The sequence below is a fragment of the Coregonus lavaretus genome (genome assembly GCF_964263955.1).
Source record: "Coregonus lavaretus genome assembly, chromosome: 31".
Classification (NCBI taxonomy): domain Eukaryota; kingdom Metazoa; phylum Chordata; class Actinopteri; order Salmoniformes; family Salmonidae; genus Coregonus; species Coregonus lavaretus.
The window spans coordinates 19318953-19391041 of NC_140018.1; the positions used below are offsets into that span (position 1 = coordinate 19318953).

At 43.6% G+C, this 72089-nt stretch overlaps 1 protein-coding gene across 1 annotated transcript; it reads left to right on the plus strand.

Moving 5' to 3' along the window:
* Nucleotides 1-10647: 10647 nt before the first annotated feature.
* Nucleotides 10648-49476, plus strand: LOC311106792 (opsin-5-like; the record flags this gene model as incomplete). The annotated part of the gene is made up of 6 exons (XM_084149175.1): nt 10648-10780; nt 38961-39080; nt 40515-40685; nt 47763-48097; nt 48674-48918; nt 49410-49476. 6 exons carry the CDS (start codon nt 10648-10650, stop codon nt 49474-49476), a joined length of 1071 nt encoding a protein of 356 aa, XP_084005301.1.
* Nucleotides 49477-72089: the final 22613 nt, after the last annotated feature.

Below are 72089 nucleotides of genomic sequence, written 5' to 3' on the forward strand. Positions count from 1 at the left end.
GAACATGCCATACAAATAAAGGCATTTTAATTAATTATATGAAGAGTGCCTTGGTCCTCCTTTCTTTTTGATGACCAATTCACCCCTTTGACCAAAGAGCACCTTCTGTCTACCAACATTTACTATTGTGTACCTTAGTAGCGCTTCCCTTCCTCCTCTTTCTACTGTGCAAAGGGTGTGTAGACTTTCACTAGCGACTGTACGTAAGCTATTGATATTGGATGTGGTGGGTGGTTCTGCAGCAAGGCTCTGGATCTGTAGCTAGTTTATGGGGTCTTTTAAGATGCTGGTGAGGTGTTTATATAGGTGGCACAGATGAATGATGATTGTGGTGATAAAGAGGAAGAAAGAGTTGTTGTTGTTGTTGTTGCTGATGATGATGATAGATTTGATATAACACATGAGAAGACAAACCATGTTGATTACAGGTCAGGTTCAAGCCATCAATGTTGATTTGTGTTTTGCCAACTATTCTTCTCTTTTGAGCAGTAGCCTGGAGAAATAATACTTTTCATGCACCAAAATCTGTCATAGCTGTCCAATTGTATGTCCCGGTCAAAGAAGTTTCAAATAGAATGGCCATAGCAAAACAAAATAGTTTTGTTGAAACAATTATAGTTGTTTACAATGGTTTGCAGAAATGTTCTTATGGACTGTTCCTGACAGTTGTTTTGCAACAACAATAACTTGCAACAACAATAACTGCTCAACTCCTCTACAATGGAAATCAATTACTAAATTACTACGTAACAACATGTTATTGATACCAGAGTAACTACAGGTTTATTACACAGGTATGAGACAAACTTATTCTGTAGATTCTGTTGCCGAGGTTTACTTGCACACTCAACAGCAATAGAATGATATCTGTCTCCTGTTGTGACTCTCAGTTTAGAGTGTCAGTGTGAGTTCTTTGGCATCAACAGTGATGTCAGAAGTGAACTCGCATACTCTCTTGAAAGACCTTTGCTTGAAAAACGACAAAAAAGCTCAAAATAGTCTGAATTAATCTAAGATAACTCAAGAAATCTGTAATACATTTTTATGTGTTTGCAGGTGAGGTCTTAGTCGCACAATTTTACAGGTAATTAAGATGTTTGGTGCAGTATTTGCATGAAAACGAGGCATCTCTCATTGAATGACAACAAACACTTAATTGAAGAATCCCTACTGTTGCCCAATCACCGACGAAGGGGTGTAGACTTCGGCTACCAAACTTTGGCTTGCCTCCAGAAAATGTTTTGTGTGCACGAACAGCTGAAAAAACCCTTGCTGAAGACCAAAACGAAGACCAAAAAGTCGTCATAATATATGCAGAAACTGTTTTCGATGGAAAGCATGCGGGTGCCTTAAGGGCTACGGTGTGCCTGCCTGCTGAAGGACCTACTGGCCAGCAGAAAGGGATTTCACAAAAGGATTATAGTGTTTGATTGTGTGTGTGTTTGTGTGCGTGTTTAAAGGTTAACTCATGTGGACTCACGAGTCCCAGCAGTGAGTCCCTGTATGACCACCAGAAATTTGGGGTTATTTGTTTTCACAAATTACTGTGTTTGTGTGCGTGTATGTGTGTGTGATCTTGTGTCTGGTTTGTGAGTATTTGTGTGTCCAGTTTCTGCCTTTGAACTCAAAACAGTGTGACTAAAACACTAAAGAACATTGAAATGGTACCATAAAAAAACGAAAAGAAACCAATCAGATTTAGATGTTAATTTTGATGGTCTCTTGGTAAAGTTATTTGCTTCTTCTCATAATAAATATAGTAGTGATTTCCAATCATCGCTGTGCTTTGTTGTGCTGATGAGAGGTGAGACTAGGGTGACATTTAAAATACCCAAATGCGGAATAAAGAGTTGATTTTGCGGGACATTCACGGGACAGTGTAGGCTGCATGATTATTATTGTTCCACTGAACAAGCTAATTTAAGTGTGCATATAGGTTACTACTTTGCCTCGTGCAAAACTTGGTCATGCAGAAACGAGAGACCAAATGTGTGGCTTTTTATGAACATTTTGTAATACTTGGCCAAGGAAACATTTCTGGTTTGTCTCAGGGAATGTAAAACAGTTAGGAAGGGAGACTTTGACAATCGAATTGAGTGAAGTAGCAGAAAATATGTTGAATGAGCAACAGATTTGAAGTGATTGGTTGATAATATGACATTGGCCTACGTCTCGCCTTGCGCTGTGCTGAATATCAAATCAAATCAAACTGTATTTGTCACATGCGCCGAATACAACAGGGGTAGACCTTACAGTGAAATGCTTACTTACAAGCCCTTAACCAACAATGCAGTTCTAAGAAAGAATACCAAAAAAAATGACACAAAAAATACAATATAAAATAATACGAAATAAAAGTAACAAATAATTAAAGCGCAGCAGTAAAAATAACAATAGCGAGGCTGTATACAGAGTGTACCGGTACGGAGTCAATGTGCGGGGGCACTGGTTAGTCGAGGTAATTGAGGTAATATGTACATGTAGGTAGAGTTATTAAAGTGTCTATGCATAGATAATAAACAGAGAGTAGCAGCAGCGTAAAAGGGGGGGGGGGGGGGGGGCAATGCAAATAGTCTGGGTAGGCATTTGATTAGATGTTCAGGAGTTTTATGACTTGGGGGTAGAAGCTGTTTAGAAGCCTCTTGGACCTAGACTTGGCGCTCCGGTACCGCTTGCCGTGCGGTAGCAGAGAGAACAGTCTATGGCTAGGGTGGTCTTTGACAATTTTTAGGGCCTTCCTCTGACACCGCCTGGTATAGAGGTCCTGGATGGCAGGAAGCTTGGCCCCAGTGATGTACTGTGCCGTACGCATTACCCTCTGTAGTGCCTTGCGGTCGGAGGCCGAGCAGTTGCCATACCAGGCAGTGATGCAACCAGTCAGGATGCTCTCGATGGTGCAGCTGTAGAACCTTTTGAGGATCTGAGGACCCATGCCAAATCTTTTCAGTCTCCTTAAGGGCAATAGGTTTTGTCGTGCCCTCTTCACGACTGTCTTGGAGTGCTTGGACCATGTTAATTTGTTGGTGATGTGGACACCAAGGAACTTGAAGCTCTCAACCTGCTCCACTACAGCCCCATCGATGAGAATGGGGGCGTGCTTGGTCCTCTTTTTTTTTCCTGTAGTCCACAATCATATGCTTTGTCTTGATCACGTTGAGGGAGAGGTAGTTGTCCTGGCACCACACAGCCAGGTCTCTGACCTCCTCCCTATAGGCTGTCTCGTCGTTGTCGTTGATCAGGCCTACCACTGTTGTGTCATCAGCAAACTTAATGATGGTGGAGTCATGCCTGGCCATGCAGTCATGAGTGAACAGGGAATACAGGAGGGGACTGAGCACGCACCCCTGAGGGGCCCCCGTGTTGAGGATCAGCGTGGCGGATGTGTTGTTACCTACCCTTACCACCTGGGGGTGGCCCGTCAGGAAGTACATGATCCAGTTGCAGAGGGAGGTGTTTAGTCCCAGGGTCCTTAGCTTAGTGATGAGCTTTGAGGGCACTATGGTGTTGAACGCTGAGCTGTAGTCAATGAATAGCATTCTCACATAGGTGTTCCATTTGTCTAGGTGTGAAAGGGCAGTGTAGAGCGCAATAGAGATTGCATCATCTGTGGATCTGTTGGGGCGGTATGCAAATTGGAGTGGGTCTAGGGTTTCTGGGATAATGGTGTTGATGTGAGCCATGACCAGCCTTTCAAAGCACTTCATGGCTACAGACGTGAGTGCTATGGGTCGGTAGTCATTTAGGCAGGTTACCTTAGTGTTCTTGGGCACAGGGACTATGGTGGTCTGCTTGAAACATGTTGGTATTACAGACTCAGACAGGGATAGGTTGAAAATGTCAGTGAAGACACTTGCCAGTTGGTCTGCGCATGTTCGGAGTCCACGTCCTGGTAATCCGTCTGGCCCTGCGGCCTTGTGAATGTTGACCTGTTTAAAGGTCTTACTCACATCGGCTACGGAGAGCGTGATCACACAGTCGTCCGGAACGGCTGATGCTCTCATGCATGTTTCAGTGTTACTTGCCTCGAAGCGAGCATAGAAGTAATTTAGCTCGTCTGGTAGGCTCGTGTCACTGGGCAGCTCGCGGCTGTGTTTCCCTTTGTAGTCTATAATAGTTTGCAAGCCCTGCCACATCCGACGAACGTCGGAGCCGGTGTAGTACGATTCGATCTTAGTCCTGTATTGACGCTTTGCCTGTTTGATGGTTCGTCGGAAGGCATAGCAGGATTTCTTATAAGCTTCTGGGTTAGAGTTCCGCTCCATGAAAGTGGCAGCTCTACCCTTTAGCTCAGTGCGGATGTTGCCTGTAATCCATGGCTTCTGGTTGGGGTATGTACGTACAGTCACTGTGGGGACGACGTCATCGATGCACTTATTGATGAAGCCAGTGACTGATGTGGTGTACTCCTCAATGCCATCGGAAGAATCCCGGAACATTACATTTTACATTTACATTTTAGTCATTTAGCAGACGCTCTTATCCAGAGCGACTTACAGTTAGTGAATACATATTTTTTTATACTGGCCCCCCGTGGGAATTGAACCCACAACCCTGGCGTTGCAAACGCCATGCTCTATCAACTGAGCTACATCCCTGCCGGCCATTCCCTCCCCTACCCTGGACGACGCTGGGCCAATTGTGCGCCGCCCATGAGTCTCCCGGTCGCGGCCGGCTGCGACAGAGCCTGGATTCGAACCAGGATCTCTAGTGGCACAGTTAGCACTGCGATGCAGTGCCTTAGACCACTGCGCCACTCATATTCCAGTCTGTGCTAGCAAAACAGTCCGGTAGCTTAGCATCTGCTTCATCTGACCACTTATTTATTGACCGAGTCACTGGTGCTTCCTGCTTTAGTTTTTGAATGTAAGCAGGAATCGTGAGGATAGAATTGTGGTCAGATTTGCCAAATGAAGGTCGAGGGAGAGCTTTGTACGCGTCTCTGTATGTGGAGTAAAGGTTGTCTAGAGTTTTTTCCCCTCTGGTTACACATTTAACATGCTGGTAGAAATGAGGTAAAATGGATTTAAGTTTCCCTGCATTGAAGTCCCCGGCCACTAGGAGCGCCGCCTCTGGATGAGCGTTTTCCTGTTTGCTTATGGCCGTATACAGTCGTGGTCAAAAGTTTTGAGAATGACACAAGTATTGGTCTTCACAAAATTCACTGCTTCAGTGTTATGAGATATTTTTGTCAGATGTTACTATGGTATACTGAAGTATAATTACAAGCATTCCATAAGTGTCAAAGGCTTTTATTGACAATTACATTAAGTTTATGCAAAGAGTCAATATTTGCAGTGTTGACCCTTCTTTTTCAAGACCTCTGCAATCCGCCCTGGCATGCTGTCAATTAACTTCTGGGCCACATCCTGACTGATGGCAGCCCATTCTTGCATAATCAATGCTTGGAGATTGTCAGAATTTGTGGGGTTTTGTTTGTCCACCCGCCTCTTGAGGATCGACCACAAGTTCTCAATGGGATTAAGGTCTGGGGAGTTTCCTGGCAATGGACCCAAAATGTCGATGTTTTGTTCCTCGAGCCACTTAGTTATCACTTTTGCCTTATGGCAAGGTGCTCCATCATGCTGGAAAAGGCATTGGTCGTCACCAAACTGTTCTTGGACGGTTGGGAGAAGTTGCTCTCAGAGGATGTGTTGGTACCATTCTTTATTCATGGCTGTGTTCTTAGGCACAATTGTGAGTGAGCCCACTCCCTTGGCTGAGAAGCAACCCCACACATGAATGGTCTCAGGATGCTTTACTGTTGGCATGACACAGGACTGATGGTAGCGCTCACCTTGTCTTCTCCGGACAAGGTGTTTTTCGGATGTCCCAAACAATCGGAAAGGGGATTCATCAGAGAAAATTACTTTACCCCAGTCCACAGCAGTTCAATCCCTGTACAGAATATTAGTCTTTCCCTGATGTTTTTCCTGGAGAGAAGTGGCTTCTTTGCTGCCCTTCTTGACACCAGGCCATCCTCCAAAAGTCTTCGCCTCACTGTGCGTGCAGATTCACTCCCACCTGCCTGCTGCCATTCCTGAGCAAGCTCTGAACTGGTGGTGCCCCGATCCCGCAGCTGAATCAACTTTAGGAGACGGTCCTGGCTGTCACACCCTGGCTCGGGGACTCAATATGTTGAGCCAGGGTGTGTTCATTCTATGTTTTCTGTTTCTTTGGTGGGTGTTCTGCCTGCGGTTATGGAACCCCTACCTGTCCCAGACCTGCTGTTTTCAACTCTTAATGATCGGCTATGAAAAGCCAACTGAGATTTATTCCTGATTATTATTTGACCATGCTTGTCACTTATGAACATTTATGAACATTTTTGAACATCTTGACATGGTTCTGTTATAATCTCCACCCGGCACAGCCAGAAGAGGACTGGCCACCCCTCATAGCCTGGTTCCTCTCTAGGTTTCTTCCTAGGTTTTGGCCTTTCTAGGGAGTTTTTCCTAGCCACCGTGCTTCTACACCTGCATTACTAGCTGTTTGGGGTTTTAGGCTGGGTTTCTGTACAGCACTTCGAGATATTAGCTGATGTACGAAGGGCTATATAAAATAAAATTGATTGATTTAATTGATTGTTCTAGGTTGTCAATTTTCTATGTTTGCCGGTGTGACTCCCAATCAGAGGCAAAGAGTGTCAGCTGTCGGCTGTTTGTCTCTGATTGGGAGCCATATTTAATCTGTCTGTTTTTCTTTCGGGTTGTGGGATTTTGTTCGTGTGGTTTCGTGTATTACCATAGACGTCACGCATTCGTTGTTTATTGTTTTGTATTTTGAGTGTTGTGCTTTACTAATTAAAGTAAATATGTTCGCTCGCAACGCTGCGCCTTGGTCTCCCTCATTAGACGATCGTGACAGAAAATCCCACCAAGACCAGACCAAGCAGCGTGTCCAGGAGCCATCACTAATAGATCTCCGTGGCAGCTTCGACTGGGTCAAGCCCATTGAGGAGCTGAGTGAAGAGGGTTGGAGACAGAGGAGCGAGAGGTGGGCGAGAATGTTGGAGGCCTGGTCCACGGGGAGGAGAGACCCCCAGAAAATTTTTAGGGGGGGGCTCACGACGTCGGGGCAGCAGGAGGCCGCTATGGAGCGGTCCAGCGGGGTTGCATAGGAGGCCGCCATGTTACGGGGGCCACTGGTAGAAGAGGGGATGGAAGGTGTAGAGGCACGGCGAGAGGTACTGGCGTGTGTTGCCAGTCCGGTCCGGCCCGTTCCAGATCCCGGTGTAGAGCCAGTGGTGTGTGTCCCCAGTACGGTCCGGTCTATTCCTGCTCCCCGCACCAAACCTACGGTGTGCGTCGACAGCCCAGCCCGGCCCGTTCCTGCGCTCCGCACCGAGTCTGTGGTGCGCGTCGCCAGCCCAGTGCGGCCCATCCAAGCTTCTCGCATAAAGCCTACGGTGTGCGTCGCCAGCCCAGGCCGGCCTGTTCCTGCTCCACGCACAAAGCCTACGGTGTGCGTCGCCAGCCCAGCCCGGCCTGTTCCTGCTCCACGCACAAAGCCTACGGTGTGCGTCGCCAGCCCAGCCCGGCCTGTCCCTGCTCCACGCACAAAGCCTACGGGGTGCGTCGCCAGCCCAGCCCGGCCTGTCCCTGCTCCACGCACAAAGCCTACGGTGTGTGTCGCCAGCCCGACCCGGCCCGTTCCTGCTACTCGCACCAAGCCAGGGGTGCGAGTCGTCAGCCTGGTTCAGCCCGGTCCTGCTACTCGCACCAAGCCAGGGGTGCGAGTCGTCAGCCTGGTTCAGCCCGTTCCTGCTACTCGCACCAAGCCAGGGGTACGAGTCGTCAGCCTGGTCCAGCCCGTTCCTGCTACTCGCACCAAGCCAGGGATGCGAGTCGTCAGCCCTGTCCGGCTCGTTCCTGCTCTCCGCACCAAGTCTGTGGTGCGCGTCGCCAGCCCATTCCGGTCCATTCCTGCTCCACGCACCAAGCCAGGGGTGTGTATCGTCAGCCCGGTCCGGTCCGTTCCTGTTCCACGCACCAGGCCAGGGGCGCGTGTCGTCAGTCCGGCTCCGGCCAGCGGGGCTAGACAGGACCAGGGGTACTTTGGGGGGTTGGAGAGGAAGTGGGGATCTAGCCCGGAGCCGGAGCCGCCGCCGAGGAATGCCCACCCAGCCCTCCCCTGTTCTTGCTCGTATTTAGGCGCGGTCGCAGTCCGCGCCTTTAGGGGGGGGTACTGTCACACCCTGGCTCGGGGACTCAATATGTTGAGCCAGGGTGTGTTCATTCTATGTTTTCTGTTTCTTTGGTGGGTGTTCTAGGTTGTCAATTTTCTATGTTTGCCGGTGTGACTCCCAATCAGAGGCAAAGAGTGTCAGCTGTCGGCTGTTTGTCTCTGATTGGGAGCCATATTTAATCTGTCTGTTTTTCTTTCGGGTTGTGGGATTTTGTTCGTGTGGTTTCGTGTATTACCATAGACGTCACGCATTCGTTGTTTATTGTTTTGTATTTTGAGTGTTGTGCTTTACTAATTAAAGTAAATATGTTCGCTCGCAACGCTGCGCCTTGGTCTCCCTCATTAGACGATCGTGACACTGGCGCTTGCTGGACTTTCTTGGGCGCCCTGAAGCCTTCTTCACAACAATTGAACCTCTCTCCTTGAAGTTCTTGATGATCCAATAAATGGTTGATTTAGGTGCAATCTTACTAGCAGCAATATCCTTGCCTGTGAAGACCTTTTTGTGCAAAGCAATGATGACGGAACGTGTTTCCTTGCAGGTAACCATGGTTTACAGAGGAAGAACAATGATTTCAAGCACCACCCTCCTTTTAAAGCTTCCAGTCTGTTATTCTAACTCAATCAGCATGACAGAGGGATCTCCAGCCTTGTCCTCGTCAATACTCTCACCTGTGTTAACGAGAGAATCACTGACATGATGGCAGCTAGTCCTTTTGTGGCAGGGCTGAAATGCAGTGGAAATGTTTTTTGGGGATTAAGTTCATTTTCATGGCAAAGAGGGACTTTGCAATTAATTGCAATTCATCTGATCACTCTTCATGACATTCTGGAGTATATGCAAATTGCCATCATCAAAACTGAGGCAGCAGACTTTGTGAAAATTAGTATTTGTGTCATTCTCAAAACATTTGACCACGACTGTACAGTTCATTGAGTGCGGTCTTAGTGCCAGCATTGGTTTGTGGTGGTAAATAGACAGCTACGAAGAATATAGATGAAAACTCTCTTGGTAGATAGTGTGGTCTACAGCTTAGCATGAGATACTCTACCTCAGGCGAGCAAAACCTTGAGACTTCCTTAGATATCGTGCACCAGCTGTTGTTTACAAATATACATAGACCGCCACCCCTTGTCTTACCAGAGGCTGCTGTTCTATCCTGCCGATACAGTGTATAACCCACCAGCTGTATGTTATTCATGTCTTCATTCAGCCACGACTCTGTGAAACATACGATATTACAGTTTTTAATGTCCCATTGGTAGGATATACGTGATTGTAGTCCACTTTATTATGAAGCGATTGTAAATTGGCCAATAGTATTGATGGCAAAGGCAGATTAGCCACTCGTCGCCGGCTCCTTACCAGGCACCCCGATCTCCTTCCGTGATATCTCATTTTCTTTCTACTGCGAATGACAGGGATGAGGGCCCTGTCGGGTGTCTGGAGCAAATCCCTCTCGTCCGACTCATTAATGAAAATGTATTCGTCCAGTTCAAGGTGAGTAATCGCTGTTCTGATGTCCAGAAGCTCTTTTCGGTCATAAGAGACGGTAGCAGCAACATTATGTACAAAATAAGTTACAAACAATGTGAAAAAACACACAAAATAGAGAGTCCATAAAACGGCAGCCATCCCCTCCAGCGCCATTGAATATCAGATCTCAATAATGATTGTTAAGTGTTTAACATCTCCAGCACCACATCCTTATGATATACAGTATATCTTGTCAAAAGCGCAACGTGACTGCAAACAGAGACGAGATGACGAGATGCTCATGTTTCCGCCCTAACAATTGAGTCGTTGTCCCAAAGGCAGGGCTTATTTTGGACAGATTTCGCCTCTTCCTCTTTGCTGACATGTCAGACTGAAATACGGGACAAATCAACCTTTCTCGTTGGTGTTTGAATTTGTTGATGAAATGCGGGACATGATTATTCGGTTGCGGGATAAGGGACAAAGAGCCAAAATGCGGGACTGTCACGCACAATCCAGGACATGTGGTGGTCACCCTAGGTGAGACGGTGCGGAGGGAGAGATAACCAAGGACAGTCAGCAGGAAACCAGACTGAACCCCATGGTGACTAATTTGGGATTTCTTCTTCTTTTTTTTCTTCTTTTTAAAAAAATGTTTCAGTCATTTAGCAGACGCTCTTATCCAGAGCGACTTACAGTTAGTGAGTGCATACATTTTCATACTGGTCCCCCGTGGGAAACGAACCCACAATCCTGCCGTTGCAAGCGCCATGCTCTACCAACTGAGCTACATGGCCAAGAGTTTGATTAAATGCTCTCTCTCTTATCGCTGTCCTCCATTAGAATATACATATACAATATACAGCACTGAACATCATGGAGGTACAGACTGATAATTCAAGACATGATTTGAGCTAGTAATCAGGTGTGTTACTGCTTTTTCTTTTTTGTTTTTGCTCCCCAGGAAGAGGCTGAAACTCCTAATCATGGCTCTGATGGTGAATGACACCTCAGCTCTCCCCAATTATGTCCCCCATTACCTCCTGGCGAGCGACCCTTTTGCCTCCAAGCTGTCCAAGGAGGCCGACATCGTGGCTGCTTTCTACATCTGCATTATAGGTAAGTGTCAATAAAGTACAGGGCAGTAGACTGCATAGGGAAGTAGACTCATCAAGAGACTCACTGATATCCTCTGCTTATATTCCTGATAAGAGACTGTCTCAAATTAAGATCCTACATCCAGTGCTTGACTTGGGCAGGAGCTCACTGGAGCTGAATACTGGCACCTCAAATGTTCTACTGCTTAAGCTCCTCTTCCTCCTATAGAATATTAGCTCAAAGGTATTGTGGAGCTCCTGCACCTAGATATAAACAGTACCGGCACCCATCTGTAAGATGCCTACATCTGTAAGACATTGTAGATTCAAAATTTGAAAAGGGATTTGTATAGAAGGTCATTTTATTTTCGAATGTAGAAGATCCTATATTCAGTAGCTTTTCAGCTTTGCTTCAGTTGATAGCAATAATCAGGTTGTTAGGATTCCACATACTTTTTCATCACTCATTGCACCTTTTCAAAGATGATGGAAAGTTTAATTTATAAACATAACCCTCTCCTCCTATATCAATTTTTGTGTGGACCAAAGGGAGATGTTACGTGGACAACATGAAGAGTACTGTAGCTGTTGCCTACGTTACAGAGAATGTGGATAAAATCTACATATATACAGTGCCTTCGGAAAGTATTCAGACCCCTTGACTTTTTCCACACTTTGTTACGTTACAGCCTTATTCTAAAATGGATTAAATAAATACAAATCCTCAGCAATCTACACACAATATTCCACAATGACAAAGCGAAAACAGGTTTTTAGAAATTGTTGCAAATTTATTACAAATAAAAAAACAAAAATACCTTATTTAAGTAAGTATTCAGACCCTTTGCTATGAGACTCGAAATTGAGCTCAGGTGCATCCTGTTTCCATTGATCATCCTTGAGATGTTTCTACAACTTGATTGGAGTCCAACTGTGGCAAATTCAATTTATTGGACATGATTTGGAAACACACACACCTGTCTATATAAGGTCCCACAGTTGACAGTGCATGTCAGAGCAAAAACCAAGCCATGATGTCGAAGGAATTGTCCGTAGAGCTCCGAGACAGGATTGTGTCGAGGCACAGATCTGGGGAAGGGTACCACAAATGTCTGCAGCATTGAAGGTCCCCAAGAACACAGTGGCCTCCTTCATTCTTAAATGGAAGAAGTTTGGAACCACCTAGACTCTTGCTAGAGCTGGCCGCCCAGCCAAACTGAGCAATCGGGGGAGAAGGGCCTTGGTCAGGAAGGTGACCAAGAACCCGATGGTCACTCTGACAGAGCTCTAGAGTTCCTCTGTGGAGATGGGAGAATCTACGAGAAGGACAACCATCTCTGCAGCACTCCACCAATCAGGCCTTTATGGTAGCGTGGCCAGACGGAAGCCACTTCTCAGTAAAAGGCACATGACAGCCCGCTTGGAGTTTGCCAAAAGACACCTAAAGACTCAGACCATGAGAAACAAGATTCTCTGGTCTGATGAAACCAAGATTGAACTCTTTGGCCTGAATGCCAAGCGTCACGTCTGGAGGAAACCTGGCACCATCCCTACGGTGAAGCATGGTGGTGCCAGCATCATGCTGTGGGGATGTTTTTCAGCGGCAGGGACTGGCAAACTAGTCAGGATCGAGGCAAAGATGAACGGAGCAAAGTACAGAGAGATCCTTGATGAAAACCTGCTCCAGAGCGCTCAGGACCTCAGACTGGGGTGAAGGTTCACCTTCCAACAGGACAACGACCCTAAGCACACAGCCAAGACAACACAGGAGTGGCTTTGGGTCAAGTCTCTGAATGCCCTTGAGTGGCCCAGCCAGAGCCCAGACATGAATCCGATCTAACATCTCTGGACAGACCTGAAAATAGCAGTGCAGCAACGGTCCCCATCCAACCTGACAGAGCATGAGAGGATCTGCAGAGAAGAATGGGAGAAACTCCCCAAATATAGGTGTGCCAAGCTTGTAGCGTCATACCAAAGAAGGCTCAATGCTGTAATCGCTGCCAAAGGTGCTTCAACAAAGTACTGAGTAAAGGGTCTGAATACTTATGTAAATGTATTATTTCCGTTTTTAGTAAATTAGCAAACATTTCTAAAAACCTGTTTTTGCTTTGTCATTATGGGGTATTGTGCGTAGATTGATTTAATCAATTTTAGTATAAGGTTGTAATGACACAAAATGTGGAAATATTAACCTGCTATTATCAGCTATGTGGCATATTGACATGAAAGGGACTTTAAAGGAACACCCAAGAGGTGGCTGTGGATCAGCAGTTAACAACATGCAGTTAGAAAGAGATGCCGCCTCCTTAGATACAGACAGACTCCCCACTGGAAATCACTGTGTGTTTCTCCTCTAAAGGGTACAGTAGTAATTACAGGTTATTTTGTTGGTTAAGTTGGTTAAGTTGCATTGGAAACAAATGGAAACCCTCTTCTTGGAAGGCAACTAAAAGGATTAAGGTGAAATCTTGACACTGATGTATCACAAAAATGGTGATGGTTGGTGGTTAGTCTATTAACAGGTTAAACACATTCTAATGTGCCCTCGCCTTTCTATAAATATCCTCACATCAAGAAAGGTTTGAATGTTCATGCTAATTAACACAGTTACAGGACACAACTGATCTATGAGATGGGATACTTAGTTGTAAAGGCCACCATTTGGTCTGCCAGACTGCACGGGGCATAGTTGCTGTTAAAGGCTGTTCAAATCAAATTGTATTGTAGCGAAATGCTTGTGTTCCTAGCTCCAACAGTGCAGTATTATCTAACAGTTCACAACAATACACACAAATCTAAAAGTAAAAGAATGTTAAGAAATATATAAACATTAGGACGAGCAATGTCAGAGTGTCATGGACTAAAATACAGTAGTATAGAATGCAGTATATACATATGAAATGAGTAAAGCAGTATGTAAACATTATTGAAGTGACTAGTGTTCCATTATTATGTACATAAGGCAGCAGCCTCTAAGGTGCAGGGTTGAGTAACCGGCTAGTGATGGCTATTTAACAGTCTGATGGCCTTGAGATAGAAGCTGGTTTTCAGTCTCGGTCCCAGCTTTGATGCACCTGTACTGACCTCGCCTTCTGGATGGTAGCGGGGTGAACAGGCCGTGGCTCGGATGGTTGGTCCTTGATGCTGGCATTAAGATTGCACTGAATGAGTTGTACAAGGCCATTAATCAACAGGAAAACGCTCATCCAGATGCAGCGCTCCTAGTAGCAGGGGACTTTAATGCAGGGAAACTTAAATCCGTTCTACCTCATTTCTACCAGCATGTTAAATGTGCAACCAGAGGGGAAAAAACTCTAGACCACCTTTACTCCACACACAGAGACGCATACAAAGCTCTCCCTCGCCCTCCATTTGGCAAATCTGACCATAACTCTATCCTCCTGATTCCTGCTTATAAGCAAAAACTGAAGCAGGAAGCACCAGTGACTCGGCTAATAAAAAAGTGGTCAGATGACGCAGATGCTAAGCTACAGGACTGTTTTGCTAGCACAGACTGGAACATGTTCAGGGATTCTTCAGACAGCATTGAGGAGTACACCACATCAGTCACTGGCTTCATCAATAAGTGCATCGATGATGTCGTCCCCACAGTGACCGTACGTACATACCCCAACCAGAAGCCATGGATTACAGGAAACATCCGCACTGAGCTAAAGGGTAGAGCTGCCGCTTTCAAGGAACGGGACTCTAACCCGGACGCTTATAAGAAATCCCGCTATGACCTCCGACGAACCATCAAACAGGCAAAGAGTCAATACAGGTCTAAGATTGAATCATACTACACTGGCTCTGACGCTCGTCGGATGTGGCAGGGCTTGAAAACTATTACAGACTACAAAGGGAAGCACAGCCGCGAGCTGCCCAGTGACACAAGCCTACCAGACGAGCTAAACCACTTCTATGCTCGCTTCGAGGCAAGCAACACTGAAGCATGCATGAGAGCACCAGCTGTTCCGGACGACTATGTGATCACGCTCTCCGTAGCCGATGTGAGTAAGACTTTTAAGCAGGTCAACATTCACAAGGCCGCAGGGCCAGACGGATTACCAGGACGTGTACTCCGAGCATGTGCTGACCAACTGGCAAGTGTCTTCACTGACATTTTCAACATGTCCCTGACTGAGTCTGTAATACCAACATGTTTCAAGCAGACCACCATAGTCCCCGTGCCCAAGAACTCTAAGATAACCTGCCTAAATGACTACCGACCCGTGGCACTGACGTCTGTAGCCATGAAGTGCTTTGAAAGACTGGTCATGGCTCACATCAACAGCATAATCCCAGAAACCCTAGACCCACTCCAATTTGCATACCGCCCCAACAGATCCACAGATGATGCAATCTCTATCGCACTCCACACTGCCCTTTCCCACCTGGACAAGAGGAACACCTACGTGAGAATGCTATTCATTGACTACAGCTCAGCATTCAACACCATAGTGCCCTCAAAGCTCATCACTAAGCTAAGGATCCTGGGACTAAACACCTCCCTCTGCAACTGGATCCTGGACTTCCTGACGGGCCGCCCCCAGGTGGTAAGGGTAGGTAACAACACATCTGCCACACTGATCCTCAACACGGGGGCCCCTCAGGGGTGCGTGCTCAGTCCCCTCCTGTACTCTCTGTTCACCCATGACTGCATGGCCAGGCACGACTCCAACACCATCATTAAGTTTGCCGACGACACAACAGTGGTAGGCCTGATCACCGACAACGATGAGACAGCCTATAGGGCGGAGGTCAGAGATCTGGCCGTGTGGTGCCAGGACAACAACCTCTCCCTCAACGTGACCAAGACAAAGGAGATGATTGTGGACTACAGGAAAAAAAAGAGGACTGAGCACGCCCCCATTCTCATCGACGGGGCTGTAGTGGAACAGGTTGAGAGCTTCAAGTTCCTTGGTGTCCACATCACCAACGAACTATCATGGTCCAAACACACCAAGACAGTCGTGAAGAGGGCACGACAAAGCCTATTCCCCCTCAGGAGACTAAAAAGATTTGGCATGGGTCCTCAGATCCTCAAAAAATTCTACAGCTGCACCATCGAGAGCATCCTGACTGGTTGCATCACCGCCTGGTATGGCAACTGCTTGGCCTCTGACCGCAAGGCACTACAGAGGGTAGTGCGTACGGCCCAGTACATCACTGGGGCAAAGCTCCCTGCCATCCAGGACCTCTATACCAGGCGGTGTCAGAGGAAGGCCCTCAAAATTGTCAAAGACTCCAGTCACCCTAGTCATAGACTGTTCTCTCTGCTACCGCACGGCAAGCGGTACCGGAGTGCCAAGTCTAGGTCCAAAAGACTTCTCAACAGCTTCTACCCCCAAGCCATAAGACTCCTGAACAGCTAATCATGGCTACCCGGACTATTTGCACTGCCCCCCCCACCCCATCCTTTTTACGCTGCTGCTACTCTGTTAAGTATTTATGCATAGTCACTTTAACTCTACCCACATGTACATATTACCTCAACTACCTCAACTAGCCGGTGCCCCCGCACATTGACTATGCAACGGTACCCCCCTGTATATATAGCCTCCCTACTGTCACTTTATTCTATTGTATATATAGCCTCCCTACTGTCACTTTATTTTTTACTTCTGCTCTTTTTTTCTCAACACTTTTTTGTTGTTGTTTTATTCTTACTTTTTTGTTTAAAATAAATGCACTGTTGGTTAAGGGCTGTAAGTAAGCATTTCACTGTAATGTCTGCACCTGTTGTATTCGGCGCATGTGACCAATAAAATTTGATTTGATTTGATTTGATTTGATTTGATGATCTTTTTGGCCTTCCTGTGACATCGGGTGCTATAGGTGTCCTGGAGGGCAGGCAGTGTGCCCCCGGTGGTGCGTTGGGCAGACCGCACCCCACTCTGGAGAGCCCTGCGGTTACGGGCGGTGCAGTTGCTGTACCAGGCGGTGATACAGCCCGACAGGATGATGTCATTTGTGCATCTGTAAAAGTTTGTGAGGGTCTTAGGGGCCAAGCCGAATTTCTTCAGCCTCCTGAGGTTGAAGAGGCTCTGTTGCGCCTTCTTCACCATACTGTCTGTGTGGGTGGACCATTTAAGATTGTCAGTGATCTGTACACAGAGGAACTTGAAGCTTTCCACCTTCTCCACTGCGGTCCCGTCGATGTGGATAGAGGCGTGCACCCTCTGCTGTTTCCTGAAGTCCACAATCAGCTCCTTCGTTTTGTTGACATTGAGGGAGAGGTTATTTTCCTGGCACCACTCCGCCAAGGCCCTCACCTCCTCCCTGTAGGCTGTCTCGTCATTGTTGGTAATCAGGCCTACTACTGTTGTGTCGTCTGCAAACTTGATGATTGAGGCGTGCGTGGCCACGCAGTCATGGGTGAACAGGGAGTACAGGAGGGGGCTGAGCACGCACCCTTGTGGGGCCCCTGTGTAGAGGATCAGCGAAGTGGAGGTGTTGTTTCCTACAATCACCACCTGGGGGCGGCCCGTCAGGAAGTCCAGGACACAGTTGCACAGAGCGGGGTTCAGACCCAGGGCCAGAGCTTAATGATGAGCTTGGAGGGTACTATGGTGTTGAAGGCTGAGCTATAGTCAATGAACAGCATTCTTACATAGGTATTCCTCTTGTCCAGATGGGATAGGGCAGTGTGCAGTGCGATGGCGATTGCATCGTCTGTGAATCTATTGGGGCGGTATGCAAATTTCAATGGGTCTAGTGTGTCAGGTAAGATAGAGGTGATATGATCCTTAACTAGCCTCTCAAAGCACTTCATGATGACAGATGTGAGTGCTACAGAGCGATAGTAATTTAGTTCAGTTACCTTTGCTTTCTTGGGTACAGGAACAATGTTGGACATCTTGAAGCAAGTGGGGACAGCAGACTGGGATAGGGAAAGATTGAATATGTCTGTAAACTCTCCAGCCAGCTGGTCTGCGCATGCTCTGAGGACGCAGCTAGGGATGCCGTCTGGGCCGGCAGCCTTGCGATGGTTAACACGCTTAAATGTCTTACTCACATCGGCCACGGAGAACGAGAGCCCACAGTCCTTGGGAGCGGGCCGTATCGGTGACACTCTGTTATCCTCAAAGCTGGCGAAGAAGGTGTTCAACTTGTCCGGGAGCAAGACATCTGTATCCGCGACATGGCTGGTTTTCCCTTTGTAATCCATGATTGTCTGTAGACCCTGCCACATACGTCTCGTGTCTGAGCCGTTGAATTGCGACTCCACTTTGTCTCTGTACTGACGTTTTGCCTGTTTGATTGCCTTACGGAGGGAATAACTACACTGTTTGTATTCAACCATATTCCCAGTCACCTTGCCATGGTTAAATGCGGAGGTTTGCGCTTTCTGTTTTGCGCGGATGCTGCCATCTATCCACGGTTTCTGGTTTGGGTAGGTTTTAATAGTCACAGTGGGAACAACATCCCCTATACACTTCCTGATGAACTCAGTCACCGTGTCCGTGTATACGTCAATGTTTTTCTCAGAGGCTACGCGGAACATATCCCAGTCCGCGTGATCAAAACAATCTTGAAGCATGGATTCCGATTGGTCAGACCAGCGTTGAATAGACCTTAGGACGGGTACTTCCTCTTTGAGTTTCTGCCTATAGGAAGGGAGGAGCAAATTGGAGTCGTGATCTGATTTGCTGAAGGGAGGGTGGGGGAGGGCCTTGTAGGCATCCCGGAAGGGGGAGAAGCAGTGGTCGAGCATTTTTCCAGCGCGAGTACTACAGTCAATGTGTTGATAGAACCACGGTAGCGTTTTCCTCAAATTTGCTTTGTTAAAATCCCCAGCTACAATAAATGTGGCCTCAGGATATGTGGTTTCCAGTTTGCACAAAGTCCAGTGTAGTTCCTTGAGGGCTGTTGTGGTATCGGCTTGAGGGAGAATATACACGGCTGTGACTATAACTGAAGAGAATTCTCTTGGAAGGTAATACGGTCGGCATTTGATTGTGAGGTATTCTAGGTCGGGTGAACAAAAGGACTTGAGTTTCTGTACGTTATCACAATCCCATCATGAGTAGTTAATCATGAAACATACACCACTGCCTTTCTTCTTCCCGGAGAGTTCTTTATTCCTGTCTGCGCAATGTACTGAGAACCCAGCTGGCGGTATGGACGGGGACAGTATATCTGGAGAGAGCCATGATTCCGTTCAGAAGCAAGACTGCACGGGGCATAGGGGACTCCTGTTAGAGGCTGTTCAGAAGCTCTCTGTTGATACTGTTCTGGCATCCTGATTGGTCAACAGCTCTGTTGAGCTCACAAGCTTTCATTGCGGGATGTCATGCTATATGACCACCAGATCCATCCGTCAATCAAGAATGTTCTTCTATCAACCAACGCTAATCAACTTCATTATTGGGGTCATTCAAGTACGTAACACTTAAATCAAACCTTAGGAATTTGAATGTTAGGATATAAAATGTATTCGAATGATGTGCTTGGATCAATTATCAACAGATTGATTTAAGAGAGGAAGGTACTGTAATATGGAGTGATGTTTGCTCAACATCAAAGCTGAATACATCCTACTTTGAAAATGCATTTTAATGTAGACATAGCTTTAGCTACTGGATGGAAAAATTTGAATTCAGGGATTAAGTTCCATCTCTTTACTCCTCATATTGGGTTTTTCTGCTGTATCCACCTAATTTCCGAATGCTTTTAAAACAGGGAAGCAAAATGAGGAAACTATGGAGACAACTTCCTCTGTGCTTGTGCATTATCATAACTCATATGCGTGCCACTAGAAATCCCTGCAATAGCATTATTCTGTTAGCCAATACATCCTGTCAAAATACCAGTAGCGGTGCCTGGGTAAAATCACTGGGGAAGTCATGCCAGAAAAAAAATCCATATTACAACCTATGTGTTGTGATAATTGCGTTGTTTGCTCTATAACCTGTTAGTTCATATGTCTTGCGACCGTGACATATAGGCCCAAGGACGAGACAATAAGAAGACACAGTGGAAGAATAAAATCCTACATTTCTCCCCAATTTCGTGATATCCAATTGCGATCCAATTACGATCTTGTCTCATCGCTGCAAATCCCCAAAGGGCTTGGGAGAGGCGAAGGTCGGTCATGTGTCTTCCGAAACATGACCCACCAAACCGCGCTTCTTAACAACCACCCGCTTAACCCGGAAGCCAGCTGCATCAATGTGTCATAGGAAACACTGTTCAACTGATGACCGAAGTCAGCCTGAAGGCGCACGGTCCTCCAAAAGGAATCACTTGTGCGCAATGAGCCAAGTAAAGCCCCCCGGGCCAAACAATCCCCCAACCCGGCCGACACTGGGCCAATTGTGCACCGCCCTATGGGACTCCCGGTCATGACACAGCCTGGGATCGAACCCAGGTCTATAGTGACACCTCAAGTACTGCGATGCAGTGCCTTAGACCGCTGTGCCACTCCGGAGGCCATGTGGCAGTATAAATTCATGCTTTGTTTCATCACAAAACCGGAGAGCAACCTCTGTCCAGTGAAGTCCACAAAGCATATTGCATGTAACAAACACTTACATGACCTACAGCATGGTCAAGCAAGTTAATGTTTCCGACATTTTCGGGAAAAACGAAACAACTATTGATTTAGCACCACGGAGAGTTACCGCAAGTCGCAAAGAAAACAGGAGCTGCCATTTCAACTTCAACATGATCAAATCACCTACACTACCAGTCAAAAGTTTGGACACACCTACTCATTCAAGGATTTTTCTTTATTTTTAAATTTTTTTAGTAAAAGTAACAGTATTATTCGTATCTTAGAAATCCATTTGCATTGCTATTTATAGCCTAATGCTAGCTAGCTAGCTAACATTGAACCTAGTTGGTTAGCTTTAGCTACCTGCAGATTCATACTCCAGCATTTCATGCATTGTGGCTAGCTATGACAATCCATTTGTACTGTAGCTATTGGTTGGGATTATGGTAAATTTGTTAGCTAGCTATCTTGACACTTTCAAAGTCAGATTAGGATATAGGCCAAGGACAAGATAATGTGTATTTTTACCTGGAGTTTTCTTTATTGTAGGCCACTACTTTAACCACTTTTAGTCTTGAATTCTTTGGTTGTTTACTATATTACCTTACTCACTCTGTTTAGCACATAGCCTCACATGTGAATTCTTAAAGAGATTGGTGTGGCTAAGGCTTAAGAGGTTGTGAACGATGTTGAATAGGTGTAGACAAAGAAGAGCTCTCCAGTAGGTGTACCAAAACATTCAAGGAACTTTCATAGCAGAATTACTTTCCCATTGTTCCTCAACTGCAGTGTATGATATACAATTTTGTAGCTCTGAGTCCCTACAATTTCAAAATTTGCTACATAAGACCGAATCAAGGCCTACACATACAGAGACAGAGGGGTGCTATTTCCCTCGCTTTGATGCTTTCTCCAGTGAGATACATTCATCCTCTTGCGAATTGAAGGACAATTACGAAAACACAGAGACGAAAGATACAATATTTTATTTGTTTTAATTTGTCAGTTTCTGGGGCAAGTCTGGCTTCCCTTGGCATCCATAAACACACACCACTGCAAAATACACCATATTACTGGCCTGTTGATGTGCCTTGACCTTGTAGGCTAAACTGCTGAGAAAAGACCCATAACTGATCCAAATGGTTTCCCAATCAGGCAGGCTAGATGCAATTACTTGAAAAATTGATATGTATTCAAAACGCCAGGCTTTTGAGCTATAGGCTATTTACTGCAGTTGACAGCCTAGACTAAAGTTTTGTACTCACTTGAAAACAATATTAACATTCCATTGTGCTGTTGTAGCTTAGGTAGTATACATTTATTGTCCCTACAAAATGGAATCAATGGGATGGCTTTTCAAGCTGCATGCCCAGGGACTTCGAGCACACTCAGGGCAGCTTTGGGAGTGCACGTAGTGTAGGCTAGGCCTACCTATGATTTCATTATCTGATAAACTTCTTTTTCTTAAGCTGTGTGAATTGACTGGATCTATTCACTGCAGTATTAATCTTAACATTGAGCTTATGAATTATGGGCTAATATGCATACGCTTCTAGTTTAGGCTATAGGCTATATCTCGAGCCTGTCTGTCTTCATTGTTCTGTTGCGCAATTAAGCACCTGGCCTCTCCACAGCCTCGACTATTCCTCTTAAGTCTCGTGGAGTCCCAGGAAAAGCCAGACTACAAAAGCTTGTTGGACACTTATTTTGTCTTATTTTCTTTGCTAATAGCCTATTGGAGGAGAGATGCACGATTCCTCTTGTTTGCTGAATGTAAAATAGGCTACAGGATTAGGAATGGACGGGGAGTTGGAAAGGAGAAGCACATATTTTCCTATAGTAGGCCTATCTTAACACTGATAGGCTACATCCTGACAAAATACACCATATGAGTGGCCTGCTAATGTACCTTTCTGGACCTTAGAAACTGTAGAGAATAGACCCAAACTGATCCAAATGGTTGCATAATCAGGCCTAGGCTGTATGCAGTTATTTCGGCATTAAACAAAACAGGACGTTTGAGCGGTTATTCAAATTAGCCGAGGCCTATATCACTGTAGTTTACATTTTATAGACAATAATTGTGTATTCACTTGATAACAATAATACATTCAGCATTGAACTGTGTTGTTATAGCCCAGGTAAAATAATTGTATTGTCTAAAAACGTAGGCCTAATCAATAGTGGAGATTTGCGTGCCCAGGGACCACAGAGCGCAGCCTAGAGGAAAGCAAAGATCTGCCATTTCATAATCTGTTAACTTTGTTTTCTTACCCTTTGACAGGTAAATATTTAGTCTATAGACCCAGTGTTGGAAAAAGTACTCAGTTGTTATACTTAAGTAAAAGTAAAGATACCCAAGTAAAAGTGAAAGTCACCCAGTAAAATAGTACTTGAGTAAAAGTATAAAAGTATCTGGTTTTAAATGTACTTAAGTACAGTGGTGGGAAAAGTACTCAATTGTCATACTTGAGTAAAAGTAAAAAGTTGAACTAAATGCTACACATCAAATTCCTTATATTAGGCAAACGAGACAGCAAGATTTTCATTTTTTTTTACAGACAGCCAGGGTCACACTCCTACACTCAGACATCATTTGTGTTTAGTGAGTTCGCCAGATCAGAGGCAGTAAGGATGACAACGCGTTTTATTGATAGGTGCATGAATTGGACCATATTGCTGTCCTGTCTGAGCATTCGAAATGTAAAGAGTACTTTTGGGTGTCAGGGAAAATGTATTGGAATAAACACTACATATTTTCTTTAGGAATGTAGTGGAGTAAAAGTAAAATATACAGTGGGGAAAAAAAGTATTTAGTCAGCCGCCAATTGTGCAAGTTCTCCCACTTAAAAAGATGAGAGAGGCCTGTAATTTTCATCATAGGTACACGTCAACTATGACAGACAAATTGAGAAAAAAAAATCCAGAAAATCACATTGTAGGATTTTTTATGAATTTATTTGCAAATTATGGTGGAAAATAAGTATTTGGTCACCTACAAACAAGCAAGATTTCTGGCTCTCACAGACCTGTAACTTCTTCTTTAAGAGGCTCCTCTATCCTCCACTCGTTACATGTATTAATGGCACCTGTTTGAACTTGTTATCAGTATAAAAGACACCTGTCCACAACCTCAAACAGTCACACTCCAAACTCCACTATGGCCAAGACCAAAGAGCTGTCAAAGGACACCAGAAACAAAATTGTAGACCTGCACCAGGCTGAGAAGACTGAATCTGCAATAGGTAAGCAGCTTGGTTTGAAGAAATCAACTGTGGGAGCAATTATTAGGAAATGGAAGACATACAAGACCACTGATAATCTCCCTCGATCTGGGGCTCCACGCAAGATCTCACCCCGTGGGGTCAAAATGATCACAAGAACGGTGAGCAAAAATCCCAGAACCACACGGGGGGACCTAGTGAATGACCTGCAGAGAGCTGGGACCAAAGTAACAAAGCCTACCATCAGTAACACACTACGCCGCCAGGGACTCAAATCCTGCAGTGCCAGACGTGTCCCCCTGCTTAAGCCAGTACATGTCCAGGCCCGTCTGAAGTTTGCTAGAGTGCATTTGGATGATCCAGAAGAGGATTGGGAGAATGTCATATGGTCAGATGAAACCAAAATAGAACTTTTTGGTAAAAACTCAACTCGTCGTGTTTGGAGGACAAAGAATGCTGAGTTGCATCCAAAGAACACCATACCTACTGTGAAGCATGGGGGTGGAAACATCATGCTTTGTGGCTGTTTTTCTGCAAAGGGACCAGGACGACTGATCCGTGTAAAGGAAAGAATGAATGGGGCCATGTATCGTGTGATTTTGAGTGAAAACCTCCTTCCATCAGCAAGGGCATTGAAGATGAAACGTGGCTGGGTCTTTCAGCATGACAATGATCCCAAACACACCGCCCGGGCAACGAAGGAGTGGCTTCGTAAGAAGCATTTCAAGGTCCTGGAATGGCCTAGCCAGTCTCCAGATCTCAACCCCATAGAAAATCTTTGGAGGGAGTTGAAAGTCCGTGTTGCCCAGCGACAGCCCCAAAACATCACTGCTCTAGAGGAGATCTGCATGGAGGAATGGGCCAAAATACCAGCAACAGTGTGTGAAAACCTTGTGAAGACTTACAGAAAACGTTTGACCTGTGTCATTGCCAACAAAGGGTATATAACAAAGTATTGAGAAACTTTTGTTATTGACCAAGTACTTATTTTCCACCATAATTTGCAAATAAATTCATTAAAAATCCTACAATGTGATTTTCTGGGGAAAAAAATCTCATTTTGTCTGTCATAGTTGAAAATTACAGGCCTCTCTCATCTTTTTAAGTGGGAGAACTTGCACAATTGGTAGCTGACTAAATACTTTTTTCCCCCACTGTAAATAGTTAAGTTAAGTACAGCTACCCCAAAAAACGGCTTTAGTACTTCAAAGTATTTTTCTTAGTTACTTTACACCGCTGTATAGCCCTAATATTTAGCTAATGAAAGGCCTAATATCTAGCTAATATTTAGCTTCTTATGTCGGATACACATCATTAGCCTCTCTCTTCCAGCTGTTCCCGTGCACAATAGGCTAAAGGCTGTGCAATTCTCTCAGCATTAGGCCATTCCTCTTCTCTTGAAATCCCAGGCTGCAAAAGCTATAGGACATTTATTTTGATAATCTTTCTATACTAGGCCTAATAGCCTATTCAGGGAAAGATGCATGCTTGCTCTTGCTAATTGCTGAATGTAGGCCTAAAACAGGCCTACAGCATAGGCCACATTATCTGTCTGGAAAAGTTGAGAAGAGAAAGTGCATTGGTGTGATCACTTTTGGCCAGGACAGAGAGTGTAACGCAGATGCTGGGAGACGAGAAGCAAGTACAGGGTGAGGGTTTAATAATAAATAAACATAGAACAAACCAAGACCAGCGTCTGGACATGAGAAACATAACATCAATGCTGACTGGGGAATGAACCTGAGGGAGTGACAGATATAGGGGAGGTAATCAATGATGTGATGGAGTCCAGGTGAGTCCCATAATTAAGTGCAGGTGCGCGTAACAATGGTGGCAGGTGTGCGTAATGATGAGTGAACTGGTGACCTCAAGCACCGGAGAGGGGGAGCGGGAGTAGATGTGACAGAGAGAGAGATGAGCACAGTGAAAAAGAAGACCCAAAGGAATTGACAACCATTAGAAAAATGGAAATCACTTGCAAACCACATGAGCAACGAGGCAATGACATGCTGTAAAATATGTGCAGGCTAAACAGCATTTGTTGTTGAATTGCTACATTTAAATATGAGTAAAATTATACTTGTACACTTACACTTATACTTGTTTACTTGACTTTTATACTCTATTAATTGACTCCTTCAAATAATTGACTCCGGCAAGTTTGCCAACGGCACGCTGCAGTACGGAAGTAAAGCAGAAGTCGAATTCATCTCTTGTGTTGTTTGGTTGTGGCCATAGTAACGTTAGAAAATGAGGTGGATATGCCGATTTGTATCCATGACTCAAATCGATTGAATAGATACAAGAATCGATAGATTAATTTATAAATAGATACAGCTATGCAATCTCTGTCTCTTTAATATGCTCACCTTCATATGCAACATCACTTGCAGTCAGTGGGGAAACTCTGGGTTTTCTTTTCCTGGATGTCAGATTATGTATTTCTTCACAAATCTTTTCTTGTCATTTTTTATTTCTCTTGCCACAACAACTGCATTGTGTGTGTTCACAGAAATGTTAATACTGATTCATTTTTTGTTGTTTATATTTTGCGGAGCAATTTGCAAACCATATAATGCCCTGTATAGTCTAACTGCTGTCCTGACCCAATGAACCGATGGAGGGTGAAGATGCCTCACGCCGGGGTCTCATGCATTTTGATGCAGCTATTCTGGGACTGTACTATCCCCCTCCCTGGCCTGCACTATCTTTACAGCTGTGTTGGTTGACTTTGACTATGCTAATGATCAGTGGTGGAAAAAGTACCCAATTGTCATACTTGAGTAAAAGTAAAGACACCTTAATAGAAAATGTGAAAGTCACCCAGTAAAATACTACTTGAGTAAAAGTCTAAAAGTATTTGGTTTTAAATATACTTAAGTATCAAAAGTAAATGTAATTACTAAAATATACTTAAGTATCAAAAGTAAAAGTATAAATAATTTCAAATTCCTTATATTAAGCAAACCAGACAGCACCATTTCATAGTTTTTTACATTCTTGGATAGCCAGGGGCACACTCCAACACTCAGACATCATTTACAAACAAAGCATGTGTGTTTAGTGAGTTTGGATGTTCTCTTGATAAGTATGTTAATTGGACCATTTTCCTGTCCTGCTAAGCATTCAAAATGTAACAAATATTTTTGAGTGTCAGGGAAAATTTATGGAGTAAAAAGTACATTATTTTCTTTAGGAATGTAGTGAAGTAAAAGTAAAAGTTGTCAAAAATATAAATAGTAAAGTAAGGTACAGATACCCCAAAAAACGACTTAAGTAGTACTTTAAAGTATTTTTACTTAAGTACTTTACACCACTGCTAATGATGCTAGCTAATAATCCCAGTTGTACAAGACCATACTATAAACCCCTCACAGACTCTCCCGCTAGAAACAGTAGTACCACTAGCAATGCCATAAATTACACAAATTATTGACTGATTTTAATGTGCGTCAGGCCTCTCTATGGAATAGGAGATCATAAGAAAATATGACTGCATAACTAATCCTCTTACTGTATGTTTGGTCTGAATGGCGCATCTGTTGGATATCTGGACACTGTGGTGTCTGCCTATTCATCGACCACACTCTATAGGTTAACAAAGGCATTTAGGATTAACTTGATCTATTCACAGTGTCTTTGGTGTGTTTCCAGCATATATAAACATGCTTTCACGTGTTCGGTTTAGCTTGAATCTGTTGTTTGCATGACTTCAAACTCTGCTTGAATTCCCCCATTGAGATCCCAACTGTGTGTTTCTGTTGATATGGTCCATGTTGGTTTAGTTTACTGTAAGACGATACAACCAAAGTCCATAGGAACATAACAATTACCTGAATCAATAAGAATGTATTACTAAAGTAGGATGATAGGCCCCCTACTCACCATGGCATGGATGTAAGGAAGTCTCTGACTGAAACTGCCACACAATAAACAACATGGGAGGTAACTTCCACAATGAGGCCCCTTGCTAACCACCACAGATGTGTGTACTTAGGTGTACTGAGTAGAGTCTGGTAAGTGGTGATGGGAAAAGAGAGAGAGGCAGGCAGCAGTGAACAGGGACATCCAATTCACCCTGAAGTGTCTTACAGAGAGACAGGAAATGCTTTGACATCAAAGTGATGAGTTGCTGTGTACATTCAGGATATAAATTACATACAACTTCAGGTCTGCTTGGCATTTCCTGGTGACCTCACAGTCCCACCAAACATGTTCAGGACATCCAGAACATTCCTTTGTTTGCTAAAGGTTCTCAAATGGAATTGTGTGAAGTTGTATTGGTTCTTAATTTCTTGCATGTTCTCTTGCATGTTTCTTTGCATGTTTTCTTTTCTGCTCAGGTATAAGTTACTCACAAAAGTCAAACAACTCATGGTCACTTTGATATTGCATGGCACAAACTAATGTGTGCAGCAATTCTACCATTTTCCATTTAACCCTTAAGCGAGACATGGAGCTAATCATTAAAAATATCAAATGTGGTTACGCCAGGATGTTCTGTCCACATCCTCTGCCCTCGATCACTGAAAACATAAACAGTATAACCCATTTGTTTTGTTTTTTTCTCATCTGTTTATCATATGATAGAATTGGAATGCAGTAGATAATTCATTTTTCCCCTCCTTCAATTTCTCTCAATAACTTGCTTTGTGTGTAAAACCAGGGTCATTCAGCTGATGCAGTCCAGAGTGAATGGAACATTTCACCAGAGAAGGAGCACTAGAGCGCCTGCCCTTTATAACAGGGTTTCCCAAACTCGGTCCTGGGGCCCCCCTGGGTGCACGTGGTTTTTGCCCTAGCACTATACAGCTGACTCAAATAACCAACTCATCATCAAGCTTTGATTATTTGAATCAGCTGTGTAGTGGGGCGGCAGGTAGCTTAGTGGTTAAGAGCGTTGTGCCAGTAACCGAAAGGTCGCTGGTTCTAATCCCCGAGCCGACTAGGTGAAAAATCTGTCTGTGCCCTTGAGCAAGGCACTTAACCCTAATTGCTCCTGTAAGTCGCTCAGGATAAGAGCGTCTGCTAAATTACTAAAATGTAAAAATGTAGTGCTACAACAAAACATGCAGCTGGGGGGGGTGGGGTTGACCAGGACTGAGTTTGTGAAACCCTGCTTTACAGGGTATACACTCATATCACATATCATAGAATAGAGCAGAGGATAATGTCTGTTTACTCCAACATGAAGTGTCTCTTTGTTTTCTATTCATGGGTGTTTCAATGGACTTGTACACACAACAGTAGCTCAAGGTTTACAATCCGTGTGATCTATTTTATACAATAAAATAAACAGTTGTTAGTGCTACAGGTACATAACACCATTGCCTGTAAGCTCATTGTCAGCCTACTGACATTACATGGGCTCCCGAGTGGTGCAGCGGTCTAAGGCACTGCATCTCAGTGCTTGAGGCGTCACTACAGACCCCCTGGTTCAATTCCAGGCTGTATCACAACCGGCCGTGATTGGGAGTCCCATAGGGCAGCGCACAATTGGCCCAGCGTCGTCCGGGTTTGGCCAGTGTAGGCTGTCATTGTAAATAAGAATTTGTTCTTAACTGACTTGCCTAGTTAAATAAAGATATAAAAAAACATGCTGTGGATGCGTTATTTCATGATTCTGTGGATGACCTCTGTCTAGTACAGGGAGAGGCAACTACAGTCCTTGGGGGCCTGATTGGTGTTACATTCTTGCCCCAGCTAACACTCCAATAATCAACTAATCAACCATCTCTGCAGCACTCCACCAATCAGGCCTTTATGGTAGAGTGGCCAGATGGAAGCCACTCCTCATCAAGTGTAATATATTATCAAAATAAAGCAAACTGGATGGAATATGGGGAAAAATGCACCAAATTCTTTTTTAATCTTCAACATAGGAATGCTACCAAAAATAATTTATTGATACTGGTTACAAGTGACGGAGTCACCCATGATTCACAAAATTATATTTTGAAGGAGGAAATGTCTGCCCTACCCAAAATTACAACCAAATAATTGCAGCATTACCGCAAAAATGGAAAAGGAAAGTGGAAGGGGGAAAAAGTAAGGAACTTGTCTGTCGACCTTGCATTAAAGAATATAATTGGTTAAAGAAAATTGTGATAAATAAAAAAGTATACCAGTTTCATTTAAGGACCAAATGATTGACAGCCGTCCCATATAGATTGCAAAATAGTTGGGAAGAGATTTTTGACGTACCGATTCCATCGCATAGTGTTTATGAATTGATACACAAAACGATGCCATAAAATGTATATAGAATGTATGGGCTGGAAGTAGAGGCCTAAGCATTGTTGTTCACTAGTTTACTCCAATTGGGGAAGGGGTGGTGGGGTTGGAAAGTAATGAAGGGAAATATAATTATTAAAAGGATATGTGTGTGTGTATGGATGTACAGTGAGGGAAAAAAGTATTTGATCCCCTGCTGATCAGTCTATAATTTTAATGGTAGGTTTATTTGAACAGTGAGAGACAGAATAACAACAAGAAAATCCAGAAAAACGCATGTCAAAAATGTTATAAATTGATTTGCATTTTAATGAGGGAAATAAGTATTTGACCCCCTCTCAATTAGAAAGATTTCTGGCTCCCAGGTGTCTTTTATACAAGTAACGAGCTGAGATTAGGAGCACACTCTTAAAGGGAGTGCTCCTAATCTCAGCTTGTTACCTGTATAAAAGACACCTGTCCACAGAAGCAATCAATCAATCAGATTCCAAACTCTCCACCATGGCCAAGACCAAAGAGCTCTCCAAGGATGTCAGGGACAAGATTGTAGACCTACACAAGGCTGGAATGGGCTACAAGACCATCGCCAAGCAGCTTGGTGAGAAGGTGACAACAGTTGGTGCGATTATTCGCAAATGGAAGAAACACAAAATAACTGTCAATCTCCCTCGGCCTGGGGCTCGTACTTTGATCGTACTTTTTGGAGAAATGTCCTCTGGTCTGATGAAACAAAAAATAGAACTGTTTGGCCATAATGACCATCGTTATATTTGGAGGAAAAAAGGGGTAGCTTGCAAGCCGAACAACACCATCCCAACCGTGAAGCACGGGGGTGGCAGCAACATGCTGTGGGGGTGCTTTGCTGCAGGAGGGACTGGTGCACTTCACAAAATAGATGGCATCATGAGGAAGGAAAATTATGTGGATATATTGAAGCAACATCTCAAGACATCAGTCAGGAAGTTAAAGCTTGGCCGCAAATGGGTCTTCCAAATGGACAATGACCCCAAGCATACTTACAAAGTTGTGGCAAAATGGCTTAAGGACAACAAAGTCAAGGTATTGGAGTGGCCATCACAAAGCCCTGACCTCAATTCTATAGAAAATTTGTGGGCAGAACTGAAAAAGCATGTGCGAGCAAGGAGGCCTACAAACCTGACTCAGTTACACCAGCTCTGTCAGGAGGAATGGGCCAAAATTCACCCAACTTATTGTGGGAAGCTGGTGGAAGGCTACCCGAAACGTTTGACCCAAGTTCAACAAATTAAAGGCAATGCTACCAAATTCAAATTGAGTGTATGTAAACTTCTGACCTACTGAGAATGTGATGAAATAAATAAAAGCTGAAATAAATCATTCTCTCTACTATTATTCTGACATTTCACATTCTTCAAATAAAGTGGTGATCCTAACTGACCTAAGACAGGGATTTTCTACTAGGATTAAATGTCAGGAATTGTGAAAAACTGAGTTTAAATGTATTTGGCTAAGGTGTATGTAAATTTCCGACTTCAACTGTATATACCGACTCTGACATTGCTCGTTCTGATATTTCTGAATTTGTTTATTTTTACTTTTGTGTTGTAAGTATTGTTTTCTAGGTATTATTACTGCACTGTTGGATCTAGAAACACAAGCATTTCGCTGCACCTGTGATAATATCTGCAAATCTGTGTATGCAACCATGTTATTTTGAAACATGCCATGTCTCATGGTACTGAGAGAGGAGAGTGATCTTGGAGAACTATCCTTGTGGTATGAATACTATTCTGCACCATCAGGTGTTGTTTTCTAAATGAAATTGGTCCATTATTTTTGAAGGACCCTTCCCACTGGGCACACCCACGTCATTTCAATGTGGAGAATTGGTTAATATTTAGTTGATCCGTTGATAAATGAGATTACAACCTATTTTCACAGCCAAAAGTTTGTTGAATTCCCAATATGTTATCACTATGCTTTCAAATACTGTATCTAAAAGCACAACCAAATTCCAATGAAAAATCTATGTCAGATTGTTGGTTTATTTATACAACAATGTAATGTGCTATCACTGTGCTTAATCTCATAGCACAACCAAATGACCTGGATTGCAGTTGAGATTACATTAAAGTACATGGTGCTGCTCAATGCTGTTTGAGATTCTGCGCAGATTAGTATAGCAATTCTGAAGATTTCCACAGACCTGCGACCTAATATTGAGCTGATAGCTTTACAATTGTGTGTATGTATGTATGTATGTGTGTGTGTGTGTGCGCGGACATATATGTACAGTACCAGTCAAAAGTTTGGACACACCTACTCATTCAAGGGTTTTTCTTTATTTTTACTATTTCTACATTGTAGAATAATAGTGAGGACCTCAAAACTATGAAATAACACATGGAATAATGTAGTAACCAAAAAAGTGTTATACAAATCAAAATATATTTTATATTTGAGATTCTTCAAAGTAACCACCCTTTGCCTTGACAGCTTTGCACACTCTTGGCATTCTCTCAACCAGCTTTATGAGGTAGTCACCTGGAATGCATTTCAATTAACAGGTGTGCCTTCATAAAAGTTAATTTGTGGAATTTATTTAATGCATTTGAGCCAATCAGTTGTGTTGTGACAAGCTAGGGGGGGTATACAGAACATAGCCCTATTTGGTAAAAGACCAAGTCCATATTATGGCAAGAACAGCTCAAAGAAGCAAAGAGAAACGACAGTCCATCATTACTTTAAGACATGAAGGTCAGTCAATACGGAACATTTCAAGAACTTTGAAAGTTTCTTCAAGTGCAGTCGCAAAAACCATCAAGCGCTATGATGAAACTGGCTCTCATGAGGACCGCCACAGGAATGGAAGACCCAGAGTTACCTCTGCTGCAGAGGATAAGCTCATTAGAGTTACCAGCCAAGAAACAGGAGCAGTGGACATTAGACCGGTGAAAATCTTTGGTGGCAGCATCATGCTGTGGGGATGTTTTTCATTGGCAGGGACTGGGAAACTGGTCAGAATTGAAGGAATGATGGATGGTGCTAAATACAGGGAATTTCTTGAGGGAAACCTGTTTCAGTCTTCCAGAGATTTGAGACTGGGACAGAGGTTCACCTTCCAGCAGGACAATGACCCTAAGCATACTGCTAAAGCAACACTTGAGTGGTTTAAGGGTAAATATTTAAATGTCTAGGAATGGCCTAGTCAAAGCCCAGACCTCAATCCAATTGAGAATCTGTGGTATGACTTCAAGATTGCTGTACACCAGCGGAACCCATCCAACTTGAAGGAGCTGGAGCAGTTTTGCCTTGAAGAATGGGCAAAAATCCCAGTGGCTAGATGTGCCAAGCTTATAGAGACATACCCCAAGATACTTGCAGCTGTAATTGCTACAAAAGGTGGCTCTACAAAGTATTGCAAAGTAAAGTTATGCACGCTCAAGTTCTGTTTTTTTGTCTTATTTCTTGTTTGTTTCACAATAAAAAATATTTTGCATCTTCAAAGTGGTAGGCATGTTGTGTAAATCAAATGATACAAACCCCCAAAAAATCCATTTTAATTCCAGGTTGTAAGGCAACAAAATAGGAAAAATGCCAAGGGGGGTGAATTATTTTGCAATTTTAGTCTCATCTGACCAGAGTACATTCTTCCTAATAATTTGGGGAGTCTCCTACATGCCTTTTGGCGAACACCAAACGTGTTTCTTTAAACAATGTATTTTTTCTGGCCACTCTTCCGTAAAGCCCAGCTCTTTGGAGTGTACGGCTTAAAGTGGTCCTATGGACAAATACTCCAATCTCCGCTGTGGAGCTTTGCAGCTCCTTCAGGGTTATCTTTGGTCTCTTTGTTGCCTCTCTGATTAATGCCATCCTTGCCTGGTCCGTGAGTTTTGGTGGGCGGCCCTCTCTTGGCAGGTTTGTTGTGGTGCCATATTCTTTCCATTTTTTAAATAATGGATTTAATGGTGCTCCGTGGGATTTTCAACATTTCAGATATTTTTTTATAACCCAACCCTGATCTGTACTTCTCCACAACTTTGTCCCTGACCTGTTTGGAGAGCTCCTTGGTCTTCATGGTGCCGCTTGCTTGGTGGTGCCCCTTGCTTAGTGGTGTTGCAGACTCTTTCAGAACAGGTGTGTATATATACTGAGATCATGTGACACTTAGATTGCACACAGGTGGACTTTATTTAACTAATTATGTGACTTCTGAAGGTAATTGGTTGCAACAGATCTTATTTAGGGGCTTCATAGCAAAGGGGGTGAATACATATGTACGCACCACTTTTCCATTAAGTTATTGTTTTCATTTCACTTCACAAATGTGGACTATTTTGTGTATGTCAATTACATGAAATACAAATACAAATCCATTTAAATTACAGGTTGTAATGCAACAAAATAGGAAAAACGCGAAAGCAGATGAAGACTTTTGCAAGGCATAAATGTACATATAATTCTGAATTAACCTAATTCGGGCGATGCTCTGCATAGCAGGTACATCTAGCTTAAAGACTAGCATCTAAGGGTATGGTTTTTTAACTCCCTCAGTTGGGGAGGAGGTTGGTGGGTTTGCGGTAGGGTCAGGGTATTAGCTCACCAGATGGTTACTATTTTATACTTTCATTTTGTAAAATGTGTATACGCTCAACGCAATTTTGTTTCTATCTCTTTCCCTCTTTCTTATTTTCTTTAAAGATGTCAGCACCTAATAACTATACATTTATGACACTTAACATTAGGGGTACTAAATGCCCAGTCAAGCGCAAACTCATTCTGAATTATCTAAAGCAGCATAAGATTGATATAGCTCTCTTCAGGATACACACCTGACTGACTCTGATCATGATAAACTGAAGAGAGAGTGGGTGGGTCAAGTGTACTATTCATCTTTCACCTCTCGGGCAAAAGGGGTGGCCATTCTCATTAATAAGCAATGCCCCTTTAGCTACAATCTCAGATTAAAGACAAAGGGGGTAGGTTTGTGATCATTCAAGGTTTTATTAACACTGAGCTCATTACATAAACAAAAAATAATAATTTTAGTCATTTAGCAGACACTCTTATCCAGCGCGACTTACAGTTAGTGAGTGCATACATTTTCATACTGGCCCCCCGTGGGAAATGAACCCACAACCCTGGCATTGCAAGCGCCATGCTCAGGGGACTACCATTGTGAATGTGTATGGGCCTTGTAAAACAGGGGTGGGCACACTTATGCATATGTTTTTGTCTTGCCCTGAACTAGGCAATTATTGGGAAAACATTATTCAGATCTTATCACAGGTCACTAATATGACTGTACCACTAGATCTTTCCCTTATTCTTCTTGGAGATGACTTTGTTCTACCAGTGAATATTGGTAGCAAAACCAGATTCCTTGAATTGGCAGTCATTGCAGCCAATAAATGCACAGCTTTTCTATGGAAGAGTGACACTCCGCCTAGCAAGCAGATGTGGCTAAAATAACTAACTTCCTGTATTCCATCTGAAAAAATAACGTACAATTTACGTAATAAACCCTTTGAATTTACTGATGTCTGGGGGGACTTTCAGCAGTTTCTAGCGTCGTCACCTTAGCTGCCTCATTATTATTTTCTTTATTAATGTATTATTATAATTTGTTTTTGCGTTGAATAATTTATTTTCTAGCAATGGATGTGAAAGTCATTCTATTTCGTTTTTGTTGTTGTTAATCATTGAAGCTAATACTGGCAGAGGGGAGGGAGGGGGGTGTTCATGTGTTGGGGAGGGAAGGGTGTTGCACGATGTGCTCCCATGTAGCCTGCTGTTATGTGTAGGTGGGAGGAATAATGGGCCATTATCTGTGTCATATTTTGCTGATGATTGTTAAATTGTAAAAAATGCCAATAAATATTTTGTAAAAACTAAAAATAAGAGTCCATTCAGTGTGTTTTTAGATGTAATTGCCACAATGTGTGTCACACACACGGTGGTGGTGATGACTTGAGCCAAAACAAATGTCATGGAGATGACAAATTAGTTATTTATTGTGTGCATGGAAATCAATGACTTCTAATTGCATATTTACATTTTCAGACTGATGAAAAAATGTATTGGTCACATACACATATTTAGCAGTTGTTATTGGGGGTGTAGTGAAATACTTGTGTTCCTAGCTCCAACAGTGCAGTATTATCTAACAATTCACAACAATACACACAAATCTCAAAGTAAAAGAGTGGAATTAAGAAATATATAAATATTAGGACGAGCAATGTCGGAGTGGCATTGACTATTATTAAAGTGACCAGTGTTCCATAATTAAAGTGACCAGTGATTCCATGTCTATGTACATAGTGCAGCAGACTCTAAGGTGCAGCACCCCTGAGTGGCGCAGTGGTCTAAGGCACTACATCGCAGTGCTAACTGTGCCACTAGAGATCCTGGTTCGAATCCAGGCTCTGTCGCAGCCGGCCGCGACCGGGAGACTCATGGGCGGCGCACAATTGGCCCAGCGTCGTCCAGGGTAGGGGAGGGAATGGCCGGCAGGGATGTAGCTCAGTTGATAGAGCATGGCGTTTGCAACGCCAGGGTTGTGGGTTCGATTCCCATGGGGGGCCAGTATACAAAAAAAAAATATCTATATATATATATATATATATATATATATAATGTATTCACTAACTGTAAGTCGCTCTGGATAAGAGCGTCTGCTAAATGACTAAAATGTAAATGTAATGTAAATGTGCAGGGTTGAGTAACCGGGTGGTAGCCAGCCAGTAACAGTGACTAAGTTCATGGGCAGGGTACTGGGTGGAGGCCGGCTAGTGATGGCTTTTTAACAGTCTGATGGCCTTGAGATAGAAGCTGTTTTTCAGTCTCTCTGTCCCAGCTTTGATGCACCTGTACTGACCTCGTCTTCTGGATGATAGCGGGGGGAACAGGCCGTGGCTCGGGTGGCTGATGTCCTTGATGATCTTTTTGGCCCTCCTGTGACATTGGGTGCTGTAGGTGTCCTGGAGGGCAGGCAGTGTGCCCCCGGTGATGCGTTGGGCAGACCACACCACCCTCTGGAGAGCCCTGCAGTTGCGGGCGGTGCAGTTGCTGTACCAGGCGGTGATGCAGCCTGACAGGATGCTCTCAATGGTGCATCTGTAAAAGTTTGTGAGGGTCTTAGGGGCCAAGACAAATTTGATCAGCCTCCTGAGGTTGAAGAGGCGCTGTTGCGCCTTCTTCACCACACTGTCTGTGTGGGTGGACCATTTCAGATTGTCAGTGATGTGTACGCCGAGGAACTTGAAGCTTTTCACCTTCTCCACTGTGGTCCCGTCGATGTGGATGGGGACGTGCTCCCTCTACTGTCTCCTGAAGTCCACGATCAACTCCTTCGTTTTGTTGAGAGAGAGGTTATTTTTCCTGGCACCAGTCCGCCAGGGCCCTCACCTCCTCCCTGTAGGCTGTCTAGTCATTGTTGGTAATCAGGCCTTCTACTGCTGTTGTGCCGTCTGCAAACTTGATGATTGAGTTGGGGGTGTTCGTGGCCACGCAGTTATGGGTGAACAGGGAGTACAGGAGGGGGCTGAGCACGCACCCTTGTCGGGCCCCTGTGTTGAGGATCAGTGTAGTGGAGGTGTTGTTTCCTACCTTCACCACCTGGGGGCGGCCCGTCAGGAAGTCCAGGACACAGTTGCGCAGGGCCCCAAGCTTAATGATGAGCTTGGAGGGTACTATGGTGTTGAAGGCTGAGCAGTAGTCAATGAACAGCATTTTTACATAGGTTTTCCTCTTGTCCAGATGGGAAAGGGCAGTGTGCAGTGTGATGGCGATTGCATCGTCTATGGATCTATTGGGGCGGTAAGCAAATTGAAGTGGGTCTAGGGTGTCAGGTAAGGTGGAGGTGATATGATCCTTAACTAGCCTCTCAAAGCATGATGACAGAAGTGAGTACTATGGGGTGATAGTCATTTAGTTCAGTTACCTTTGCTTTCTTGGGTACAGGAATAATGTTGGACATCTTGAAGCAAGTGGGGACAGCAGACTGGGATAGGGAGAGATTGAATATGTCCGTAGACACTCCAGTCAGCTGGTCTGCGCATGCTCTTAGAATGCAGCTAGGGATGCCGCCTGGGCCGGCAGCCTTGCGAGGGTTAACACGCTTAAATGTCTTACTCACGTCAGCCATTGAGAACGAGAGCCCACAGTCATCGGGAGCTGGCTGCGTCGGTGGCACTGTGTTATCGTCCGTGGCACGTTGTTTTGAAAATGTATATCAAGTCTTATGAATATTTGTAGAGTTTAAAAGGTGTTTGATCAACACAAACATGCATGTTTACTATCTTTGCATTTACCCACAAGCCCTTTGTCTTTTTGAACTCTACAGTATATAAATATTAGGAGAGCAATGACTATGCATCATTCTCAGGTAAAATCTATAGATTTACCAAACGTTTAAGTGATCATCAATTAAGAGCAGTCGGATTAAGTAATAGTAAAATGTCTTTTAACAAAAGAGAATCATGTCAAAGGTAATGTAAGCATTGCATTGTGAAAGGGAATTACTTTATATGAACATGTATTGCAATGTGAAACATGTATTTCTAGATGAAACATTGATTACGTTTGGTGAAAAAGTGACTGTATGATTTTGTGTGTTGTACTTAGTCAATTGAAAATGTGCTTAGAGTTTTGAAACAACTTTTTGATGATCAGATTTTAGTTTTGTACTAAGAGTTGTGAAAATGTACCACGTACTTATGAAAATTGCATGAAAGCGAATAAAACAATTAATTAAAGCGGCAATCAGCAGTTGAAACAATAACAAAGCAAAAATTCCCGCCACTGTTTCGGTAAAAAGCTGAGGGATGGGGCTGGAGAAATGTAACCACTCTCAAATTCATAGACATAGCTGTGGATGCAAGGACTGACCATCCATGATATCAATTATAATTTTAAACATGTTTTTAGGCTATGTAGTGTTTGTTTACATTTACTTTGTTTACAAAGAATGGAGTTAAACAAGCTTATATTTTGGGTTCTGATGGGGTACGACAGTTAAACTAAGCTCATGAGGCATTTATAAGTTATATTCTTCAAAAATCAATATGTACATATCATTCATTTATAAGTCAAAAAATGTATGTAGCAACTGCAGATCGCCCCTTTAAAGTATTATAGCATTATACTTAAACCAATTATGCCATAGGCCTAAGTATGTCAATTGACTAATCTGTAGGTACACCCTGTCATGTTGCATTTTACAACTTGTCATGTCTTCCTCTTGTCCTCTGTTTTCTCTGCAGGGATCATGTCAGCCACAGGAAATGGCTATGTTATATACATGACCATCAAACGCAAGACAAAGCTAAGGCCGCCTGAGCTCATGACAGTCAACTTAGCCATCTTTGACTTTGGCATATCAGGTAAACCATTCCACAGTCTCTTCATACAGTATGTCCATTTACAGTGTGTCTCTGTACATAACATTGTAAGGTGGATTAGTCCTGTGTATTCTGTGTATTTAAATTCAGAACAGCATGTATATGAACAATGGTAGTGCTGCATTAACATTCTCTCCTGTACATCCTGACACATGGGAATGGTTGGAAGAAGATGAAGTGGTGGAATGAGAGAGAGAGAGAGAGAGAGAGAGAGAGAGAGAGAGAGAGAGAGAGAGAGAGAGAGAGAGAGAGAGAGAGAGAGAGAGAGAGAGAGAGAGAGAGAGAGAGAGAGAGAGAGAGAGAGAGAGAGAGAGAGAGAGAGAGAGAGAGAGAGAGAGAGAGAGAGAGAGAGAGAGAGAGAGAGAGAGAGAGAGAGAGAGAGAGAGAGAGAATCACAGAGTTGCTTTAAAGTCATAACTTTTTAGGCATGTTTGGTAACTCAACCCTGAAATATGCTAAATTGTGGCCTAACCTGGAATTGGTCCTTTATCGTCACCGTTTGGACATTAGAGGAACAGCATCATGTTAAAAAAACACACCTCTAATATTACTCTACCTGGCCTATTGATCACAATATATCGATAGACTAGGCCTTTGATATACAAGAGATGTAGTTCCACTGTAAGCAGTCATCTTATTTAAAAAATGTAGTTTTAAAAATCCCCTTTCTCTGGGAATATTCTAGTTTCTCAAAGAGTCCCTGTGACCCAGCCAGAAGCAGAATTCACAACAGTGTGTCTCAGTCTCAGAACAATCTCTGGCCAGCTCTCTCTGTGTCTCATACAACCACGGGATGCTCACTTGTTTATCTGTTTATTTCTTGGTCTCTGGGCCAACTATGTCCCTCTGTATGAGACGCCTGTATAGCTTTCTAGGACTAGAGCCATCATCCACAGCAGACAACAAGCATAATCTATTTGTGTCTGCCAGCTTTGCCTGCATCTTGGGAATATCACTCAGATGTTGGAGGTCCAAATGAAAATAGGGTCAGAATGTTTGGTACCCATTTTACCGTGATACTGTAGGAGTCATAAAGTGAGAGTATTTTGTTAACTATGAGGGTTGGTGGAGAGTGCAGTGTGTGTACGTCGACATGTATGTAGAGACAGCTCTCTAAAACTCTGTGGCGTCAGACTGGTGAGGATGCCATTTTCTCCTCACACGATAGAAACACTATTTATGATCACCTCTTCTGTCACATGCTTTGCCTCAGGATTGTAACTTTACTGCATCTGTTATCATTGTGGGTTTTGAAGAAACAGCACTTCTGTTATGTGAAGTGGATGAAGATGATGGTTTTCCTTGGAAGGCCTACATTACTACGTTACTGTACATGTATACTATATGTTCTCATGTCTTTACAGCACACACTGATCATTTGAAGTGGTTAACAACTGTGTGTGTTTGGTCTTGAAGTCACAGGGAAGCCGTTCTTTGTGGCGTCCAGTTTCTCCCACCGCTGGCTGTTTGGCTGGGAGGGCTGTCGTTTCTATGGCTGGGCTGGCTTCTTCTTCGGTGTTGGCAGCCTCATCACCATGACCGTAGTCAGCCTAGACAGATACCTCAAGATCTGCCATCTCAGATACGGTACAGTGGGCTATGTTCTCAGTTTGTGTTTGGTTTACAGCAGGGGTGTAAAACTAAATTTTGCAAAGGGGGCCGCATTCGGTCTTCAATGGGGTCCATAGGGCTGCACTGAAAATGTGTTATATTTCCTCGCCTAGCAAAGAACTAGCAACGATTAGTCCTCTAACAAATACAATAAAATACTAGCAGTGAAATGCTTACTTACGGGCCCTTCCCAACAATGCAGAGAGAAAGAAAACAGAGAAATAATAGAAAAGTAAAACATACATTTATAATAATACAAGTAATAATAAATACACAATGAGTAACGAGTGGCGCAGTGGTCCCTCTGCAACTGGATCCTGGATGGATTATCTTGGCAAAGGAGAAATGCTCACTAACAGGGATGTAAACAAATTTGCGCACAACATTTGAGAGAAATACGCTTTTTGTGTGAATGGAACATTTTGGGGACCTTTTATTTCAGCTCATAGAACATGGGACCAACGCTTTACATGTTGTGTTTATATTTTTGTTCAGTATATTTAGCAGTCTTATGGCATGGGGGTAGAAGTTGTTCAGGGACCTGTTGGTTCCAGACATCGGTATCGCTTTCCATGCGGTAGCAGAGGGAACAGTCTGTGATTTGGGTGTCTGGAGTCTTTGACTATTTTTAGGGCCTTCCTCTGACACCACCTGGTATAGAGGTCCTGGATGGCAGAGAGCTCGGCCACAGTGATGTAGTGGGCCATCCGCACTACCCTCTGTAGTGCCTTGCAGTTGGATACTAAGCAGTTGCCATACCAAGCGGTGATGTAGCCAGTCAAGATGCTCTCAATGGTGCAGCTGTATAACTTTTTGAGGATCTGAGGGCCCATGACAAATCTTTTCAGCATCCTGAGGGGGAAGAGGCGTTGTTGTGCCCTCTTCATGAATGTGTTGGTGTGTTTGGACCATGATAGATCCTTAGTGATGTGGACACCGAGGAACTTGAAGCTCTCGACCCGCTCCACTACAGCCTCGTCAATGTGAATGGGGGCGTGCTCGGCTCTCCGTTTCCTGTAGTCCATGATCAGCTCCTTTGTCTTGCTGATGTTGAGGGAGAGGTTGTTGTCCTGGCACTACACTGCCAGGTCTCAGACCTCCTCCCTATAGGCTGTCTCATCATTGTTGGTGATCAGGCTAACTTAAGGATGGTGTTGGAGTTGTGCGCGACCACGCAGTCGTGGGTGAACAGGGAATACAGGAAGGCGACTAAGCATGCACCCTTGAAGGGCCCCCGTGTTAACGGTCAGCGTGGTGAGTGTGTTGTTGCCTACCCTCACCACCTGGGGCCGTGCCGTCAGGAAGTCCAGGATCCAGTTGCAGAGGGAGGTGTTCAGTCCCAAGGTCCTTAGCTTAGTGTTAGCTTGGAGGGCACTATGGTATTGAACACTGAGCTGTAGTCAATTAACAACATTCTCACATAGTGGGAAAGGGCAGTGTGGAGTGCAATAGATATTGTGTAATCTGTGGATCTGTTTGGGTGGTATATCTAAAAGTCTTTTAGAATTTTAGATGCTCCCTGACTGTCTAGCTGTCACGGTTTCGGCCGAGGCTGCCTCTCTTCCTTGTTCGGGCAGGCTTCGGCGTTCGTTGTCTCCGGAATACTAGCTGCCACCGTTGTATGTTTCATGTTCGTTTGCTTTTGTCTGTTTGTTGTGACACCTGTTCTCATTTAGCGTAATTAGTGTCCTATAAGTTTCTCGTTGTGTTTGTCTAGTGTTGTGTGTGATTGATTTATGTCTGTCGTGTGTTGTGCTTGTCATTCGCTATTTCGCTCGGTTGAGCTTCACTCCACTGCGTTGGAGCATTTACGCACATGTTTAGTGCGCCTTTATTTTTGTCGCCTTCGTGCGTAGTTTCGCCTTCGGGCAAGTGTGTTCGTATTTTCCTTGTTGGAAATTGAACTAAAGTCTCTTGGACTATACTTCGGTGTCCTGCGTTTGATTCCACCACTACACCCACCTACAGCACTCTTGACAGAATCACACACCATCAAGAATGGAATCAGCAGGAGCCGCAGCAGCCCAGGCGACGCTGGAGGACAAGGTTCGTGAACAAGGTGACCAGATCCGGCAGATGGGGTCCTCTCTGCAGGAGGTGATCACCACCATCCGAGGCTGGGGGACTCCTCCACCGCCATCCTCCCTGCCAGAACCATCGGCCAGTCAGCCCATTCCTGCTCCGGAACCCCGAGGAGTTCGACTCTCGCTCCCGAGGGCCTATGATGGGACCGCGTCCGGGTGTCAGGGATTCCTTCTCCAGGTGGAGCTGTACCTGGCCACCGTGCACCCGGCGCCCTCGGGACATGAGAGCGTGTCCGCCCTGATCTCCTGCCTTTCCGGGAAGGCGTTGGAATGGGCCAACGCGGAGTGGAGGAGGATCGACGCGGATACCATCACCTACGACGAGTTCTCCCGCCGCTTCAGGGCGGTGTTTGACCATCCCCCGGAGGGGAAAGCGGCGGGGGAGCGTCTGGTCTTCCTCCGGCAGGGGAGGAGGAGTGCCCAGGAGTTCGCCCTCGAATTCCGTACTCTAGCGGCAGATGCAGGGTGGAATGAGCGGGCTCTCATCGATCACTACAGATGTAGTCTTCGCGAGGACGTCCGTCGGGAGCTGGCCTGTAGGGACACCAGCCTCTCGTTCGACCAGTTGGTCGACATGTCCATCAGGCTGGATAACCTGCTAGCTACCCGCGGACGTTCCGAGGGGGGTCCGTCCATTTCACCCTCCAGCGCCTCCGAGCCGTGCCCCATGGAGCTCGGGGGCGCTGGCGCTAGAGAGAGGAGGGGTCGGCTTACGAGGGGGTCCATCTCCTGCACCAACTGTGGTCGGGGAGGACACACCGCGGCTAGGTGCTGGGGATGGCCTCCTAGGGGAGAGGACGACAGGTCCCGCACTGGGGATTCCTTCCAGGTGAGTAGGCGCCCCACTCACCCAGAGCTCTCTGTTGCACATTTCTGTATACCTGTGCGTTTTCCACAGGTAGCACCTCATTCCCAGCATAAGGCGCTGGTAGATTCAGGCGCGGCTGGGAATTTTGTTGATAAGAAGTTTTGTTTAGCCTTAGGGATTCCCCTTCTTCCTGTTGATGTCCCTTTCCCCGTTCATGCCCTAGATAGCCGTCCGTTGGGTGCGGGCTTAATCAGGGAGGTCACTGCGCCACTTAGGATGTGTGCGCAGGGGGGTCATCAGGAGATGATTCAGCTATTTCTGATTGACTCGCCTGCGTATCCGGTGGTGCTGGGCATGCCCTGGTTGAGTACCCATAACCCATCTATTTCGTGGCAGGAGAGGGCTCTGATGGAGTGGTCTGCCCAGTGTGTGGGTCGATGTTTGGGCGTTTCCGTAGGGGCTACCTCGGTGGAGAGTCCAAACCAGGTGCCCGCACTGCACGTTCCCCCTGAGTATGGGGATTTGGCTATTGCATTTAGTAAGTCGAGGGCGACGCGGTTGCCGCCCCATAGGCAGGGAGATTGTGCGATAGACCTCCAGGCAGGAGCTGCGCTCCCACGGAGCCATGTGTATCCTCTGTCTCAGGAGGAGAAGAAAGCTATGGAGACTTACATAGACGAATCTCTGAGACAAGGATACATACGGCCTTCCACTTCCCCTGCGTCCTCAAGTTTCTTTTTTGTGAAGAAAAAGGATGGTGGTTTACGCCCGTGCATCGATTACCGTGGTCTCAATCAGATCACGGTAAAGTACAGTTATCCACTCCCGCTGATTGCGACCATGACTGAGTCATTGCATGGGGCGTGTTTCTTCACTAAATTAGATCTCAGGAGCGCGTACAACTTGGTGCGCATCAGGGAGGGCGATGAATGGAAGACAGCCTTTAGTACCACCTCGGGCCATTACGAGTATCTTGTCATGCCATACGGGTTGATGAACGCTCCATCAGTTTTCCAATCATTCGTGGATGAGATCTTCAGGGACATGCAGGGGCAGGGGGTGGTTGTGTACATAGATGACATTCTCGTGTACTCGCCTACCCGTGTCGAGCATGTGGCCCTGGTGCGCAGAGTGTTGCGGAGGCTGGTGGAGCACGACCTGTATGTTAAGGCAGAGAAGTGTCTGTTTTTCCAGGAGTCGGTCTCCTTTTTGGGGTATCAGTTGTCTGCGTCAGGGGTGAAGATGGAGGTAGACTGGGTGTCAGCCGTGCGTAATTGGCAAACACCAACCACTGTGAAGGAGGTGCAGCAGTTTTTGGGGTTTGCGAATTACTACCGGAGGTTTATCCGGGGTTTTGGACAGGTGGCAGCTCCCATCACGTCTCTTTTGAAGGGGGGTCCGGTGCGTCTGCAGTGGTCTGCCGAGGCGGACAGGGCGTTTGGGAGGCTGAAGGACCTGTTTACCTCGGCCCCGGTGCTGGCGCATCCGGATCCCTCTTTGCCATTTCAGGTAGAGGTGGACGCGTCTGAGGCCGGATTAGGAGCCGTGCTTTCACAACGGTCAGGCGCGCCACCTAAACTCCGCCCCTGTGCTTTTTATTCTAAGAAGCTCAGTCCGGCGGAGCGAAACTATGACGTAGGGGACAGGGAGCTGTTAGCCGTGGTACAGGCCCTAAAGGTGTGGAGGCACTGGCTTGAGGGGGCTCAACACCCTTTCCTCATTTTGACGGACCACCGTAACCTGGAGTACATCCGGGCAGCGAGGAGGCTGAACCCTCGTCAGGCAAGATGGAATATGTTTTTGACCCGGTTTACATTTAAGATCACGTACATCCCTGGGTCACAGAACGGTAAGGCAGATGCACTGTCTCGGCGGTATGACACGGAGGAGAGGTCCGTGGAGCCCACTCCCATACTACCGGAGTCGTGTCTGGTGGCACCGGTAGTGTGGGAGGTCGATGCTGAGCTCGAGCGGGCGTTACGCACCGACCCTAGTCCACCGCAATGCCCGGAGGGTCGGAAGTACGTTCCGCTCGAGGTTCGGGATCGATTGATCTATTGGGCTCACACGTCACCCTCCTCTGGACACCCTGGTATCGGCCGGACAGTGCACTGTCTTAGTGCCAAGTACTGGTGGCCCACGTTGGCAAGGGATGTGAGGGTTTATGTTTCCTCCTGCTCGGTGTGCGCCCAGTGTAAGGCGCCTAGACATCTGCCTAGGGGTAAGTTACTACCCCTGCCCGTTCCACAACGACCATGGTCTCACCTCTCGGTGGATTTCCTTACTGACCTTCCTCCTTCACAGGGGAATACCACTATACTGGTCGTTGTGGACCGGTTTTCTAAGGCCTGTCGTTTGCTCCCCATGCCGGGCCTTCCTACCGCCCTGCAAACTGCCGAAGCACTATTCACCCATGTGTTCCGGCACTACGGGGTACCCGAGGATATTGTGTCTGATCAAGGTCCCCAATTTACCTCCAGGGTCTGGAGAGCCTTTATGGAGCGGTTGGGGGTCTCGGTGAGCCTCACCTCGGGTTACCACCCGGAGAGTAATGGGCAGGTGGAACGCGTGAACCAGGATGTGGGTAGGTTTGTTAGAACATACTGCCAGGACCGGCCGGAGGAGTGGGCAAGGTACGTTCCCTGGGCCGAGATGGCCCAGAATTCCCTACGCCATTCCTCCACTAACCTAACCCCTTTCCAATGTGTGTTAGGTTACCAGCCGGTTCTGGCACCTTGGCAGCAGAGCCAGATCGAGGCTCCTGCGGTGGATGAGTGGGCGCGGCGCTCGGAGGAGACGTGGAACGCTGCACACGTCCACCTGCAGCGGGCCCTCCGACGTCATAAGGCGAGCGCCGATCTCCACCGCAGTGAGGGACCGGTGTACGCACCTGGTGATCGAGTCTGGCTCTCTACCAGAAACCTGCCCCTCCGCCTGCCCTGTCGGAAACTGGGTCGGCGGTTTGTAGGGCCATTTAAAGTCCTGAGAAGGTTGAACGAGGTGTGTTACAAATTACAACTACCTGTTGAATATAAAAGTATTAACCCCTCGTTCCATGTGTCCCTTCTCAGGCCGGTGGTAGCTGGCCCACTCCAAGAAAGTGAGATCAGGGAGACTCCTCCGCCCCCATTGGACATCGAGGGGGCACCGGCGTACTCCGTGAGGTCCATCTTGGATTCGAGACGTCGGATGGGGGGTCTCCAATATCTAGTGGAGTGGGAGGGGTACGGTCCGGAGGAACGGTGCTGGGTGCCGAGGAGAGACATTTTGGACCCGTCTCTCCTGACGGAATTCCATCGTGGGCACCCGACGCACCCTGCTCCGCGTCCTCCGGGTCGTCCCCGAGGCCGGAGTCGGCGCACGTCTGGAGCCGCGCGTCAAGGGGGGGGTACTGTCACGGTTTCGGCCGAGGCTGCCTCTCTTCCTTGTTCGGGCAGGCTTCGGCGTTCGTTGTCTCCGGAATACTAGCTGCCACCGTTGTATGTTTCATGTTCGTTTGCTTTTGTCTGTTTGTTGTGACACCTGTTCTCATTTAGCGTAATTAGTGTCCTATAAGTTTCTCGTTGTGTTTGTCTAGTGTTGTGTGTGATTGATTTATGTCTGTCGTGTGTTGTGCTTGTCATTCGCTATTTCGCTCGGTTGAGCTTCACTCCACTGCGTTGGAGCATTTACGCACATGTTTAGTGCGCCTTTATTTTTGTCGCCTTCGTGCGTAGTTTCGCCTTCGGGCAAGTGTGTTCGTATTTTCCTTGTTGGAAATTGAACTAAAGTCTCTTGGACTATACTTCGGTGTCCTGCGTTTGATTCCACCACTACACCCACCTACAGCACTCTTGACACTAGCTTTCATTTCGGTGATTATTTAGTGAGCTAGACACAGTCATTTCTACACAGTTTCGGTTTGGTTTTAGTCATTTTAAAGTATATATATTTGTTTACAAGTTGTATTTGTTTTACTCAAACCACCCGCGGGCCGGATTGGACCCGGGCCATATGTTTGACACCCCTGGTTTACAGTAACACAATACCTTTATAAGAATGAATAATTAACACTTTGTCATGAATAAGTTCATTGAAATTATGATCTGTGATATCTGGACACTTTATTATAATAATGAAACAAAGAATGATTGATCATTGTGCCCATAATTGTGCCCACAGGGACATGGCTAAAGAGGCAACATGCTTTCCTGAGTATGGTGTTTGTGTGGCTGTACGCAGGCTTCTGGGCCACCATGCCCATTGTGGGCTGGGGCAGCTACGCTCCCGAGCCCTTTGGCACTTCCTGCACTCTGGACTGGTGGCTGGCCCAGGCCTCTGTGGCGGGCCAGAGCTTCGTCATTGCCATCCTTTTCTTCTGCCTTATCTTCCCCACCGGCATCATCGTCTTCTCCTACGTAATGATCATCTTCAAGGTCAAGTCCTCAGCCAAAGAAATCTCCCACTTTGACACCAGGAACAAGAACAGCCATAATATGGAGATTAAACTTACCAAGGTGCGTGTGTGTGTGTGTGTGTGTATGTTAGAGCCCTGCACGGGCATTCATTTTAAGGCTGAGCCCTACCCATGCCTGCAACGTTCAGGCTCTACCCTACCCAGGCCCGAATGCTTCTGCCAAATTTAAGGACCTGCCCGAAACCCAAAATCAGAAATAACTTCCTCCATTAGTAAATCCATTAGCTGCTCCTCTCTGTCTGCCATTCGCTCCCTGAGCGCTGCTCACTCTGCATGCTCTCTGCTCATGGTGGCTCTGAGTCTGTGAGTATCCATAGAAATGGCTCTGCTTGGGCTGCTCAGTGAAGAGAAGAGACATGTGAGAGCAGTTTGCTGTTAGCTACTTTTCGTCACTCTAATCTCCGACAAAACTCAAGGAACATTATTATTTTCTGTGAAATAATCTCTCCTGTCTTATATTTGACTAGGTTAAAGCACTTCTGACACCATGTTATGATCTTAGTTAGATATGACTGTGTGTGTGTGGACGTGTGCGTGTTTGTGCACGGAACCTCACCTAAGAGATACTTTAATTATTGTGACAGACCTGTGATGTGGTTCTACTTGTGTCCTCCAGGTGGCGATGCTGATCTGTGCTGGTTTCTTGATAGCATGGATCCCTTATGCAGTGGTCTCAGTGGTGTCTGCGTTTGGCGAGCCCGACTCAGTGCCTATCTCTGTCTCTGTGATCCCCACTCTGCTTGCTAAGTCCTCTGCCATGTACAACCCCATCATCTACCAGGTCATCGACCTGAAACACTCCTGTGCAAAATCCTCCTGTTTTCAAGTTCTGAAGAAGCGCACACATTTAAAAAAGTCAAGGTATGGAGTAGTATTAATTTCATGGCTTTCTCTTCTACTTTCTATTCCCCTGGATCGACAGTTAAAACTGTATAGACCTAGTTTAATGTTTATCTTGTTTAATGGCTTGCAAGATCAAGAGTTAAAACGATGTAGTTAAAAAAAATTCTCAAACAGCTTGCTAGATCTAGAGTTAAAGGTAGACTCAGCTAAATTACGTTGCCACGAGCAGCATCGCAGATATTAAGATGAACGAGATGCAAGACTTTGCTCTCACACAGTTATACATAGTATCTGCTCATGTGTACAGGTTGGTAGTCAGGGCACCAAAACAGCTGAGAAGTTGAGCCTCGTGCTTCAACGCTCTTAGTTGTTGCGGAAATTGACCCATTATGCTGTTTACTTTCTGCATCTACGTCATATCGCTATACCTTAAAAACTGCATAGTTTTCTATGCAACTTTTCTAACTTTTCTAACTCATCAAACTTTTCTCTCATTGTATCTCCCACAGGTTTTACACAATTTCTGGCTCGATTAAAGTCAGTCCGTCCATAAATGAGTCTCACATTGAAATATGAGAGAAAGACAGTGGTAATCTCCTGTGATATGACTCCTGTCCCCTCACCTGTCCAATTACAACCCTGCTATCAACTGCTAAAATATTGACCACCGCTCATCACCCAGACCTACTGTACGTAACTCAGTCTTGCTTTATCTATGTTCCTGCTCCAAACAGCTCTCTGTACTCTGGCTGATGTCAAGAAGTATTTTTACACTTTGTACAGATTGTGTATTGTAACACCTGTGACATGCATATTTTTAAGAAACTTAAACCTTTATGTGCTCCTGTAAGATCTAAAGTGTTGTTAAGAAGGAGTTATGATATACAGATGTTGGATCTTAATTTGACCAGTTTCGTTGCAGGAGTAAAATAATCCTGCAGCAGGAGGATTTTATTATTCTAAAAAAAACGGATAATTTCTAACAGGAAATTAGTTTTCATAGTCTATAGTAGGCTATAGTTTAGGCGTGAGATCTAGTGATAGAAAGAGGAACTGCAGGTTTTCAGTGAATTTATGTTACTACTAGGCCTCTTTAAAATTTCCTGTGGAGCAGAGTGATCAAATTAAGATACCATATCTGTACAGAGAGCTGGAGAGACTGTGGTATTGATGTTGGGGTTAAGCATTATTCCCTGCTTCAGGCAGGTTTGACTGTAGCAGCACTTTTCATCAACAATCAAAGTCGTCATATGATTCTTACTGTCACTGGATACATGTTCAGAGACGTTGTTGACATCACAAAACAAAATACAATTTTAGCTCATGCACAAACTGCATGCTCCACTGTGAGGTAGCCACCAGCACATGTAGTTAATTGGACCAAATATCAAGTCACAGCACAACAATGTCTGTTAAGAGTAGTGGCTATGTGGTACAGCTATGCTCCTGTCATCGTTATCCATTCTGTGTGCACAGATATTAGTCTTTACGTCTCATATACAAAACATTAAGAACACCTTCCTAATATTGAGTTGCACCCTCTCTTTTGCCCTCAGAACAGCCTCAATTTGTCGGGGCATGGACTCGACAAGGTGTCAAAAGCGTTCAACAGGAATGCTGGCCCAGGTTGACTCCAATGCTTCCCATAGTTGTGTCAAGTTGGCTGGATGTCCTTTGGGTGGTGGACCATTCTTGATACACACAGTAAAATATTGCGTGTGAAAAACCCAGCAGCGTTGCAGTTCTTGACACAAACCAGTGCGCCTGGCACCTACTACCATACCCTGTTCAAAGGCACTTAAATATTTTGTCTTGCCCATTCACCCTCTGAATGACACACATACACAATCCATGTCTTAAGGCTTAAAAATCCTTCTTTAACCTGTCTCCTCCCTTTCATCTATACTGATTGAAGTGGGTTTAACAGGAGACATCAATAAGAGATCATAGTTTTCACCTGGATTCACCTGGTCAGTCTCTGTCATTGAAAGAGCAGGTGTTCTTAATGCTGTGTACGCTCAGTGTATGTTGAGTGACAAAACACAATTTAATAAAAATACAAATCCACATGATCAGAAAGAATAAGACAACCATAAATGTGGCATTGGCTTGTATACCTTTGAATTACTCAATTAATTAAAGTAATGAAATTAATTAAAGTAAGTTGAGGTGCTATGAAGATCGAAGTCCGTTTTCTTTTGAGAAACATGTTTTTCAAAAGTATTTATACTGTGTGTGCTTGGGTATAGGGTCCAGGCTTTGAGTTATATGCAATAAAACAATCTTTAGAAAAACATTCAGTGGAAATAATTATCCTATTGTCTATTATTTTATTTTAAATCCTTCATCTTTACTCTAACTGAGGGTGTCAGCATTCAACACACTGTAAAAACAAAAGCATAGCTGTTTTGGGATGCCCTGTCAAGGCCTGACACATCCACAGACGCAGTGGGTGAAAGTGTGTTGAGAGGCCCTGATCTCGCCCACCTCTTTAGAACAATTGAAAGGCAGAAGGGTCAACACACCTGTGCTCAGCCTAAGGTCCTGACATTGGCAAGAACAATCTTTATTTGACAGTATTTATTCAAAATTATACAACGGGTGTCTATTCCACAAGTTACCACCGGCTAAATCTATTACGTTAAGATGCCTATTTACTCTGTTCCATCTGATTGCGCAATCCACTGTCTCATCAGCCCAGCCAGGCAATATATAAACTTTATCTCCACTATAAAAAGCATCTAGACATTATCTCATATTTCTTTTAGACTAACATTTAGTTTTCAACAGAGGAGATTTGTATAAACCTTGCTGTCTGTCTCTCCGACATTTGCAACATTGTTTCAATATTCAAATTTGATCTCTAGCTGTCCCATAGTAATGAACGTTGGGACGAGACAGACAGGCAGGCAGCTTTTCTCAGCCAGTCAAAATCATGAATCAGCATCATTTTTATGGATATATACAAAGAACTATCAATAAAAACAGGTCAAATGAAACGAAGTGCAGCTAGTTTGCAGTCTTTCCAGCTTCAGTTTGAAGTGATTGTGTTAGCTGTGTTGTTGGCTAGCTCCTCTGAACAACAGTTTCCTGACAAGAGAGCACATTTTCTATGCCAGGCGAAATCGCACCTCATTAGCTCATTGTTATGGATGTATCCAAATAAATGTCACTAGAAAACATCTTAAACAAATGCAAATGCAGCTACTGTTGTTATTCTGGCTGCACTGTTTGATGTGACTATAAGTTAGCCGTAGTTGGCTATCTAGAAAGCAAGGGATAAGAACGTTGCCAGCCAGTATGGCAATGGAACCCTAGATTTGTGTCGGCACTATATGTTGTGGAAGGATGAAATAGTATGAATAAATTAATCAAAATAATGTTTTTAATGAAAATATGTCAATCATTATTTAAATATGTTGGTAACCTGTTGTTTAAAAGTGATAATGCCAGAGAAGCCGGTGTTTGGAGGATATATTGGCACGGGTGTTGTTAGGCCCGAAACGAAGTCGAGGGTCGGCAAACCGTGCCAATATATCCTCCAAACACAGGCTTTTATTGGGCATTATCACTTAAGCAATATCTCCTTTCTAAGTGTCTTAGTAGACCTGTGTTTTTGTTGTTTGTATTATTTTCAGTTTGTACTCTTTCATTGGTTTGCTAATAATTTGATTTGATTTGTTTATTATTTTATTGTGTAAAGTTCTGAATGACAGTATTAGGAGAGCTGAATGATGTCACATGTTCTATAATGTTATGAATATTTTTCCATTTCTGAGCTTTGCATCTGTACAAAATGTATGTCAACTAAGAGGTTAATATTGATGTCAGAGGTAATAGGTGTATTTGCATTTTTCCCATAGAGTCAACTGTAATGCTTATCACATCTTGTTAATGTACAAATATTATGAATGAGGAAGGAGATAGCTAATATGATGTCGTTATTTGATCTCAGGTATAGGTTAAGACAAGGTGTCATTTTTGTCCTTGGTGGGCTGTCTCCACTTTGTAGTATTAGTCTCGCCACTTTATCTGCCTCTGTTGTGTTTGTTAAAGGGGTTTAAGGATGATGCCCTACTGAACTTCAACAGGGTTTGATTGTGTCTCAGAAAATAAGGCGTCTCTGTCTTAATTTGAGCCAGTTTGCTGAAGTAGGAAAATAATTATTCAGCAAGAGAACATTTGAATTATTATGTGGATTATATTTAATGGTCATTTTTGTTGGGGTTGATACATTTTTCTTGCGGGCACATCAGGTCTGAAATTTCAAAGTGGAAATTACCAACTTCAGAAGCCTGATGAAATGTCCTACAACAGGGTGATCAAATTAAGATCCTACATCTGTAATTCATTGCATTTTCCAAATAACTGAAACAGTTTTGTTTTAATGTTTTATCATGAAGAACATCATCTGAAGAAGCAAGTACAGTGGTCCAGGAGCAATATGTCACATTGCTTATTGTCCTATGTATTTCCTATGAGCATACAGTATGTAATTTTATTAATTTAATACTACCTGTAGTTTGCTTTCAAGTACCATATGTCGCACCTTATACTTCATTCTACATTCTTTTTGTCCCTTTATTTTGTAAAGAAAAAGTAGAGCATTCCATAGCCATTGCAAATCTGTTGTGTTGAATAAAGATATAAGTGCAAATAAAGGTGCAGTTATGCACATATATTTAGATGATATATATGTTTTATTTATTTTTGATAAGACAGCCTCATGAGGCAACCAACACCCTCATGAGGAGAGAGTAGAATGGTACACAAATAGTCTGGCTCCCATGTTGATACACACTGTAACTCAGCATCACGTAACACTTAACTCAGTCACATAACTCTTAACACAGAATTACATAACACTTCTATTGGAAAGTCTGATTCAATCATCATGAATTACATGCACAATACCCTACAATAAATCGATCCTAAAATGTAAGATGTCTATATAATATTAATGTGAAGCATATATACAGTACCAGTCAAAAGATTGGACCTACTCATTCAAAGGTTTTTCTTTATTTTTACTATTTTCAACAATGTAGAATAATAGTGAAGACATCAAAACTATGAAATAACACAAATGGAATCATGTAGTAACCAAAAAAGTGTTAAACAAATCAAAATATATTTTATATTTGAGATTCTTCAAATAGCCACCCTTTGCCTTGATGACAGCTTTGCACACTCTTGGCAGCTTTGCACACTCTTGATAAGGCAGCCTCATGAGGCAACCAACACCCTCATAAGGTCTCTCCAGAGATGTTCGATCGGGTTCATGTGCAGGCTCTGGCTGAGCCACTCAAGGACATTCAGAGACTTGTACCTAAGCCACTCCTGCGTTGTCTTGGCTGTGTGCTTAGGGTTGTTGTGTTGTTGGAAGGTGAACCTTCACCCCAGTCTGAGGTCCTGAGCGGTTTTCATCAAGGATCTCTCTGTACTTTGCTCCGTTCATATCTCCCTTGATCCTGACTAGTCTCCCAGTCCCTGCCGCTGAAAAACATCCCCACAGCATGATGCTGCCACCACCATGCTTCACCGTAGAGATGGTGCCAAGTTTCCTCCAGACGTGACGCTTGGCATTCAGGCCAAAGAGTTGAATCTTGGTTTCATCAGACCAGAGAATCTTGTTTCTCATGGTCTGAGAATCCTTTAGGTGCCTTTTGGCAAACTCCAAGCGGGCTGTCATGTGCCTTTTACTGAGGAGTGGCTTCCGTCTGGCTACTCTACCATAAAGGCCTGATTGGTGGAGTGCTGCAGAGATGGTTTTCCTTCTGGAAGTTTCTCCCATCTCCACAGAGGAACTCTGGAGCTCTGTCAGAGTGACCATCAGGTTATTGGTCACCTCCCTGACCAAGGCCCTTCTCTCCCGATTTCTCAGTTTGGCCGGGCGGCCAGCTCTAGAAAGAGTCTTGGTGGTTCCAAATGTCACGATCGCTGAAGGAGGAGGACCAAGGCGCAGTGTGGAATGCGAACATATTTATATTTATTAATGATTACACGAACAAAACAACAAAACGATAACGTGACGTCCTTGGTTACATACACAAACCAATACGGAACAAGAAACCACACCAAATGAATGTCAAACGGCTACCTAAGTATGGCTCCCAATCAGAGACAACGAGCTACAGCCGTCTCTGATTGGGAGCCACCCTGGCTAACATAGATATACAAAACCTAGAAATGAACACCCTGGCTCAACATACAAGAGTCCCCAGAGCCAGGGCGTGACACCAAACTTCTTCCATTTAAGAATGATGGAGGCCACTGTGTTCTTGGGGACCTTCAATGTTGCAGAAATTATTTGGTACCCTTCCCCAGATCTGTGCCTCGACACAATCCTGTCTCGGAGCTCTACGGACAATTCCTTCGACCTCATTGCTTGGTTTTTACTCTGACATGCACTGTCAACTGTGGGACCTTATATAGACAGGTGTGTGCTTTTCCAAATCATTTCCAATCAATTGAATTTACCACAGGTGGACTCCAATCAAGTTGTAGAAACATCTCAAGGATGATCAATGGAAACAGGATGCACCTGAGCTGAATTTCGAGTCTCATAGCAAAGGGTATGAATACTTATGTAAATTAGATATATATATATATTTTTTTTTATAAATGTGCAAAAATTTATAAAAACCTGTTTTCGCTTTGTCATTATGGGGTATTGTGTGTAGATTGATGAGGATTTTTTATTTATTTAATCAGTTTTCTAATAAGGCTGTTACCTAAAAAAATGTGGAAAAAGGAAGGGGTCTGAATACTTTCCGAATGCACTATAGGTCTACTTCGTCCATAATCAGATGGTCAACACAATCAATAGGGAGGAGATTAAATCTTTTAATTTCATCATTAGCAAGGAAATCCAAGGATACATAGTTTTTTCACATCATGCCCTTTAAATGCCATGCTTAAATGATATATGATGATCTGAGGAGATTGTGGCATTAAAAGATAGGGTTTCCCGAAATTAAAACTCTTCTAAGGTAATTGTGACCAACTGTAATACTTGGCCTGCCACGGATGGAGACTGGGTCACTATGCATCCATTGGGTCTATTCTATCCACTGTCCTTTACTGATTCCAGCTGGTTACTGAGATGAACTACACCATATTTGCCTCCTGGATGATAGTGAGTGGATGCACACATATGTGATTTTGTGTAGACGGTTCTACAAATATTAAATATATAAAAGGCAGTAGCCAGTAGTAACTCCTAGTATGGCTGTATGGTTGTTGTTGTTTTTTAGATCATTTTGTTTTGCAAAGCCTATTCCCTGTTGCTCACTGGTGATTGAATCTAGACATTTACCAATTGTAGATTTTTATCCCAGATTGAGTTTTTTCCCTTCATAAATCTGCGCTATTCTTCTGTGAACATTGATGTGATAATCCTGTAAAACAATCCTCATATTGTAAAAAAGTACACATATTTAAATGATCAATTCTACTTTCAGCATTGTTACCCATCATCATCAACCATCAAATACATTTAATTTGAATAGCTTTATAAAAAGTAATTAGTCACAAATCAACTTAAACCCCAAAAACAAAACCTAAGATTGCAAAAAAAGAGAGACTGATGATTAAATACGCTTTCAGGCCCTATAGATGGAGCTATAGATCCTCCAAGGCTTTAAAGTAACCAAACAACCACTGTTTCTCACTCTGACTGGATGAGATGCATTGCCATTCCACCACAGGAGGTTGGTGGCATCTTAATTGGGGAGGAAGGGCTTGTGGTAATGGCTGGAGCGGAATAGGTTCAATGGTATCAAATAAATCAAACACATGGTTTCCATGTGTTTGATGCCATTCCATTGACTCCGTTCCAGCCATTGTTATGAGCCGCCCTCCCCTCAGCAGCCTCCACTGCATTCCACTTATTCCAAACTTTTGGATTGTATCATTAAATTCAGCATGGGGGTGTGGAAAAAAAGATGTGTTAAAGAAAATATATTGTTTTGTAGAAACAGTCAAGTGATATTTACCTCCTAATCTCCAGTGCATTCCTACTAGGAATGGCTGGCTCCCCCTTGGCAGCAGACACCTGCATCTGGAGATGCATTCATTCATTATCCATTTCTGTGAGACACATTTGCATTTATTCTAGTGGGGGGAGGATGGATAGAGGTTGTCCTTGCCTGGGCCCTGCTCTTATAATAAACTGTGTGAACTCAGTGGGGGACGGCTGTATGATAGGCAGCAGATAAAATCCAGGTCTTCCATCAATATTTAATTCCTTGAGAGAGTGGAGTAGGTGAGGAGCAGAGAGAGAGAGAGAGAGAGAGAGAGAGAGAGAGAGAGAGAGAGAGAGAGAGAGAGAGAGAGAGAGAGAGAGAGAGAGAGAGAGAGAGAGAGAGAGAGAGAGAGAGAGAGAGAGAGAGAGAGAGAGAGAGAGAGAGAGAGAGAGAGAGAGAGAGAGAGAGAGAGAGAGAGAGAGAGAGAGAGAGAGAGAGAGAGAGAGAGAGAGGGTAGGTGAGTGAGGGGGTGAGGGAGAGAGAGAGGGGGCATAGCTTGACATAGCAACAGCTGATGAGAGATACTAAATCTCCAGGCCACAGCACTCCCTGTCTCCCTCTGCCTCTCCTTGCCTCCGCCAAGCCAAATGGACTGTTTTCATAATCTGATGGGGTTTTATAATTAGTACAGATGAGATTCCCTGTAACGTAATTCATTTTGAATCAGACATGGGATTGTCATTCTTCTCTGCATGGCTAGATGTGCCAGGGAGATATTTGCAGTTAGTCAGTTTCATTGGTGTAGCAGGGATCTGGTGGACTAGTTGGTTCATTGGAATGCAATAGGGACAACCTGGGCGCTAGTGTTTGTGTGGAGTAGCTCAAATATTGGGTCCTGTCCAGTGGCGGCTCCTGAAAAAATTCTCAGGAGGGGCAATTTTTCTGATGATTTAGGTGACCTACACACATTTTAAAAAAGATATGTCCAGCAACAACATGAAGACAGGGGCAGCATATAAGTCAATACCAGAAGCATTTATTGACTGATCTGGGGAGATGGATTCCAGTTTCTGTGACAGATTATAAATAATCTCTGATGCCTTTGTTATATTAGCTTTTGGTTGAATGTACTGTCGTAGTAAATATATAATGTTATAGCTTGGTCTGACTAAAATCTTGTGCATGACCCATTTTGTGTTGGGCGTTTGTTTCTGTTCCTATCCTATAACAATGGACAAAAGAGTCCTATCTTGTCAGCCTTGTCAGCAGGTGGCCAAGGAGTGGTGATCCTAGCTGACCTAAGACAGGACACTTTTACTTTACTCGCGTGCACGAACGAGTCCGTGCACGCGATTCCAGATATCTTTACCTCTGAATAAACTGCCTTTATTATACCATATCCACCCTGTCCAAAGTCTCTACTTGGTCTCAGTTCTCCAGTAAACTTGTGATTATCAACAGTACACAACGGTAACAAACAATTGGGGGAACTCACGGGGCAGATAGTAACCACTTAAAAGGAAGCGATTCCCAAACCTTCCATAACAAAGCCATCACCTACAGAGAGATGAACTTGGAGAAGAGTCCCCTAAGTAAGCTTGTCCTGGGCCTCTGTTCACAAACACAAACAGACCCCACACAGCCCCAGGACAACAACAACAACAACAACAACAACAACAACACAATTAGACCCAACCAAATCATGAGAAAACAAAAAGAGAATTACTTGACACATTGGAAAGAACAAACAAAAAAACAGAGCAAACTAGAATGCTATTTGGCCCTAAACAGAGAGTACACAGTGGCAGAATACCTGACCACTGTGACTGACCCAAACTTAAGGAAAGCTTTGACTATGTACAGACTCAGTGACCATAGCCTTGCTATTGAGAAAGGCCGCCGTAGGCAGACCTGGCTCTCAAGAGAAGACAGGCTATGTGCACACTGCCCACAAAATGAGGTGGAAACTGAGCTGCACTTCCTAACCTCCTGCCAAATGTATGACCATATTAGAGACACATATTTCCCTCAGATTACAGCGATCCACAAAGAATTCGAAAACAAACCCAATTTTGATAAACTCCCTTATCTACTGGGTGAAAAACCACAGTGTGCCATCACAGCTGCAAGATTTGTGACCTGTTGCCACAAGAAAAGGGCAACCAGTGAAGAACAAACACCATTGTAAATACAACCCATATTTATGTTTATTTATTTTCCCATTTGTACTTTAACTATTTGCACATTGTAACAACACTGTATATATACATAATATGACATTTGAAATGTCTTTATTCTTTTGAAACTTCTGAGTGTAATGTTTACTGTTAATATTTATTGTTTATTTCACTTTTGTTTACTATCTACTTCCCTTGCTTTGGCAATGTTAACACACGTTTCCCATGCCAATAAAGCCCTTAAATTGAATTGAATTGATAGTAAGGTCGCAATGACACAGAAAGCAGTTCAATGTCGGGGTACAGAGTCGCTCTCTTACCAGGATCGCGGTCCGCTCTGACCAGGGTGAAGGTGGCCGGCTCCACTTCTCTGTCCGGGACTCTGTCATCCAGCCAAGTCTCCCAGCTGTATTGGGATTACAGCTGCCTGCAGCGTTTTCATTATTTAGTCCGTTCGTAGCGGGTATGTACACGATCAACAAGATCAGTCCAAAACCGAAAGATCAGTTCAAAGCAGAATGTTTGCAGAATGTTTGTAAACTAAGTCTACAAATTAAAAACATAAAATAACGCCACACTGCAGGTCACAACAGAGACGCTGCTAGCCGCCATTGTCTTAGTTACGTTCATGGTTACGTCACGTATGACGAAAGCGCGTAAGTGCATGCCCACAGACACCCATAGAGAATGTATTGAAAGCTTTGAAATTTGAAAAAAATAGATTTTACATGACAGGCTATGAGAGACTTCTGGGCGATTTTCAACTTGACTGAAATCGCCCCAAAAACGGGCGGGGCCATTTGAAGCACGACTTTAGCCTGATTTGATATTTAGTGGCTGGCAGATCAGACGTGAACACTGATAACTACTGTTGCCGTGATATAATTGATTAGAAAAAAATTCCCTTCCTTTTCCCGTTTGGCAGTGCGTCGCCCATATCGCCCTATTGAACACACCGCCCATGGTCCTGTCAGATGATTAATTGAATTTGTCTAGCCGTGATCCCCATGGTAATTCAATGTAGAGTCGAATCACATCACATGCTTCAGCACGACAAGGATTGATAAATTGATAATTCCTTTGCTTCGTATTTCTGCTGGATTCATAGTAAGAGTGTCGGGAATGAGTTTGTAAACAAAGATACTGGATAAATATGACTCTGGCAGGTTTGATTGAATCCCACTCTGTCTATTCCTTTAGAAATATATCATATCATCTAAGCCCTCATTGTAGTTACACAGGAGGAAAAAAACACACACAGTGAATGGGAGGCGAACTGAAATGTAGGAGTAGTGCTATGCATTGTGAATTGATTGAGGTTATAAATATTCCCCGCCTTAGGCAGTGCTAGTCCACATACATAATCAATGCGGCTCTAACAGATGTCTCAGCCCTGCTAAAGAAAACAGCATAAACCAGAATACATTTCAAGCTGGTCCATGCTGGTCTTTGCTGGTCCATGTTGGTCTATGCTCGTCAGTGCTGGTCAGATGCTGGTCAAGCTGGTCTGACCAGTATGGTCTAACTGGTTTGTCTGACTGACCAGCATGGTCTAGCTGGTTATGCTGGCAGACCAGTATGGTCTAGATCAGCCTGTCAGATCAGCCTTCGTTGGGTTTTCGCTTGTGACCAGCATTTATTGTGTTTTTGCTGGTGACCTGCCTTCACTGTGCTTTGGTGAACAGTATAAGATAAAGCTAAATCAGCATCAAGTCACGTTATGCTGGCTTGCAAAGTGATGTATAATTCCTATTGGAATCCAGCCAGAGTGGATTCCCACAATCTTCATTCAGAATGACTGCCAGGGTTAGAAAGCTGAATGAATGACACTACCTAAACCATTTAACTGGAACAACCATTTCAGTAATGTGTGCATTAAATCCAACTAACAGATTGGATTAGTTTAGAAAAATGTATGTTATCTTTGTGTAGCATAAAACAAATTAATTGTTTAATTAATCATTCAATGTACATGCAAAAACACAGATATTGCAACAAACTATTCTAAAAATCTAACCGCAATAGAGCATGCTGGGAAATATGATAATGATGGATGTGGTTTTGCAGACCGGCAAAATTCAGATTACTTGGGTGTCAATCTCACTGGGGAGTTGAACTCACAACCTCTCAGTTGCCAGCGACCTGAATGTCCTGCTATCTGTGGGTATGATAAAGATTGTTAAAAGATTAGAACCAATAGACATTATGGAGAACCCTTTTGGGTGCCACGTAGAACCCTTTGATTTGTCCCTGTAGGGGAACCCTTTTGAGTTCCATTTAGAACCATCTCATGAAGAACCCTCTGGTTCCAGATAGAACCAATGACAGGTGCTACAGTTATACTTATAGCATGCTTCAGATGTGCTTATGGCACACGCTGTTAAAAATTACCTGTAATTTGACAGTAAGTTACTGGCTACTGAGTTGTAGTAAAAATTCAGTATTTTTACAGTTGAATTAAGGTGTTATAATTGTAAAATAACTTGTTGTTGTTTACCTTACTGCACTTTGAAACATAGGCGGGTGGGGGGGAAGTACTTGTAGGGGCTATTTAGCATATTTGGGGGCATTGTCTAAAATATGATGTATTTGTGCCAACCGTTAGTGGAAGTGTTGTACCAGTTTAAGTGGTTCGTTATCGTTGTGTTGATTTGTAAGTGGGTGTGACACAAAAGCTGCACTGTTAAGAGGTTGCTGTTCATTTTCGTGTAACTTAATGGCAGTTGGTTGTTGGGAAGTTCATGTTTAATTTTCAATAACTTACTGTCAGCTTGCTGTGTGTAGTTATTGTTAAAGTCACAGTAACTTACTGTGGCTGATCTCTGTCACGCTCACTGCCCTGATGGTGTGACAGGAAGGTCAGTTTGCTGCCAACCAAGAGGTTGAGGCTGGATCCCAAGTGTGCTCACCACAAAGAATACTTAGTTGTTACCTAATGTTATAAGCTTTCTTTTAATCAGAAAAGTTTTGTGAAGGTACAGCTAGCTACTGGCAAGTGCATTTTACAATAACTGATTGACAGCTGGTTGCCAATCAGGTAATGCAAAATTCACAGCAACTACTTTCCATTAAATTACTGTGAAACACACAGTAACTTTCTAACAGTGCCGCTTTTTCTATGCTAATGAGTTCCACTGATACATAGCCCCCACCTACATTTCAAAGCGCAGCGATGACTACTTATTAAAAAAATATTGGGTAGAACATTTGACCATTTACCATGCAGCTTGTCATCAAGTTTTACAGGCCCTACTTTTATCGCACCTGGACTACTGCCCAGTCATATGGTCAAGTGCCACAAAGAGGGACAGAGTCAATTTTCAGTTGGCCCAGAACAGAGCAGCATGGCTGGCCCTTAAATGTTCATGGGAGTGCTAACATCAATAAAATGCATGTCAGTCTCTCCTGGCTCAAAGTAGAGGAGAGATTGACTGCATCAGTCCTTGCCTTTGTGAAAGGTATTGACATGTTGAAGGCACCGAGCTGTCTGTTGAAATGACTAGCACACAGCTCAGACACCCATGCATACCCCACAAGACATGCCACCAGGGGTCTCTTCACAGTTCCCAAGTCCAGAACAGACTCTGGGAAACGCACAGTACTACATAGAGCCATGACTACCACATCAAGTAACTTAAGCAAGCAGTAAAATCAGATTTTAAAAAACGGATAAAACTATACCTTGTGGAACAACGCAGACTTTGAAGACACACACACAGGCACACACACACACTCTACACACATATACATTGTAATGTTGTAATATTGTTGTATTGTGGTATTATAAATGTCGCATTGTAGATATGTAGTGGTAGAATGGTATAATAATGTGTTGTAGATTGGCTGTTTTTTATTTCTTTATTTTTTAAATGTAATTGCCATCATCTTGTTTGGACCTTGGGACCTCAGGAACTAGGGAACTAATGGGAATCCTTAATAAACACAAATAAATACAAATACAAATCACATGACATTACATTCCCAGGATGGACAGACGGACGTAATGGTTTGGACCACACATTGAAGAAACAAGGACACAGAGACTCTGGGGTTTTGTATGTGTGTGTGTGTGTGTGTGCGCGTGCCTGCTTGCGTATGTGCCTGCGTGTGTGTGTGCATGCATACGTGCGTGCGTGCTTAGGTGCGTGTGTGAATTGTTCAGAAGAGCAGAGTCACTGTCTTATACAGCTCCAGTCTGAAACAGAGACCTATCTCATAGTAAAGTGGAAAAGTGTTCCGCTGAAATAGTTCAAAAAATGGTTTGGGTGGCCGGTAATGTTATAAAAAGGCAAACGGGTGAGTCAAACTGTAATTGTGCTGAGAATCAGGGCCCATTACTTAAGCCCCGTTTATACCTGGTGCTAACATGGGTCCTTTGTCCTGATCTTGTCTACATTCTGATTGTGCCCATATTTCTAGAAATGTATCTACACATGGTATTAAAATGTGTCTGTTATCTGGCCACTGTGTCTGAATTATGACCAGATTTTCTGGTCCCTTCCTTTATTTCACAGATATTCTTTCAAAATATTATTTATTTATTTAATGTAAGACACATATTGATGCAATCAGTCAATGATTTTAGAGGGCAGAAAAATTATGATTTAAATGGTTTCTCTGTCCAGATCTGTCTACACCTGTAAGATATACAGACACAATGTGTGTCTGACTACCTCCGGAGGTGGGCAGGATGATCTGATCACCATTTTTTTTTTTTTTTTTTTTTTTGATTGTCTACACCTGACTAAAATGTGGGCACAATCAGAATAAAGGACGCAAGTTAGAACCAGGTATAAACAGGGCTTAATGAGAGCAAAATGCTTTGTGTGAGGGACCTTGTTGCCTGCTGTATAATATATTTATTTGTATAAATTTAAAATGTAACCTTTATTTAACTAGGCAAGTCAGTTAAGAACAAATTCTTATTTACAATGACGGCCTAATATATGAGAACATTGTTGGCTAATACTAAATGAAGATGAATCAAATACTAAATGAAGATGAATTATTTTCACTTTAGTTAGGTTGAGAGTAAAGAATCACAGTCAGTTTCATAGACAAAGGTTTTAATGAAAATTGTATTTTTTGGTCATATAAAAATTTCACATATGCATACAATTTATAGCTTCAACATAGCAGGCAGTAGAAAATAGTTTACAATTAAAATATTCATAGCATTCAAAAGCATACTTCTAATAAATTCAGACTGAAACATTCCTTTACATTATCAATTCACTATGGTTTTCTTTTTGGCTGGTCAGTTTGTTATACTGTTCCTCACTACAATTCAAATGTAAAGATGTTCTTGGAGTTGAATTTCTTCAATTCAGCTAGAAACCTGCATAGCTAAACTTTTGTCTAGAGTACGTCAGCTGAGATGTACGTATTCTGTTCTAGAGGCCATTTATTTTACGCTGATTTCTTCATTTATGGAAGACTGTTGTTCATTTGGTACTATGATGACCATTTGTAGTATTTTGCTTAAGTAGATACAGTGGGGGAAAAAGTATTTAGTCAGCCACCAATTGTGCAAGTTCTCCCACTTAAAAAGATGAGAGAGGCCTGTAATTGTCATCATAGGTACACGTCAACTATGACAGACAAAATGAGAAAAAAAAATCCAGAAAATCACATTGTAGAATTTTTTATGAATTTATTTGCAAATTATGGTGGAAAATAAGTATTTGGTCACCTACAAACAAGCAAGATTTCTGGCTGTTTTTCTGCAAAGGGACCAGGACGACTGATCCATGTAAAGGAAAGAATGAATGGGGCCATGTATCGTGAGATTTTGAGTGAAAACCTCCTTCCATCAGCAAGGGCATTGAAGATGAAACGTGGCTGGGTCTTTCAGCATGACAATGATCCCAAACACACCGCCCGGACAACGAAGGAGTGGCTTCGTAAGAAGCATTTCAAGGTCCTGGAGTGGCCTAGCCAGTCTCCAGATCTCAACCCCATAGAAAATCTTTGGAGGGAGTTGAAAGTCTGTGTTGCCCAGCGACAGCTTCAAAACATCACTGCTCTAGAGGAGATCTGCATGGAGGAATGGGCCAAAATACCAGCAACAGTGTGTGAAAACCTTGTGAAGACTTACAGAAAATGTTTGACCTGTGTCATTGCCAACAAAGGGTATATAACAAAGTATTGAGAAACTTTTGTTATTGACCAAATACTTATTTTCCACCATAATTTGCAAATAAATTCATTAAAAATCCTACAATGTGATTTTCTGGATTTTTTTTCCTCATTTTGTCTGTCATAGTTGACGTGTACCTATGATGAAAATTACAGGCCTCTCTCATCTTTTTAAGTGGGAGAACTTGCACAATTGGTGGCTGACTAAATACTTTTTTCCCCCACTGTATATCACTGAAGATACAACCGTACAGAATGTGGTCTTCAAGAGCAGGTGAATGAGCATGCTCGCAACAAAAGTTCAAATGCAACTAATTCTAACCACTGTCATCATCCAGCCATAGTACCAACCACCGCAAAACATAAATCAGAACATTGTCTGACCACAACAAGGCTCACTCATACTATATTCTCAATACACTCCTAAACAGTCCATTCTCTGCCCAGAAACACAGTGTTCAGCTGGGTTGACATCCCTCGAAGAAGGAAAGGGGCAGAAGTGAGGGGGAAGAAATCACTGTAACTTGGTTGAAGAATTTTACCACCACTAGCGTGGGATGGGAACAGTTAATTGAATTAGCCACCTGCAGGCTGCAGTAGCCAGACCGGGCCCATGCAGCCCAACAGACAGGCCGGTGACGAGGGAAGGAGAGTCAGAGACGCAGCACACATAAGCCCCAGCAGAATCAAAGATAGGAGCCAAGAATATCCCTCTCAGCATACAGAACAGTAAAGACACAAACCAAATACATGGCACAAACCACCTTTCATTCTGCCAACTTCTCCTCTCAGATAGTCTATGGAGATTTAAAAAATGAGAGTGTGTGGAAACTAGGTGTTTGGATCCAACTCTCCAACATGAGGAGTAAACGTTCCGGGTTGAGAGTACTTCTGCTGTTGCAGCAATCAGACAGCTTGCAGTCATCTTCTGTAATGACAATCACAGTTTCCTTCCTGCGCTAGCTGCTAAAATCATTTTGAGATTAAAATGAGGGCTTACCTCTCCAGTTCTCTGAATCATTGTAATATTCTCCTGCTGCCACAAGATAAGGAAAGAGAGAGAGGATTGCTGCCAGCCCTGCCAGCTAGCTACCACAGCACTTGAGCCTAGAAAAGCCCATTCAGTCAGTCACTGAGGAGCTGGGTAGAGCATAAGAAATGATGGTTCTACATTTCAACACTAATGGCCTGGTCTGAGGGCTCCCTTGCCTATGCTACTGAGTAGGAAAGAACATTGTGGTAGTCACAGTGTCACTAGCCAGTGTTCCTCTGGTATTGTTCACTTCACACCCCTGTGCCTCCCTCCTCCTTCCATCAATCCCTCTACGCCGGGCCGAGGCGGGGAGTAAAGTGTCTCTGAGCCATGGGAAGACCTAACGGGTGACTGACCACATTTGCATTTACATTACAGTACATGGATTACATTTGGGGTGATTATACATGGAGAAACTTTGTCCCTATATACAATGGTTTAGACAAAATATGCTAAGTGATTTATCTAAAACATGTGCACCAGTGGCGGTCGGTGCCATTTAAGATGAGGGAGGACAATCTTTTTTAATGATAATAGCCTTATTTCTATTACAGCATATTGGATGACTGTCATTCATATTCCATTCACCCAGCTCAATGTAACATCAATAGGTTTAGGCTACTACATGATACTCAAATTTTCCCTATACCCATCATGAGGTTGCTACTGTACAACCTAGCCGTAGAGAGAAATATTTGAGTAATCAAGGTGACAGACAGTGTCAATGGTGCCTTGCACACTCATGCCTGTATCTATCTGATCTAGGGTGTAATCATTAGTCCAAAAGTTGCAAACAAGAGTTTCTATTGGACAAATACAGGTATGTTTATCCACATTTCATTCCGTTAGCTTCCATTTAATAAACTTTTTTCAACAGAATCGGTGGAATGAATACACCACTGATCACCGCAAACAGTTCACTTTCATAGCAGACACATACAAACAGCATGATAATTTGCTCTTTGTCCTTCTCGCATCTACGCGCTCTCCTCCTCTCACCTTTTCCTTTGGCTTGTGGGCCGCTAACCGCTACACACAGCATACATCGTCGCCGCCATATTAGCTAACATCATAGTCAACATAGCTATCTACTAGAACTAACACATTAATAAACCCGCTACAATCATGCAGTACAATGTACAGCAAGCAGTTTAGCAGTTACACCGGCAGGCCCCGGTGGCAATAAATGTATAAAACGAAAATCTTATCTTGATAATATATTCCATTTTATTTGGAATGGCAAGCCAGACAAAATTAAAAGGGCCTATTTATATAATGAATATGAATTCGGAGGGCAGAAATGATTAAATATTAAAGCATTAGACCTCTCACTAAAGGCGTCAGTCATACAAAAGTTATCCTTAAATCCAAACTGGTTTTCTAGCAAATTAGTAAGAATGTCTCACCCCATGTTCAAGAATGGCCTTTGTCCCTTTATTCAGATTACAACCTCTCACTTTTGGTTATTTGAAAATGAAATAATCTCCAAAATATCACTATTTTGAAAAAACAAGCCATAGAAAGTTGATTGTAATTTCAGTTTAATCCACCAGAAAAGACAGAACAAATAATACAACAAATATTGTGGTTAAACTAAAATATATTAATTGATGAAAAACCATTATTGTTCGATAAAATGTTTTAAAAAGGTATAATCTTTGTAAATGATATCATAAGTAGGACTGGTGGAGTTATGTCACACATGCAGCTAACAGAAATATTTGGAAATGTCTGCTCTACCCAAAATTACAACCAACTAATTGCAGCATTACAGCAAAAATGGAAGAGGCAAGTGAAAGGGGGAAAAAGTAAGGAACTTGTCTGTCGGCCCTGCATTAAAGACCAACATTGGTTAAAGAAAATTGTGATAAATAAAAAAGTATACCAGTTTCATTAAAGGCCCAAAAAATTGACGTCTGTGCCATATAGATTGCAAAATAGTTGGGAAGAGATTTTCGATGTACCGGTTCCATGGCACATGGTTTATGAACTGATACGCAATAGAATGTTATATACTGTATATTCATCCCCCTTGGCATTTTTCCTATTTTGTTGCATTACAACCTGTAATTTAAATGGATTTTTATTTGGATTTCATGTAATGGACATACACAAAATAGTCCAAATTGGTGAAGTGAAATGAAAAAAATAACTTTCAAAAAATTCAAAAAAATTAATAACGGAAAAGTGGTGCGTGCATATGTATTCACCCCCTTTGCTATGAAGCCCCTAAATAAGATCTGGTGAAACCAATTACCCTCAGAAGTCATATAATTAGTTAAATAAAGTCCACCTGTGTGCAATCTAAATGTCACATGATCTGTCACATGATCTCAGTATATATACACCTGTTCTGAAAGGCCCCAGAGTCTGCAACACCACTAAGCAAGGGGCACCACCAAGGAAGCGGCACCATGAAGACCAAGGAGCTCTCCAAACAGGTCAGGGACAAAGTTGTGGAGAAGTACAGATCAGGGTTGGGTTATAAAAAAATATCAGAAACTTTGAACATCCCACGGAGCACCATTAAATCCATTTTTTTTTTTTTTTTGAAAGAATATGGCACCACAACAAACCTGCCAAGAGAAGGCTGCCCACCAAAACTCACGGACCAGGCAAGGAGGGCATTAATCCGAGAGGTAACAAAGAGACCAAAGATAACCCTGAAAGAGCTGCAAAGCTCCACAGCGGAGATTGGAGTATCTGTCCATAGGATCACTTTAAGCCGTACACTCCACAGAGCTGGGCTTTACAGAAGAGTGGCCAGAAAAAAAGCCATTGCTTAAAGAAAGAAATAAGCAAACACGTTTGGTGTTCGCCAAAAGGCATGTGGGAGACTCCCCAAACATATGGAAGAAGGTACATTGGTCAGATGAGACTAAAATTGAGCTTTTTGGCCATCAAGGACAACGCTATGTCTGGCGCAAACCCAACACCTCTCATCACCCCGAGAACACCATCCCCACAGTGAAGCATGGTGGTGGCAGCATCATGCTGTGGGGATGTTTTTCATCGGCAGGGACTGGGAAACTGGTCAGAATTGAAGGAATGATGGATGGTGCTAAATACAGGGAAATTCTTGAGGGAAACCTGTTTCAGTCTTCCAGAGATTATAATTGTTTTGTATTTTACCCCCTTTTTCTCCCCAATTTCGTGGTATCCAATTGGTCGTTACAGTCTTGTTTCATTGCTACAACTCCCGTACGGACACGGGAGAGGCGAAGGTCGAGAGTCGTGCGTCCTCCGAAACACAACCCAACTGAGTTGCACTGCTTCTAGACATAGTGTCCGCTTAACCCGGAAGCCAGCCGCACCAATGTGTCGGAGGAAACACTGTACACCTGGCGACCGAGTCAGCGTGCACTGCGCCCGGCCCGCCACAGGAGTCGCTAGTGCGCGATGGGACAAGAACATCCCTGCCGGCCAAACCCTCCCATACCCTGGACGACGCTGGTCCAATTGTGCACCGCCCCATGAGTCTCCCGGTCGCGGTCGGTTGCGACAGAGCCTGGACTCAAACCAGGATCTCTAGTGGCACAGCTAGCACTGCGATGCAGTGCCTTAGAGTCTTCCAGAGATTTGAGACTGGGAAGGAGGTTCACCTTCCAGCAGGACAATGACCCTAACCATACTGCTAAAGCAACACTCGAGTGGTTTAAGGGGAAACATTTAAATGTCTTGGAATGGCCTAGTCAAAGCCCAGACCTCAATCCAATTGAGAATCTGTGGTATGACTTAAAGATTGCTGTACACCAGCGGAACCCATCCAACTTGAAGGAGCTGGAGCAGTTTTGCCTTGAAAAATCCCAGTGGCTAGATGTGCCAAGCTTATAGAGACATACCCCAAGAGACTTGCAGCTGTAATTGCTGCAAAAGGTGGCTCTACAAAGTAGAGTAGGGTGAATAGTTAAGCATGCTCAAGTTTTCAGTTATTTTGTCTTATTTCTTGTTTGTTTCACAAGAAAAAATATTTTGCATCTTCAAAGTGGTAGGCATGTTGTGTAAATCAAATGATACAAACCCCCCAAAAATCCATTTTAATTCCAGGTTGTAAGGCAACAAAATAGGAAAAATGCCAAGGGGGGTGAATACTTTCGCAAGCCACTGTACAACCATCCCAGCTCTGCGGAATTTGCTGTGAAGAGACCAGAATATACCATTTGTTTTGGTACTATCCATATGTAGCTTGTTTTTGGTCGCAGGTCCAGGAATTGCTGAAGAATTGCAACATTTACCTGGAGCTAACTCTGCAAATAGCACTGCTGGGTGATTTGAAATGTCATAGTCAATCGATCAATAATATAATAATACTTTTAGCAAAAAAGTGTATCTTTAATTTACAATCTGTAGAAACTATGAGAATAGAAAGGTTCAGAAATGTTGTGAAACATCACAGCACAGTTGAAAAATATGTGGCAAATGAAAAATGGATGGTGTTAAGAGATAAATTGAAGGGGTTGAGTGGAGCTGAACGGTGGGACTAAAAACTACAAGATAACTAATGTAAAATATACTGTGTCTGTAAAATGTATATAGGTTCAGAACTACGGTGAAACAGCAGTGAAAAATATATGGCAAATAGAAATCAAATTGGATGGTCTTCAGAAATAGATGGGAGGGGTTGAGGGTAGCTGAAGGATGGGATTCAAAACAAACAAAAGATAGCTATTGTAAAATACATTGTGTCCGTAATATGTATATAGTTTGTATAAGCTGGAAGTAGAAGCCTAAGTGTTGTTGTCCATTAGTTTACTCCAATTAGGCGAGGGGTGGTAGGGTTACGGGAAAATAATAAAGGACAAAATATATATATACACTACCGGTCAAAAGTTTGGACACACCTACTCATTCAAGGGTTTTTCTTTAATTTTACTATTTTCTACGTTGTAGAATAATAGTGAAAATAGCAAAACTATGAAATAACACAAGAAGAATCATGTAGTAATCCAAAAAGTGTTAAACAAATCGAAATATATTTTATATTTGAGATTCTTCAAAGTAGCCACCCTTTGCCTTGATGACAGCTTTGCACACTCTTGGCATTCTCTCAACCAGCTTCAGGAGGTAGTCACCTGGAATGCATTTCAATTACAGGTGTGCCTTCTTAAAAGTTAATTTGTGGAATTTCTTTCCTTCTTAATGTGTTTGAACCAATCAGTTTTGTTGTGACAAGGTAGGGGTGGTATACAGAAGATAGCCCTATTTGGTAAAAGACCAAGTCCATATTATGGCAAGAAGAGCTCAAATAAGCAAAGAGTAACGACTGTCCATCATTATTTTAAGACATGAAGGTCAGTCAATCCGGAAAATTTCAAGAACTGAAGTGCAGTCGCAAAAACCATCAAGCGCTATGATGAAACCGGCTCTCATGAGGACCACCATAGGAAAGGAAGACCCAGAGTTACCTCTGCTGCAGAGGATAAGTTCATTAGAGTTAACTGCACCTCAGATTGCAGCCCAAATAAATGCTTCACAGAGTTCAAGTAACAGACACATCTCAACATCAACTGTTCAGAGGAGACTGCGTGAATCAGGCCTTCATGGTCGAATTGCTGCAAAGAAACCACTACTAAAGGACACCAATAAGAATAAGAGACTTGCTTGGGCCAAGAAACAAGGCAATTTGGAGTCCAAATTTGAGATTTTTGGTTCCAACCGCCGTGTCTTTGTGAGATGCAGAGTAGGTGAACGGATGATCTCCGCATGTGTGGTTCCCACCATGAAGCATGGAGGAGGAGGTGTGATTGTGTGTGGATGCTTTGCCGGTGATTTATTTAGAAATCAAGGCACTCTTAACCAGCATGGCTACCACAGCATTCTGCAGCAATACGCCATCCCATCTGGTTTGCGCTTAGTGGGACTATAATTTGTTTT